Source organism: Rhipicephalus sanguineus, chromosome 3, assembly GCF_013339695.2.
Source record: "Rhipicephalus sanguineus isolate Rsan-2018 chromosome 3, BIME_Rsan_1.4, whole genome shotgun sequence".
NCBI lineage: Eukaryota > Metazoa > Arthropoda > Arachnida > Ixodida > Ixodidae > Rhipicephalus > Rhipicephalus sanguineus.
The window spans coordinates 171482661-171554749 of record NC_051178.1 but is presented as its reverse complement, the minus strand read 5'-3'; the positions used below and the strand labels follow the sequence as shown (position 1 = coordinate 171554749).

The 72089-nt window shown below is 46.1% G+C and overlaps 2 protein-coding genes across 2 annotated transcripts in view; one reads left to right on the top strand and one right to left on the bottom strand.

The window, feature by feature from the left end:
* The window catches only part of LOC119387663 (DNA (cytosine-5)-methyltransferase 1), a 120100-nt gene extending 116175 nt beyond the window's left edge, over nucleotides 1-3925 (bottom strand). Inside the window, exons 1-2 of the mRNA XM_049414218.1 lie at nucleotides 3779-3925; nucleotides 3193-3288 (exon numbers count right to left, since the gene is read on the bottom strand). Of these exons, the coding sequence (XP_049270175.1) occupies nucleotides 3193-3288; nucleotides 3779-3798 (116 nt within the window). The 5' untranslated portion in view covers nucleotides 3799-3925. The remainder of the gene's footprint in view (nucleotides 1-3192; nucleotides 3289-3778) is intronic.
* A 10267-nt stretch (nucleotides 3926-14192) lies between these two features.
* LOC119386092 (potassium/sodium hyperpolarization-activated cyclic nucleotide-gated channel 2) lies at nucleotides 14193-56837 on the top strand. The gene is made up of 10 exons (XM_037653439.2): nucleotides 14193-14209; nucleotides 22809-23044; nucleotides 47291-47582; nucleotides 47723-47886; nucleotides 50079-50350; nucleotides 50964-51113; nucleotides 52517-52735; nucleotides 53060-53206; nucleotides 54268-54511; nucleotides 56638-56837. The coding sequence occupies exons 1-10, from the start codon at nucleotides 14193-14195 to the stop codon at nucleotides 56835-56837; spliced, it is 1941 nt and encodes a 646-aa protein (XP_037509367.1).
* The last annotated feature ends 15252 nt before the right edge of the window (nucleotides 56838-72089 follow it).

Genomic DNA, 72089 nt, shown 5'->3' with positions numbered 1-72089 from the left:
GTTTCCAGAGCTCCTCACTGTTTAAACTGTGTCCATGTATTGTGATGCGGAGAGTGCGGCTTTGGAAGGATAGCAGAGTGAAGGTGGATTGCTAGACAACCTGCCGCGATAAGTTAGCAGGATTGACACGAAACTATGTACTAAGTTTGGTTTGGCCAGTCACGCATTCCGTTCAGCTTTTGGCCGGCCCTTTACTCCCATTTCCTTTGTTTCTCTGTAATAGAGTGCATGCTGCCTGGACTGGGTATCACTGATTCTGTTTTCACCTCGATCTCACAGCACTGCACTGACCACAGTGCACATCTACATTTGCGACAATTTGGATCATAACTGGTCCTCACTGGTTATTTGTGAAGCGCCCATTCTTTCAAAATGCTGTGCCCAGAACTACCTTAGTGAGGTGAGCAGGAATGGTGCGGTGAGCAGGACTTTTAGCTGTGCTTTCTTGTATCATTGTTATATTTAGCATCATGTTTACTTTAGGCTTTTCGTGCACAATTCAGGTCGCATACAATTTCACTTAAGAAAATCTTGGCTAGGCGACCCACAGTGTTTGAAGAACTTTGCAAAATTAAATCAGCCCAGCTACTTCTACTTTCCAGTGAAGTTTTATTCTTCTGAAATATTCTTTTAGCTGCATGCTTGCAGACATTGTGCTGCACGCTCATTTTATATTCATACTACAATTCACTTGTGTATGTTGTGTCCATAGAACATATAGCGCCTTGCTGTACGTCAGAGTGGATGACATCATTTTAATTTCAAGATGGTCACTTGCAATCTCTGAGCATGTGTTACGTTATCTAAGTTCTTTTTTTATATATTTACAATGTGATACTTCTGAACAATGTGTTACTTACGGAGAAGAAAACTTCAAATTTCATATTTTCAGCTTTCAAACAACTATAATTATTGTTCGGGTTTAACGTCCCAAAACCACGATATGATTATGAGAGACGCCGCAGTGCAAAGCTCCAGAAATTTTGACCACCTGGGGTTCTTTAAAGGGACATTAAAGGCAAATATTAAGTCGATGTTGATTGTTGAAATAGCATTCCAGAAACGTCGTAATGCTTGTTTCGTGCCAAGGAAATACTTATTTTGAAAAAAAAATAACGTTTTAGTGGGCCGCACGGCGTTAGTGCACTTCAAATCACCCGCCTGAACGGGCCTTCTGACGTAGCAGTTGCCATGCCCAACGGTGCCCGCCTTTACTGCCCTACCGCTGACACTACGGTTTTTTGCCTTGCCAAGAAGCTGCCATGGGCCACTCCGAAACTGTATAGTTCACTGTAATGGAGCTTAGCTTGACCAGCAGCAGGAGTAGAGTATCAACAGTGCGAAAATAGCGAGAGCCAAGCACACGCAGCAGTACACGATGCCGAAACTACCACTGAGAAGCAACTGCATGAGCGAAGCGCAGCTCGGTGAAAACGGAGCTTTTGAACCACTCGCGCTGTTCCCCGTGGTAATGCCAAGAGGTTCTTTTTTCCGTGAATCAGACAAAAATGAACAAGCAGCATTTTATTACATCTTGTGATGCATGGAAGGTCCTTTTTTTATTGCAACTAGTTTGATTACAAGTGGTTAATTGTACTCTACTCTAGACATCGTTGGGACCATTTCCGAAAAGTCCCACTCGTGACGCACATCGTGTCCTACATTCACCTTAATTTCTCAATTAGTGAGCACTGCTGCTCATAATATTGACGTTTTAGATGTTCACACACATTGACCTTTCACTCTGACATAAATTGTTATTTGCCTTTAGTGTCCCTTTAACGTGCACCTAAATTAAGTACACGGGCCTCGAGCATTTTCCCCTCCATCGATAATGTGGCCACCGTGGTTGGGATTCGATGGCGCAACCTGCGGGTCAGCAGTCGAGCACCATAACCACTAGACCACCGTGGCAGGCCAGGTTTCAAACAACTGGTTAGGTCATTGTTCCTGAATATTCACATGCAACCTGATTTGAAGACTACACTATTTGAACGCCCACAAAAATTTATGTTGTTTTGCTTGTACTTAGCATGAATTATAAGAAACATGGGAAAGAGGCAGCATGAAGATGGGCATGTCGAAGGGCCACAAAGTGAGTTGTGCGCTCTTTCGACACCGCTGCCTAAGACAGTAAAGCAGCCTGCCGTGGTGTATGTAGTTAAGCACTGTGATGACTCGCTTAATGGGGTTACCACCTTCCTGACCTGACAAAAGAATGCTACCAGAGCCACATACATTTTGCACGTGAACACTTTACAGTGCCTGTTTTTGCCCCTATCGCACTTGGCATGAGGCTTTGAGTGCCTGTTTTAGGTGCCTATAAGAAACACAATGTTTTGTTATTACAAAAGGGCAGCACACTTTTACCAAGCAATACTTTCGCTTGTGTAAATTAGTACAGCATAAAGAAGGTTAAACAGCATGAAGAGACAAAAAAAGTGTAAATGCAAACAGTACCTGTGTTGGCCGTGAGTGTACGGCGCACCTACTCTCTTAGTCCTTGCACCCTAGTGCAAGTTTCTGCAGGTAGCAAAATACTGCGGTCTAAAGCGCGCCTATGTGCTCTTCAGTTTAAACTGTGGTAAACACAGGCAATGAGGTGTTGGTGCAGTTGTCTACCTGGTACAGAAAGACAATGGAGAAAACACACATAGGCAGCACAGAGCCACCGTATTCCGTCCACCTTATTTCTGTATTTCTCGTTCATTTTCTGTGCAAGGTAGAACATACAACTGTGCGAACCAAGGAACGCTGCAAGCACCAACGTTTTGGCACAGGGGCTTGCCTTCATCAGGGCAGAAGGTGATGGAAGTAGGCAAGTATACCCTGCTCTCCAACATTTGCTCCAGCGACATGTCTTAGTTTGACGTAAGATTTATCATCTTTAAGCCTACACCTTCCCCTGAACTTCAGTTTTGTTTCGATTGCCACAGACCGTTAGGTGTATGTACCAGAAGTTGCCGAGATAAAGTGCAAAGGCACTTTAACTTTATGTGCCCACCATCAGTGAATGCCGAACCTTTCGAAAGCGCAAGCAAATTCAACAGTGACTCAGGTTGTTTTGTTCGTGCACGAACATAGCGCATGAACGCTGACCAGCGCACTGTGTAAAACACTTTTTCTTGCGTACACTACGTATGACGGAACGTTTAGCTTCAGCGTACATACAGAATCAAATTAACACGGTACCTTTTGGCAAGCGGGATCCGCTGAATCCCATGTTCGAACGCCCGCTGTAAATCAGCGTTGATTCGCTGCAGAAGAACATAGGGCGCTTTGTCCATGCTGCAAAACAAACGCCAGTGCAACAGATACTTCAAGTGACAGATATGGCAGCAAAGGCTAAAGTGACACAGTGACAAGTTAACGTGTCACTAAACGGAGACTCCAGGGTGAATGCACCGCCCAAGTAGAGCAACAACTGGTGCCCTGCCGGCAAGACAGTTGGCTCTCACAAAAGTCACAAACGCCCCTAAACGTTTACCGTACAACTGGACCTGAGGAGTGCGGAACCGCACAACAAACAATACAACTTCAGCTCAGTGAAAGCAATAACTACTCGACTAAGGCCTAGAGCGGAAGCGTAACCGTTTCAAAGCCACCACAAAATTCCTTTCGGCCTATGCTAGAAAAATAAGAACAAAGAGAAACAAAAAGCCGACGCATTTGCAGTTTGCACTGGACTCGAATACAAGAGCCTGCTTTATTTACGTTGAACAGGTTCTTGAACTCAAATGCAGCGACCGAGTTTATTAGGCCTAGACCGATAGCTTACGTAAAGTGAGGTGCTGACATGTCCGGATTACAGCTGTTCGGGTAGTAGTGTCATTGGCGTGGCTACCGTGGGCCTAAGTAAGCACAGTGAACTGTAGGCTAAGCGTCTGCTTCGCCGGTTGCACAGGAAGGTGGCTGCACCTGGCTGCACCGGCTGCACGGCACCTTTCGATTCACCCTGCACTATCTGAACTGGTTCATGGTGGTGACGTCAGAGTGCCGTCGTCGTGCAGGGAACGTTTCAGAAAGTGCAGCAGCAACGAGATGCCGAAACGAATACGAGAGTGCAGATGTCGTGCAAGCCCTCTGCTACGGTCGGCTGTCTCGCGAATTGTGCAGGTTGTGATTCGTAAAAGTGGCCGCCGCTTACGCTGCCTGGCATTTCAAACTACCGGAAAACATTCACTGAAGTATTCCTTGGGCACCGTTAAAATAGCCACGAATGCAGTCGTCTGCGTCGTCTGCTGCGGTTATGTGCTGCACGGACTCTGCACTACCTCACGAGTAAGTGCAGGGAATTCGTGAACTGGTCTTGCACGACGGCTGCACTTTTTTGAAACGAATACCGCGGTGCCGACGCCGCCATGTTGAACTCGTGAAACGAATGCCGGAGTGCAGCACCACCGTGAACCGGTTCACGAAGTGCAGGTGAAACGAATGGACCTGTGATTCGTGACGGGAAATGGCCCGAATGAAAAGGCGCGCGTTTCAAACTTCTGTGTTGACCCGTAAATATATATATTGCGTGTCCAATTCCAATGCGTGTCCGTCAGATGAAAACAATGCGCTCGTTATGACGTCAACAAGTTGACCCCTAAGCTATTTAACACAGAAAAATTGGTAATCTCCTGCCTACTTTCCCAGTTTATTGTCCTACACTAACAGAAAAGATCGAGTAAAAAGGGCCTCTTTTTTTGTCCCACAACAATAATAGTCATTTGGCTTGCTTGCGTTTCCTTCTTGAAAACTCGGCGCTGGCCACTTTCCTACCAAGAATGCTATGTCACGCTGATAGCGCACACGCCGTTCGTGACCAGAAAGTGCCGGGCGCGCGGCGGTAATGCAAGGAAAGGAAGGCCAAATAAATGACGATTATTGCTGTGGGACAAAAAGACGCCCTTTTTACTCGATCTTTTCCGTGAGTGTACGTTCATTCTTGTGGCGCTGAGCTGTGATCCTTTATAGGCTGCGAAAGATAGCCCCCCACCCCATTTTTTTTTTCTTTTCCTAAATATAACGTATCAACATCTCCTCCCTTCCCCTCCAGGCAGATGAAGATCTTTGTCTCCCAAATCGAAAGAAAAGTAATTTTAGTCGAGGGCGACAGGCCGCCCTGACGAAAAGAGCACACTCAACAACTCACAAATGGCAAGAACAGAGACGCAGGTTTCCTATTTTGGCGGATGGGACGTGCGACTCAGCCGGCGAGGTGTGTATGTGTGTGTGTGGGTTGGGGGGGGGGGGGGGGGGGGGGGAGGTACTGTACATTGAGAGCGAAGTACACAAAATAAACCTGTCATTGTTTTGATCAAAAATCTGGTACGTACGTACTACTCTGTAGATTACGAAAGTAGGGGTATTGTCCGAGCGGCTCGTTTTTTATGTATTATACACATGAAGGAAATCGTAGGGCGGGACATGTGTACTTCATCTGTAGATGAAGTACACAGCTGGCTGCCCTGAGCTTGAGCGTGCAAGCACACTGACTCGCCTGTTAGTTGTTCGCAGAGATGAAGTTTTTCAAGCTGCTACTTGTAGCGCAGCCATCACAAGCACCACGTCTGCAGTGCGGATACCCTTGATGATATGGCCACGCCAAACATAGCCTGCAAGGGGTGCGGGTACTGCTGGCTATCATGTACGAGAACCTGGCCACTTCAACCACGTTGCCGAGTGTAGCCATCGTCTTATGCTGGCAGCAAGAACCCTCGTGTCCACAACCTCGTCTCCGTGTGTGTCGCACTCCGCTGCCCTCACCGCCATGCCATCCGTGGTAAGACCCGAAGGTGGCCCACTATCCTTACTTGCCAAAGCAAAGGGGGTCCAGAGGGCGGTGGGTCGAACCAGGGCTTAAAGTCTCCCTTCATTGAAGGGGGGGCCCGCCCACTTAGGGCGGCGACAAATGTGTGTGTGTATATATATATATATATTTATTTATTTTTATTTATTTATTTTTTACATACTGCCAGTCCCAATGGGGACTATTGCAGGAGGGCAACCGAAAGATACAAGAGATACACTTACATTGAAAAAGTGAAAGTGTATGACTATAATTCTTATACGATACCACATGGATTATATAGGAGCATAAGCAATGTGGTGAAAAACTTTTACAACTCAGATATGGTACATGGTGGACCGTTTCAATAACATGCAAAAATGTCACTAATAACATGAAAAACAAATTCACTGCGTATGGCACTGAAACAATTATCATAATCAAAAGGCACTCAAGAATTTTTACAAGTAGAGGAGAGAAAAAACAACAACATCAATTCATCTATGGGTGGCACGAATATGGTTATCAAGCAATGTCAAAAAAGTATTCAAGTCATTGCTATTGGTTATACAGCCGGGTAATCTATTCCATTCTCTAATTGACTGTGGGAAGAAAGAATACCTGAAGCAGTTGCTGTTAAAATGGTATTCCTGTAAAGTTAATGGATGTTTGTGGCGAGACTGTCTGGTTTCCGAAATGGATATGAACCTAGAGCTGTCGATGTTTAGCTGTTTATGAATAAGTTGGAAGAGCATTTTTAGGCGTGAGAGTTTAGCGCGATTTCGTAATGTTGGTAGCCCAGCTCTTGCGATTAATTCAGTGGGTGAATCGAGCAAACTGTATTTATTGTATATAAACCTAACCGCCTTTCTTTGCACACTTTCTAGCTTTTTAGTTAAGTTATTTGTGGCAGGGAACCAGACTAAGTTAGCGTATTCTATTGTAGGTCGAATGAAGGTTTTATAGGCTAAGAGTTTTGTTTGAGGTGGTGCGGATCGCAGTCGTCTTTTAAGGAAAAATAATTTTTTTAAGGCTGAAGAAGTAACATAGTTAACATGTGCCTCCCATCTAAGGTCACTAGAAATAACTAATCCAAGATACTTATGCTGTTTGAGGGAAGTCAGTAGCGTGTTGCCAATAGTGTAGTCGAAATGTGAAATGTTTTGTTTACGGGTGACTCTTAACAAGGCTGATTTTTTTACGTTTAATGTCATCTGCCATTTCGTGCACCAGTCTGACAGAGATAGCAGAGCATTGCTGAGGACCACATGATCTGAAGGAGAGTTAATTTCTTTGTATATAATGCAATCGTCTGCAAAAAGCTTTATGTTGATTCCGATGGATTGGGGCAAATCGTTAATAAAGATCAGAAATAGAATAGGAGCCAAGACGCTGCCCTGTGGTACACCTGAGGTAACTTCCGTTAGTTCCGATGTTTGCTGGTTTATTTTCACAAACTGCGTCCGCTTGGTTAGATATGCACTAATCCAGTCTGTGATTGGTCCTTTACCTATTGTCGCCTGTAATTTTTTTATAAGTTTTGATGCGAAACCCGGTCAAATGCTTTTGAAAAGTCGAGTGAGATAAGGTCAATCTGCTTTTGATGGTCAATGGCTGTTGACAATTCATGTATTAATTCGGTAAGTTGCGTAACGGTGGAAAGACCTTTACGAAACCCGTGCTGAGATGGTGTCAAAATGTTCTCGTTTTCAAGGTAAGTAGTTATATGTTTAAGAATAATGTGTTCAAATATTTTACAGGTTGTGCTCGTTAAGGATATCGGGCGGTAATTAGCGACGTCAGCTTCACTACCCGATTTGTGAATTGGTATGACCTGTGCCATTTTCCAGTCATTGGGCAGTGAAGATTTTGTTAGGGACATGTTAAATATATATATATATATATATATATATATATATATATATATATATATATATATATATATATATATATATATATATGCGCTGGTCACATGTTTCATTTTTTGTATGGTACACGTGAGACTTTCTTTATTGCAGATAATGCAGTGGGGGTTTGTGAAAACGCTCTCTGAGTGTGCAAATCCCATTTCTTGCCTAAAGTCAATATTTAGCAATTTAGTTAAATAATCCTAATTAGCAAATTAATTAATTACAAAGCAAAAAATATTCTGTAGAGAGCACGGTGGCTGTCAGCATATGCAACTGATTTCACTCGCCTGCCTCTAATATGGTATTTTTAAACCCTTGGCACTAGTTAACTGGGACAACCGGTGCGCGCGCGTGCACGCGCAACTGTCTAGAACTGAACAAACGCTTATGAAGGCTATACAAATAAATGTATTATTCCTAGCGTATTTCCGGCATTTATTCAATGTGCCGATGCAATCAAGCACTAAAAAAATTGGCATTTTGAATACGATTTTTTAAATGTAACTCTGGATGTAAAGGATTAAGGTATGAGGCCAAGTGGAAAAAGCGAACTCTTTTTTTCAGAAGGTCACTTTTTGGTTTTTGGTTATGTTAGATATACAATTTATCGCCAATCATTTTGCTGCATAAAGTTTCTGTTTATGCAGTTTGTTTCAAAAGATACAAGCAAAAATGTTAGAACACCCGTCATCTACGAAATCGAAACTGAAAGTGCCAGTTTTGTGTGCACCACAAAACTGGCACTTTCAGTTTCGATTTCGTAGATGACGGGTGTTCTAACATTTTTGCTTGTATCTTTTGAAACAAACTGCATAAACAGAAACTTTATGCAGCAAAATGATTGGCGATAAATTGTATATCTAACATAACCTTGATACGTAATATTTTGTTGGTTATTTAACAATCATATATCAAGTGCGAACACAAAACTGGCACTTTCAGTTTCGATTTCGTAGATGACGGGTGTTCTAACATTTTTGCTTGTATCTTTTGAAACAAACTGCATAAACAGAAACTTTATGCAGCAAAATGATTGGCGATAAATTGTATATCTAACATTACCTTGATACGTAATATTTTGTTGGTTATTTAACAATCATATATCAAGTGCGAACATGTAATAATGCTCTAACAGCATTATCAACACATCATTTTTGTTCATAATAGTTAAACTTCTTTAAGCTCAAGGACACGTATGTACCTGTCAGTCATGAAATTTGCTTTGTATGACACTGTGTGTCATTTCAATGATGGCAACAGAAGCACATTTGATATTTTGAAGCAAGTCGGCATATCGAGCCTGGGCCTCTACACTGCAAAAGCTTGCCTGACAAATGATTAACACCGCATCGCCAAAGCACTGATGCTCTTTCAGAAGCCACGGAAGTGGCTATCTCGCGTAAAGAAAACACAAGGGGAGGGTTGAGGGGAGCGCAAACTTTCGACTGTTTATTCCAAATTTACTGCAGTAGTATATATATATGCAAACGCATGCGCAGAATACGAGGCAACCAACGAACAGATAACGTTTTGTGCAATGCAATACAGAGGTATAGACGTGCGCAAAAGGGCAGGCTCACAACAATCGGATACCATCTTAATCACAACCTGCGATGCAAGAACGTGCTCTCTGCCTGCGAAAGGAACAATGAAGTGTAACTAATGCATAATAAACCTCGTGCTTTTATGTGAAAAGCTTCCAACAGCTCTCGAGCAGTGGTGTCCCTGCTTCTCCCAAGAATCTGAATTTTATGCAGATACGGCTCACACTTGTGGGAATTGCAGTGGGCCGGCAAATGTGCCCCATCTTTATCTTTTAGTGACAGCTCGTGTTCCCGCGCACCGCTCATTCACGCACCTTCCCGTCTGGCCGACATATGCAGGGGTGAGACAGCTGCGCATATTGCGCATTTTTGATACGATTCCGTTTTCCTGCGCCAAGCTGCTCCAAAAGCATAAAAATTGCAAAAATTGCGCCGAACTGCGCCGAAACGGCCCCACAATCAAGAATTTTCAAGCCCGCGTCACTTTCAGCGTGGGAAAACGTAACTTTAGAAGCAGCGCCAGGGATACGTTCGCAGAACACGTTAACGCGCCCAAGCGTGTCCTTCTACGCGCCTTTGTAATAGAGGCTTCCATAGTGCTGTGATAATCGCCTCTGAGCGGTTGTAAATATGTGTAGTGTCCGAGCGGTAACGACGTAGTGTCCGAGGGGTAAGGTTTCTCGGCGCTCGCGACGCATTTTTGAAGGCGGTCCCTCACGAGGTGGCAGCGAACGGTGGCGCAGCGCGCTTTTGTTATCACCTATTAAAAAGCGTGCGGTACACTTGACGCCACCCGCGCAGCCGAGCAGATAGCTGAAGGCGCTTTATTTTAGGCAGTTTTCGAATAGCGTACGCTAAGTTAGCGTTAGCGTTTGCGGCCCGCTATTTCCGTCACTTAACGGGAGCTTGCAAGCGGTTAGCGTACGACGCATGCGCAGTTGGGCGAAAAGCCAACGCAAAGCTTTGCGTACGCTATTCGAAAGCTTCCTGAGGGTTCGCCCTTCAGGGAGGGCAAATATTAATCGCAGCGCCCCTCCTTCCGATTAAGTCAAAGTATGGGCGGTATCGACTTTGCCCCCCCCCCCTTCGTGCGCACGCCTATGGGGGTGGTCATACTGGCGCGTTCGTCGGTGGCCATACCGCTTTTGTTCTTTCCTGATGTTACGCGCGAAGGCGTCGCCGCAATCGCGTGCTAGTCGGAATCATTCATTGACCGTTCAAAGACGTACTGCTATGTGACTATACAATTCTTGTGCAATCAGTTTTTATTGCGATAGCAATTATATGGACAGTCTCGAGGGGTTCTTGCCGTCGCCGTCATGTCCTTCCGGTATGAAGTCCAAATTGAGAAGATCCCCCCGCGAATTGTATCTTCTACAGCGGGTAAAAGCACGCGAGCAGAGGCGACGTACGCGGCCGAAGCAAACGAGCCGGCCCGCCGTCGCTCGGAGGCTGCATGCGATAACATCACCCCGCTCGGAAGGCCTGCCGTCGAAGCAGACAGGAAACGCCCCGCCCGTTTTTAACAAGCCTTAAAAGACACGAAGACGCGAGGGGGGGGGGGGGCGGTGGAGTGTCGCGCGAGGAGCAACTTTGAACTTTGCGCGGTCGCGATCAATGGCGCGCGCGCGCGCGCTATCTCGAAAGCCATCACAGCGGGATTTTTTTTTATTATTTGAGAAGTGTGATGTTTTTTTTTTCTTTTCTTATTATCAAATGTAAAGTGAACCTACTTGGAAAAACTTTTTTTTTTATCTATTTCATATGTTGTTACCAGGGTTTTATAAATTGCGTGGTTTGTAAAAAGGTAGTGTAGTTCATACCTGGCAATAATCTGTTAAAAAAACTTTCTCCAAAGGCTCTTTGAATGTTATGTGTATTCTAAGCCGATTAAAATATGTGCTTGTTCCTCCAAGTTACTACAAATTTGTTTTTTCAAGCTCCAAAAACGACATAATAAATGCCGCTAACTGCTCCCAAACAAGGTTCTCCTGCTCCTAAATTGAAATTTTGCTGCTCCCAAAACTGCTCCCAAATCGATTTCAGCCATCTCACCCCTGCATATGTCTTGCCGCAGGAGAGCGGAAATTCGTAAACAACACCGGTGGCACATGTTGTGTATGAGTTTGCGTGCTTCTTGCCACAGCCACTTTTCTTGTTCCCGCCATTTAGAATACGCGGGCAAAGCTGAGATAGCTTCCGTGGCGCGGAAAAAACAATTGGCACGCCGTGCCTGTTTGCAACCTTCTTGAGGTTGTGTGAAATCCGGTGCATATACGGGACGACCTCAGGTCTCACCGTTCCTCGCTCTTGCTCAACCCCAGCACTGTGGTGTTCACATTTGAACTTCTGGAGGAGCGACTCGGCGACGACGAGATGCTGCAGAGCGAGCTAGAAAAAAAAATGGCAAGGTGCCGCTCGAGCAAAAGCAGACGAGAGCAAGGTCCAGGATGGAACTAGCTACAAATATCGAGGATTTTAGGCTCCTGATCACCTTGTGCAAGCGCTGCACCTGTTCCAAATCTTTTTTGTTGATTTTCTCAGAACTTATATTTTTGGCATTTTTCCGTATGCGAAGCCAACTTTTTTTGCTAAAATGATTTTCATTGAAATATAGCACACGTCCTTATCACCATTAGTAGGTGTGCAATGAACTTTAATAAGCAAAATTGTGCCACAAGATTCAATATGGCTGCCCGTTACACGAAGGTGCCCCAAGTGTTAGTGCATAATTTTTTGGTTATTCAATCACTATGTATTTAATACTCGTCTTATCTCATTTGTTTTGGTTCATTGCACTTAACAATGCTCCTTTTATGTCCCTGCAAAATATTAAGCTTTTTATTGAGAGGAATTTGACTTAGGAGTGTTCGTGTAAGGCCCATTTTTAATGAAATTTTCAGTTATGAAAAATTAACAAAAAATAGGACTTGGTTTAAATGATCACATGTGCTAAAAAGGTGTGCTTTATGATGTAGACTAATAGTCTCCTGTGATTATCGCTATTAAAAATGTTTTCCAACACTTGGCCTGATACCTTAAAGATATGAGCTGAAAGCAGATAACACTAGCTGCAACACAGAAAATACATTAGTTGACTGACGGCATTGAGAACTCCAGGCATGACAACGCTATATTTCTTTCACACCTACTTGCATAAAAAAGTAGGCAAAACGCATGTGTCTTTGCCATTATACCAGGCTCGTAATGCACAACTAAAGGAATGAAAATTGTCTGGTAACCTGCTGAGACCATCGTCAACCTTCACTGATTCACGATGAGGTAGCTCCACGCTCAGGTGCCTCGTGAAACAGTATGCTGTGCCAAGGAGCTTATTCGAGCAGGGTGGTAACCTGTGGTGTGCAGTGTCTCAGGGAACTGCATTCAGCTCTACGACAATACGTGTTTTTTTGTGTTTTGCTGAGGCCACGTCAACCGAATAATCACGATTAAATCATTATTCAAAATATTGGGGAGTTATAATTTCCCCGCACAAATTACTACTGGTAAAAAGAAAAATAAGTTCCAGCGCTTATCAAATGGGTGCTGCAGACCTAGAGCTGACCTGCCAAAGGGGGGGCCGGGCCCCTGCTTAAAAATTCGAGAGGGGGTCGGGCCCCCCTGGGCCCCCCCTGACTTTAAGCCCTGGGTCGAACCCTCGGGGCAACGGAAAAGCTCACCAAAATGCCCATCCATCTGCGCTGCTGCTTCCCGGCTGCTCGGTGCGCATTACGATTTGTTTTATTGGCAAAAGAAAATCAATGACGACGAGGTGCTCTTTGCACGCGCGATATGACCTGATCTTCGCTTTATTTCCTTAATTCCGGCAAGCAATCTTTATAACGGAGTTCATTCTACGCATTTGCGAAATTACCTTCAGATTAAGCGAAGAAGGTGCTGATAAGATAATGAAAACTTTGGCCTTCACGACAACATGGTATGCCATGTTTACTTGTTATAGAGAACTGCACCATGACATTCAGTGCTGTGTGCTTCTCGGCAAAATATACAAGACCGACGAATAGTTAGCACCCGAAATACACTTCCTGCATGGATTTCTTCATTGGGTCCGACTGTACAATAATCACAAACGTGTATGAGGAGAGAGCTGGTGCGTGCAAATCTGTGGAAAATTGGAAAGAATTGGGGGTGGGAGGCTGCGAGAAGGGGCGGCTTCAGGTACGTCACAGGAAATTGAAGAATCGCATGACGTGTAGGCACAGGAACTTTGCAGGCATCATTCGCATTATCTTTCTTTCTTTCTTTCTTTCTTTCTTTCTTTCTTTCTTTCTTTCTTTCTTTTTCTTTCTTTCTTTCTTTCTTTCTTTCTTTCTTTCTTTCTTTCTTTCTTTCTTTCTTTTGTGAAATGGTATACCGCTATTATACGAAACATTGTCCTTGTTTTCTTTTTGTGTTTTCCATATTCTGCGCGCTTTTGCTATATCCGCGGTGAATCAGTGACGCTCGATAGTGTAATGAAGCGGTCAGATCCGGACGTATACGGGAACCAGTCGAGAGTTCTTTCTTTCGTCTTTTTGAACATAGTTGCAACGGCGTACACTTTTCCCTATCTGAAGCCGCTCATTCTCTCTGCGATTCGTGCTTCGAGCATCAAACAGCACGCTTTAGCTGCGTCACGTGGTCTCAGATATACGCGCGTCCCGAGTCACTCTCTGTGCTCGTGTTTTACTCGCGGACATTTTTACGCGCCCATTCCAAAACTCGTGCCGCTTATCAGTGCAGGGAAAGGGAAGCGCTTCCCGCCAACGGTTTTGTTTTTACGTCTTCTATATAAGCGTCCACCCTCTCTGCCGTGACAATCCTAGACGCTCACGGCTTCTAAGGTCAGTCGCTCTGTCGCGGAAGCGAAATGTCAGTTCGCCCAGGCATTGCCGTATAGCGACACCCCTCGCTTGAGGCTGCCAACAATTGCTCGGGAAAGACCTTGGACAGCGCAGGATCATGGCCATTGTGTCAGGGTAAGAAACCTTGAGCGACGGTCCGAATGCGTTTGGTCGGTCATCGAGTGGATTGCGCGCGCTCGTTACATATATGTCAGCTGATCACTGTAGACTGTAGTATTGTGTTAGCAGCGTAATATGAAAAGGAAACTACCGCCTTGTCCAATGACAATCAGATGGCGAGACGACTCATGGTGGCGCGCTTAGAGATGTACAGCCACACGTGGCCGTTAGGATCCTGCCCGAGTCCTCCAAAATCACTTCGTTGGCGAAGATCGCACAATGGCGTACCACTTGCATGCAGAACATGCTATAAAGTCATCAAAAGTAACAAAAGAAAGAAAAGAAGAATTAACAAAAGAAACTCTTTATCTAATGAAATCTGCGCTGCCCCTTTTCTTCAATATTGAGAAAAGACTATAGGCAAAGTACATACATGCCTTTCAGTAAAATGTGCCCCTGCAATATTTTTTTTGAAAAAGGGCCTACTAATTCGTCAGAGAAAGAGCGTAAGGTTTACTTTCTTGTATATTCATCCACACTACGTTTTCTCTCAGCTGAAGCGGCACAGTATCATTCTTCTCTCCCTTCTTCCAAGGTGCACTTATGGTAACAATACGAAGTTGGCGTCTGATAAAGGGTGCCGGAGTAAGGGCAAAGTATCGGTGTCAGGACGGGCAGGTGCCGTTAACCGCTTCCTGTTTGCCGTAGAAGATTGGATAAGTACGCATACGCGAACGGACGCTTTCGCGTGGAAGCAGCATGATCGCGACCAATCGTCCAATCAATATGGCGTCTACGCGGTCTGTTGCGCGGGTCAATACATCGTAATAAAATCATAGGCGGGACGTAATGGAGGAGAGTCTCGAAAGTCGAAGGAAGAGAAAAGCGATCTTTTACGGGAGCCATTCCCGCTGCACGAGCCAAAAAAATTGTTCAACTTGCGCGCTCGTGGAAGCAGTGTCCGGTATCCACGAGAACTTTTGAAACAAATAGGAGCGAAAGTTTTCAACTTAGAACTCAGCGCTGGACGAGTTCGTAATCCATACTAACGACGCCGCACCTGTGTCGTGTTCTCTTCCATAGACGTGGGCAAGCGGGAGGGGGGGGGGGGGGGGTGCGCAAAGTATGCCCCATACGTTGACTTAAGAGGGTGGGGGGCGGAACGCTGCGATGACCCTTCGCCCCCTTGAAGGCGAACCCTGCGCACACCTCTCTGCTCACTGATTGGGGTTTCCGTCATCAGACGTGTCATGTTCGCTAAGCTAATTTCCCATTCGGAAGAGAAAGTCTCGTTTGTGCATCTCTTTGTGCACAAGGCGCGTCTACAGGCACGTTGCTGTGGAAAGATGGCGATACGACGCTTTCATTTATCATGCCAGCGTTACAGACTGCGGTAGCTATGGTGAAGCGAAGAAGATGAGATTACTTTCCACATGCCTGTGCTTCCTCATTCACTTAATCATTACGAGCCGAACTTTGCCAAGCTAAGGTCTAGCGATGTTCGCGTTTTCGTTTAGACCGCAAACGCACCCGAATCATGCGCACCATGCGCACTCGGAAAGCTACGGAGATTGGATACTTCGTTCCCTAGTGCTTCTCAGTTACCACGAATGCGCATCGCGGCCCTCCGCTTTTTCCTTACACTGTCCGCAACAAGGTTCTGCGTTCTGGCTCTATAGTATACCGTCAACTCTGGAAAGCTTCCGCATGAGGTGCCTATACACAACTTTTGCGCGAGAGATACACGTTGCAAAGGATCGAAATAAAGACAACTGTTACTAGCCGCGTTTAGTTATATAACATGGTTTTAACCGTCTTACGAAAGCTTAGCTTTATGTATATATTCCAGCATTCATGTGCGTTGTACTATTGCACTTTACAATTATTTTTGACTCACGCAGATCGCAGCATCTGCGATGTACGTTCTCGCCTCGCTTCCGAAGGTCGCAGCCTTAATTCACCACCCGCTAACGATGTATACCTGCTGTTGAATCGCAGCTGCATGGATATATTTTGCGCTCCTTTTTTTATATAGCCATTTGTTTGTCTTGTGATCCTCGATCTTCGGCCTTAGAGCCGAAATTGCTCGCACAGGTTGCGTTGTTTCTAACTGGGAATTCAGTCAACAGTGATGTCATATCCGCATTCCACCTGTAGACTTCGTAGCTGTCAGTATAAAAACAGACCTATTAGATCAGTGGGACGATCTACTGAGCGGGCTCCTCGAACATGACTCCAAAAATGTGAGTTGAAAAACACAGCGACGCTCTAAGTACGTATTGTACAGCGCAAGGAGAAACGCACATCGTCCCGTTTTCTTACAGGAATTCTTCAAGGCACTCCGACGCTGCGTAAGACTTGTCGTCGAGCTTGCCGATTAAGTTCGCTTACATTTCTTACAGGGCGCGCATGAACGTGCCTTCAGCAGTGTACATGCGTCATAATAATAGTGCATAGTCCTGATGAAGACGAGGGGAATTTTTTTCTTCTTTTTTTTTTAGTCAAAACGCTGCTACATGGTTGAGACATATGCAGTTGAGACCAATTTGGTCGCTCACTGTTGAACAGTTCAATTATACCCCTTGCTTTGCTTGGACATCAGTGAATGACCCACTTTGTGTACTGAGTTGCAGTAGCCTATTTACTCTAGACATACATTTTGCTTAGCCATTTTTTAATAGTGTCAAACGTAATCTGTTTATGAGCCCGACGATTTCGAGTATGAGCATACACGGAATGATTAAAAATTTTTTGCGTCATATATCTGGATTCTTCCGACTGTATTGCGCAATAAGTCGTGGACCTTGGGCCTTATAGCAACCGATGTTATTGGAGTATCCAGGGGGTAAAATGCAAGTTCTGCTACGCAACACTGGCAGTATTTCCCGAGCGTTGTGTAATGAGAAGTTCTGCTACCGCTGCCGTGTGGCTGTTCAGCCCTTTGTTTAGGTCAAAGCACCTTGAGTCCTCAGATCTTTTTGGCCGGACAGCAGTCTGAAAAAGTATGCTCTATATGGCTTTTAAAATTAACATTGAGCGTAATTAGTAATTACTCAGTGGTTTGAGTTTGTGGCCTCCTCTAAGGGCCCTGAACAATTGCTCATTCAATCCTTAATTTAACGCAAACACGCCAGCGACATAAATCCGTGTGTGTGTTTCAAACTGTGCATAATTGTGTAGCAGCTTTTGTGATTCCGGCACCTGTAAGCAAATGACTTCATTGTTTACTGACGCTCCGGAAGCACAACGCAATGCGTTTCATTCACAGTGTTGCGCCTCATTTCACGCTCACTCGAGAACCACAAAGTATTTGAATGCCAAAGGAATGTGCGGAAAACACGCACATGGTGGTTTCAGAAGATATCGCGCAGGCGAGGCAGCGGATGACGTACGTTGACGTGAAAATATTTGTTGCCGTGCTCGGGAAAAGCGTTTCGCGTTGTACCGGAATAGAGCACGTCGCTGTTGACGCCGACGTCATTATTGACATTGACAGTGTCAATGTCAACTGACAACGTCACAGTGATATGCATGTGCAAATGTAACAAAAATTGTTTTGTGGCTCCACTTCTTTTACTAGTGGTGACAATACAGTAGACTCTCGTTAAACGGAACCTGAAGGGACCAGGAAAATGTGTTCCGTTTAAGAGGAGTTCCGTTTACTGAGAGAGGAGCAGGGGTGCAGAGTCCAAGTACGAAACCAATCATATTAGGAGTAGTTGTTCCGTTTAAGCAGCAGTTCCGTTTAAGAGATTTCCATTTACTGAGAGTCTTAATTGGTTGCTTTAAAGCGTTTGGACAGAGAGCCTGCACCGCGGCAAGCTATTAAATGCGAAGCATTTCTTAGCGAACTTTTGCGACTTTGGGCGTACCTGTCTATCTAGCCGCCTACGACTTTGTGCTCTCCTGCCGTTTCGTTAATAGGACGTATACCTAAATTGGTACGGCACTACATGACTGTATGAGGAACATAAATGACAGGTCATAACATGAAAGTCATGATATGTACGTCATGAACGACATGATTTACACGTTGCGGTATTGATGCTCTTGCGGCCGTTTGATTAATTTGATATTACAAAAATTTTCAGGGCGTGACAAGTGTGTATGGCGAACATAAGTGACAGGTTCTAACGTGCAAATCATGACACGCATGTCGTGTACTGCATGACTTACATGACGTGGTCTCGGGGCTCTCGGGGCCGTTTAATTAAAGGGATATATACCCATATGGTATGACGAGACATTTCTGCAGGACGAACACAAATGACAGGTGGTAACATGACAATCATGACGTGCATGTGATGTACGGCATGTCTTACATGCCACGCTCACGGCCCGTTCGCGGCCGTTTCGCTAGCTTGATATACACCAAAATTGGTATTGCATGACGGGACTCTATGACGAACACAAATGGCAGGCGGTCACATGAAAATCATGCCATGCATGTAATGTACGACATGACTTACATGCCACGCTCATGGTGCGCTCGCGGGCAGTTTGCTAGCTTGATATATGCACCAAAATTGGTATTGCGAGACGTGACTGTAGACGAACATAAACGACAGGTGGTAACATGAAAATCGTGACATGCATATCATGTACCGCATGACTTACAAGCCACGCTCATAGTCCGCTCGCGGCCGTTTCGCTAGCTTAACATGTACCAAATTTGGCATTTCGTGACGGGACTGTATGACGAACATAAATGACAGGAGGTAACATGAAATCATGACAGCATATCATGTACGGCATGACTTACATGCCACGCTCAAGGTGCGCTCGCGGGCAGTTTGCTAGCTTGATATACACCAAAATTGGTATCGCGTGACGTGAATGTATGGCGAACATAAATTACAGGTCCTAAAGGGGTACTGACACAAAATTTCGCGGCCGAGATAGCCTGCTGGATCGATTCCCGTGTACGTGCGTGTACCATCTGCAAAATATCGACAGCGAATAAAGCTTGGAAGGTATTTTATATGAATTTTGAAGTTCGCGAGCGCGATCCAGCATTATAGGCCGCACCTAGTGCATTGACACCCTCGGAGGTGACCCGAGGTGACCCCCCTACTTCCCCAACGTAACCGTTGCAGCCGGTACAAGTTATGATGACGTCGTAGCCGCCATTTCTGTTTTGACGCGCTTCCCGACGAATCGCTCCTCGCCAGCGGGTCAAACCTGAAGTGATTCGCCACGTCGAAAATTTCTTCCATCCCGCCGCAAGAAAATCGTTGCCATCAGACGACGATGAGCCCGACTATAGCCCGACGACGACAGACCACGCGGAAATGCGTCACTGTTCCGTGTGCTCACGTGACCGAGCGTTTCACTCGCTAGGTGGTGATAGTTGCACCCAGAGCCGTATTGCACCCGGCGGCTTGTCGTTTTTGGAGCTCTTTCAAACCGAAACTGAGGCTGTGTCGGTAATGAGGAGCTTGTAATTAATTATCTGTTGCGCCCTGCAGCAAACGATGTGCCGTGTTATGACTAACAGGCCCCCAGCAACACATTGCAGCAAAAAAATGCGGGGCGAAAATTTTTGTGTCAGGACTCCTCTAATATGCAAATCATGGCACGTACATCATGTGCGGCATGATTTACATGACACTGTCTTGGTACGCTTCCGGCCATTTTATTAAATACCAAAATTGGTATGGCATGACATGAATGCGTGACGAACATAAATGACAGGTCATGCATTGTATATACCAGAATGTACGTTTCATTAGCATGGTATATACCAGATTGTGCATGCATGTGTGCTTGAGAAACATACCAGATATATTGAACTAGACGTCATGACATGAATGACTTTATTTGCCTCAAAGAAAACAATGCGATGTATGCAACAAAAAGCTGCATACATCGCTTGGTTCCTTCACATTAGATCGATTCCCGCAGTGCGTGGGATCTACTGGATTTTTTAATTTGTGCATGTTCATGAAAGCAGGATTAATTATATTTTGTGCACCCGTCCATGATCTTTCCGGAAAATTGAGTCATGGTGTTCGTTTTGAGTCACGGACGACACAGCTGAGGAACTAATGACCCTAATTTTGACCGGTTGGTGTTCTTTTATGTGCGTTAGTCTAAACCAACGTTTGTCTAAACATACGATACGCCATAGCCAATGACTCCTTCTCCTTCTTTCTTTTTCTTTTTTTGCACTGGTTGGTCGGATGGTGATTCGGGAATCCAACCAAGGCTCACTCACATAGCAGGTCTACACCTCGAGTAAATACGGCGCCATGTACGGCGCGCACGCAATATGTCGACCTAACGCTGGCAGTATTCGTAAAAGAATCAGTGCTTTCATATCTCGGCACTTACAAAGTACTAGCGGTAGTACCCGATACTGTCGACTGTCAGTGAAAGCCGAAAATGAACGTGTTGCATACAATAGCTGCACAAAGCTTTTCGTGCCGCGCTGAGAGGAGATCTTACACGAACAAGAAGAGGCATTACCCTCCCCATCGCTTTGAAACACAAGATGGCGGACGTTAGCACAATCCTGCTCACCCTGCGGGATGATGGCATACACAGACACTGTGCCTCAACATCTGGAGAGTCTGCTATATACTGTTCAGCAAAGAAAGAAGCAAGGAAACATACAGCCACGAAAACTGCAGGCTGTCACACCAGAGACGGCTGGCTTAGTGGTGGAAGTATAGTTACGAGTGCGCATTTGTTGCAGTTGTTTTCGTTCCGGAGACGTTGTGAGCTAGATACCAGAAGGCACAGGTCTTGGTTTCATTAGGCACGTGAACAGCACGCTTTCTTGAGAGTTAGCGCCGGTGCGATCTGCATCCATCCGCTCTCTTTTGTTATTTATGCCTCGACGTTGAGATAAGGAGCGAGGGGCGTCGTACGAAGAAGTAGATAAAAATAAAAGACGGAACGGAAGGTTCTAGGACTGCGACATGCCTTCGCTAATCTAGGTGAGGAAATACCACTCGTGAATCGAGCGCCGAACGAAGACTTCCGTACCCTATAGCTGATGGCGCATGCATGCCTGGAATTTCCATGGCCTTGTTCTGCATTTGAAAGTCGAGCTATCAAATAAACTTCAATATAAACATATACACTAGCCAATGTGCCCATTTGTATATGCCATGACATGTAGCGAAGAAGGCCCGAGGCTTCGGTACAGCGCTTAGCGTGGTGGAGCTCTTGTCCACCGTTCATGTTCGAATGCGCACCAATCTTTCAGCAAATAGACGAAATGGTACAGACAGTTACAAAGCCGCAGTTCCTTCGAGATATCAGATATTATGAAACAACACTTGACAACAACCGCCTGCTCAGCATCAATGACACTTCATGGTCGAGGGTGTGCACCCTCGGAAAATAAACGCTGAAGGACAAAGCCAAGAATTGTTTATTGTAAATCACTCCGCCATGCTTATAGATAGCACTGAAAAGAAATGGCTTGCAAGCAAGCCAAGGCTTTCGGCAGCTCATTATAGTGTCTACAGACAGGACAAGCGAATGTGACGTAATCAAAACAGAAACATACATTTGTTGCTCTAGCTTTATTATAGCGGCGAACGACGCCAGATGACATAGTCGCCAAGTAAGGAGACGGTGACCGACACAAGGCGCCTGTGATTGCCTCATGACTGTCCCAATCTGCGGTGCCATTTTCCACCTTAGAACATTGTAATGGGTGGTCCTCTTCGGCTCCTTTCCGCGAGAGCGCCGCTCGTGCTGGGAGTCCGTGCTCCGTCTTGACTGTCGCCTTTGTGCATCGTCACCGAGTGCTGTCCAATAAACGCCTTTACACCTGTATGATCAGCCGTGACGCAAGCCTGCATAGCGAGTCACCCACGCCATTAGGCGACACTTGCACGACTATATATATGCAAGTACCGCTTAGGCCATGGGATCTTCGGCATTATGACATACGATACAAGGTATGCTCATAATTGGACTTCATCAAATACGATGTCGGAACACATTAAGATAAAGCAAAAAAGTAGGAGGAGGAGGAGGAGGAGAAATATTGGAGGAACATTACGACATCGACCGCAGGAATAAATAAGTAATCATACAACCTAGGGGCAAAGCTTTACCGATATGGCTACGCCCGTCAATTCAAAATAAAATTGTCCTCACACCGACTTACCCGTAGTTATGTCCACACTCTCGATACACTGAACTTTGCATATTAATTTTACACGACATTAGTTACACGATGTTTTGCTCTTTGTACGCAGTCTTGTGATAATACAATGCAAGAACTACATTCACAAATTGTTATGTTATGCTTTACTGTCGCCACACTGGGAGCTCTCCGTAGCTCGGGCAGTTGTTTATTTAGTGCCCCTACAAGCACTGCGAACTTAGTATAATTGTCGCTAAAGATTGCGTGTAGTCAATTACGCCTCGCACGAGCTACTGACGACGTCTTTACAATGTTTCGTTGTTGAAGGACGAGAGCTTTGTGGGAAAAGACGTCTTTATCTAATCCGCTTAGCGCCGGTATAGCTTCGTAGTGACCGTGACGTCAGTCGTGAGCACTGTTCAGCGAAGGCGGAGAGAACGCGTGGGGATTTGCCAACGCGCGCACGCGTCTCGCTCATTGTTGAGTCGTTGCATGGACGACGTGCAGGAAATTGGGCACCTCGCTGATACGTAAAGCGGCGCCTCGCTCCTCTCGACGACGACGGTCGGCCCACGTGAGTGGCACAGACGAGGGCGGCCTACATCGCGGCGTCGACGACGAGGGTTACGCCGAGCCCGAGACCAGCACGTACCGCAAGCGCCTCATGACCTTCGACATCGACGACCCGCTACACAGGGACTTCCTGAAGGCTGTCCATGACCGCGGGCCTGCCGTCGTCGTAGGTGAGTGGTCTCTCTGCGGGTTGTGCAGATAGGTTCCCGAGTTGTCAGTGCAACAGAACGAGGTACCAGGAACCTCACTCGGATGTAGAAGGTAACGATAAGGTGGGAGAAATCATTGGGAAACTATCAAGTGCGTATATATAATGAAATTTAAAAGGTTTTGAACTTGAGCTTGTTAGTAAGGCTTCAAGAAACAGCGCGAACGCACGAGACAAGAAAGACAGTCTGACCTTCATGTCCAAGTCTAGTCTGACTTTCTTTTCTCGTGCGGCTGCGCTGCTCCATGAGATGTATATAATGTCTTAGATTGGGTATGTAGGGTGGTGGTTTATTTAGTGAAGGGGTTTCCCCAAAGGACATTATAAAGCCGAAGACTTGAAGCGCAACGAATGACGTTGGCTTCGTCGAACACTTTACCAGCGTCCCCGGCAACAGTTCGCTTTCCCTCTGCCGTTACGATGAGTTAGGTAGAGGAGCATCAATTAAAGTGCTCGCGACGAGCTATCATACACGCTTCCTTCTATGCGTGTGCCTGTTCAAAGTATGGATTTCTTTTCTACCCTTTTCCTTAGAGCAGGGTTGCCAACCGGGTTCAGTCCTGGTTAACTCTCTTCCTTTGCTTAATGATTTCTCTCTCTCTCTCCCTCCTTCCCGAGATCAATTACAGCGTGTTGCTCACAGTGTGTCAGAACAGGCGCATTACGTCCATTTGGCATTTTGTTGGGAACAACAACAACAACAACAACAACAACAACAACAAAATAAATACATAAAATAAAGAAAGGAAAATTGACACCAGAACACTTTGATGCGATTGTGTTATTGGAAGATCTGCATTGTCAATGCTGTAGCTGTAGAGAGAGAGAGAGAAGGAATATAGGAAAGGTAGGGAGGTTAACTAGACTACGTCCAGCTTGCTACCCTACTCATGTGGAGGGGAATAAGGGAGTAAATTTTTTTTCAGCTGCGCTTGTCAAGGGATTCGGTTCGATCGCCTCGCAAACAAGACGATTATATAGCCGGTGTCAAAAGAGGTATCGCCGCACATCCGCTTCACGATTTCACCGATGATCGCTGTACTTAAAGGCATAGGCGTGCGCAGGGTTCTCAGTTAGGGGAGGTGGGGGGAGGAGAGAATTTGGCTTAGTCAAGTAGGTGAAATTGCTGCATTGAAAGCAGACGTGGAGCCCTTACAGGGCACATCGTTGTATACTTTGTCTCGATTTCTGCAGTGCACACGGTGTGCGACCAAGGCTAGTAGGAAGAACGAAGTTAGCACTTGTCTACGTCTCGGTTCATGCTGTTTATTGTCGGATACAACTTAAGAAGTCAGGAGAGGTCCCGCCCAGATGACAGAAGCGCGGCAGCCGATCGCCTCCGCGACTAAATAGTCCCGCTCATGTTCATGTTCTCCGAAGGCGGAGCCACCGGCCGTCCCGCTCATGACGTCAGTCCCGAGTGCGCGCCCATTGGTGCAGGCTTGTGTTCATCCGCCTTTGAGGAGGAAATGCCGCTGACTTCTAAAGTTGTATCCGACTATAGTTTCCGTTCAGTCAGTGGCGTAGCCAGGGGGTGGCACAGCACATCGAGCCCGTGCCAACCCCTCCACCCCCGACTTTTTTTTTTTTGCCATGACATACAGATCACAAAATGACACTCGACCACATCTGCCTGCCCGGCCCCCAGTTCAGATCAAAGAGGTGCCCCTCCCCCTCCCCGCCGAAAAAAAATTCTGCCTACTCCCCTGCATGCATGCAGTAAGTTTGCCGCAACGCTCACGACAAAAAAAAAAAGGAAAAAAAGAGAGAGAGAAAGAACGACCGCCTTCTTTCTGGAGCAATGTCGTCGTCTTCGTGGTGAAGTATAAACCGACCTCTGTATGGCCAGGAAAAAATGCAACTGTACGACCTGGCTCGAGCATTGGCAGGCCGAACAGGCGCAGCGCGAAGCCTGGGGACGGAGAGAGACCGCATGGCTATAGTTATGGGGAGATCATCAAACACTACAGGCTAGGAAGGTCCAGGGACGTAGGCAGAATTTTTTTACGGGGAATGTAGGGGGGGGGGGGCACCTTCTTGATCTGAAGCGGGGGCCGGACAGGCAGATGTGGTCGAGTGTAATTTTGTGTTTGCTTGAAATGCGAGCGCTTAACGTAGACAAGGACGTAAAGAAATAACACACGGACAGGCGCTGATAGGGAGCTTGAGTTTCTTGACAGTGGCAGATGCCGTATGCGTTAAGAATTGCTGTATGGTAAAGTGGGCTTTAGAAATAGTCCTTGTCTACGTTAAGCGCTCGCATTTCAAGCAAGCAGAATGAATCACCAACTAGACCAGTCAGCCATTTTGACAAGTAATTTTGTGCCCTGTATGCCATCGCAAAAAGAAATTTCGGGAGGGGGGGGGGGGGCAGGTGCCCGGTGTGCCATCCCTGGATATGCCACTGGGAAGGGCCCGCTTTTCCCCGGCACACGCCTCGCTAAGCAAGCAGCTGGTGACGGCGTGGCGCCTCTTACATACGAACACTTTACCGAATCCGGTCGCGTATCCCACGACTCCAAGGAGTTATACTCAGATATGTGCAGGTTTTGTCATCAAAGAGCGGACCTGAATCATATATTATGGGCTTGCCTCATAGTAACAGGGCAAAATAAAACATACATTAACGGAGAGCAGTGGGAGACAGCACTGCTCAGCTCAAACCCAGAAGTGCAACTCCAGGTCCTTCGGCAAGCCGAGGATGCCGCCACAGCACAAGGGCTCACGGCTGCCACCTAGGGGAGGGAGCCAATTCTTGCAAATCTTGCCGTTTTAAATGAAACTTATTTCCTCTTCCTTCGTCAGCGTCGAAACAGTGCGTATAACGTTAGTTCATGCTGAACAGGCCTACACTTGCTGTGCAGCTGTAGAAGTTTACGCAGTTCCATTTGTTCTTTCTGTCGATAACTATGATGTTTAAATAAATTAGTGTATTTACATTTAATAGCCAATGTATCACTGTGGTTAAGTGATTATGGAGTTACTCAATTCAGCGAGATGTGCCTTGCTCGATTGGGAAACCTGGTAGCCGCATTCCCATTATCTACTTGCATAACGCCATGCGCTCGTCTAGCACACTTTGGGTTCACTTTAACGCCCCAAATTGATCACGTTCACACAGGTGTAGTCGTCATCGACGGCAGTATTGTTGTAGCCGCTGCGTTGATTTCGAATGCTAGTGATTGAAAGTTGCCTAACAATGAATATCGTTGGGACGCTTCGACAAGGACACAGTAGCTGCTCTGAAGAACATAAGTCCGTTCGTCGAAACGCGGGCTCCAGTGACATTCCTCGTTCAACAACTTGTAATACTTTCAAGCCTCCATCGTGCCCTGTGGGCTTCTGTCTATTCCGATTTTCGGATGCCTAACTACATAACTCAATGATATAGTTAACAAACTATATTTGTTAGTAGAAGCATTTGCCGCGAAAAGTTTGGTAAACCCGCATCGAAACCCTCCAACGAAAGCAGACTAAAGAAGTCACGAAGTCGGAATATTTCAATAATGAAGGTGGGGGCAGCTTTCTGGTACCTTATCCAATCGTTTTGTTGGGAACAATGGTCGTTACGAAGTTAGCAGTGCAGGTTGCTACGTGTTCTCGAGGGCAAAGACTTGGACAGCGTGGTACATTAGCGTCCTTCTGGTGCAGAAGAGAAGGCATGACGTGGCACGTGAACTGCATTCTTCTGGGACCCTTCGTCTAAAGAAAAGTAGTGCCATTGTTGCCAACATACGGGGAAGAGACTTCTTTCAACTGCACGTTGACAAAGGTCCAGGGTCGTCATTTACGCTATCCCTAAGTTCTTACAAAAATTCGCACGAAAGGAAGCAACTTACGCCCTTATCAGCAAATGGTAGCTTCAGCCAATCGCAAACGTTCAAGCTTCTTTCCTCAACGGAGCAGTGCCGCGTTCCAGAAATGTGAGGCATGTGCGCCCGATGTGAACATCGCCGCCCCGACGCGTGGCCTTTCTATCAGTTGTTTCCATGGCAAGCCCAGATAAGTCGCCGTCAAAGAGCGAGCAAGCGACCGGCGCAATCTTTTGGACTCCAGCGGCGGTTGTGAAGACACGCATGTGTATATTTAATTTTCGTCGCGCAGGTGTCTGAGGCAGCTAGGTGATTAGGGGGATTGTCCCGTGATGACGCATATTATACGTCCGCGTGAAACGACCCAAGTGTCGCAAGCGTACACGCGCCTTCGTAAAAAAAAAGAAGCGATGCAAGTCTCCTGGCATCTATTATATGCGCGAAATTGTCTTTAGTACCTGCAATAAAAGATCAAGCATCGTGTTCGCTATAACACTGCAGACGCTTTCGGCAAAAAAGGGAGATACAGAGTTATGAGTTATACATCATGGGTCGAAGTCTCAGCATGATAAGGACGTGTGACGAATTGGAAAGTACGAACGACACTTCGTTGTATGGATATGGAGATAGTGAGTGCACTTCCTTGAAAAGACGTGCTCTTGTTGAGTTCTCTGTGGTGCTCGAGTAGTACCTTGTTAAGCGAAGGAGACGCACAATTATTGGGATCTAATTGTGCCCACGGGACTGTCTTTGGCGCAGGAAATGTTTCTTGGGAGTAGCTACGTTGAGCTGTGGTTTTCTTATATTTCGAGCATGCACTACGTCCCTCGAATGCTCTTGATGAAACGTATAAATATACATCTGTAAGACTTCACCATTATAACGTTTATACGCCTTCGCTAATTCTTAAGCAAGCAAACAAAAGCGTGTACAGAATCGGCAAGAAGAGGCACGTGGGCATGCAGTATACGCAGCTATTAGGTCGCGTTGTCTGCCTACGGGATACGAAAGAGGATTTGGCCTCGACCACAACGCGTTGACGTATTGCCGAAGAGCTCGTTGTGCAAGTTCGTCCATGACGCCGAGAAGTGTCACGTATTGCTACTTATGTGCAAGTGAGAAAAAAAGACAATAGGATCGAGTATTGCCGAAACAGTGGCAAAGTCATTGCAAGCACGGCTGAGGATATGCTGTGGCCGGAAACCGGAAAACGAATGTTGTACTATATGTGTACTGTGCGCGATGACACGGCCTGCTGTTCGGACTTTCATCACAACCGCTCCTCACCACTGCGTGCTTCAAACAACGACCTCCAAGACCGTTGCTGCAGACTTTACTGCTCTTCAATTCTGCAACGTGGCAGGATATTTTCGTTTCCTTGAGGGACTCTGGCAACGTGTATGCGCGTGATGTGACAACAAAAGTCTAATTGCGCTCGTGTTTTCATCTGGCAGTAACCAAACTACGATTACAACATCCTTTAACGCTACTCTGAGTGAGAGATAAAGAAAGATGCCAGAGCGAGAATCAACTGTAGGCAGCAGGGTACGCATTTTGGCTGGTTGGTCTATGATTACGAGTAGAAAAAGTGCGCTAACCCAACCCAACACAACCAAACCTAACCCAACCTAACCCAGGCCACAGACCTTTCTACGTCATGTGTTTTTAGCACTGTTTATCCGCTCGCAAATATAGACATTGTCGCAACCATAGAACGTTTTAACAGTGTTTCCAGAACGGCTTTCTCACTTCTAAATAAACATGGATAATTAAAGATGGCTACGACTCATCACACTTTCATCATTAGACAACAGAATTGTTTTCCCCGCAGAAAATCGAAGTTCTCGCGATACACTATAGTCGCTTTAATTTATCCTGGCTTGCAGGTATAGTGCTGAATCGTTTCTATGCACTGTCTTCATTGGCATGTATTGGCTGGAGATAAGGTAATCGAATCATCCGGGAGAAATGTGCGGGACGCTTATTGTTTGAAAGACCTTCATGCAATCGCATACCGCGTCAACTTTAACAAGTGAGCCCCGCGACTCTTCGCGCAACACATTCAACACACCTATACAGAATTGCCCATTATCGAAGCACCGCATGACGACGTGCATATACTACGTGTAAATATCCCATATTGTATCGATGGCTCGGGCAAAAATTCGTTTGGAGGTGAAATGCGAGAGGCCCACTTAGATTTGGGTGCACGTTAAAGAACCCCAGGTAGTCCAAACTTTCGGAGCCCTTCACCACGGCGTCCCTCAACCATACCGCGGTTCTGGCACGTAAAACCTCTAGAATTATTATTAGTTATTAAAGATTCGTTTGTAAAAGAATGAGTTAATTTCATTAAAAAAGTGTACGGCTCCTAGTCATATTGCGGCATATAGTATAGTGTTAATAAATCACCGCGGGAGTTTCCGGAGTAACTCATGGAGTGCATGTGCTGCTATCTTGAACAGACAGTCTCAGATAAGCGTGACACGAACTACGAATTCGTAGGCATGCACGTTAGCGCCGCGGTGGTGGCATCTGACATTTTAGGCAGCTGCCGTCGCTGTGACGTTGGCGCGCTGTTCACCGTTGTGTCCTCTGGCTTGTGTCGTCATGTAGGAGAGTCATATGAAAAGGCTCAGGGCAAAATCGTTTCGCGCCTTAAAGACCTTCGTCATCACGGTATTCTATGGAGCGAACGTTGTTCATTTAGTAGTACTGTGGGCTAATGTAGTGTGCGTATTCTTTTCTACCATTCACTATGCGGGTCCGTGCTGTGCCTGCTGGGAGAGGCAGAGGTCCTAGTCCCTTTTAACTGCAGGTGCTTGCTTGCGTACAGAGCAGACCGTCTGTGCACGGCGACGTTGTCTGTAATTCCACGTTAACTCTCACGTACCCAATGCACAGGAACCTGGATTTCGTATTCCGTGGCGAACTTCTTAGAGAGAGCCTTACAGAGGGTGGGGCTCTGAAAGAATCATTGTGGTGCTGTATGTAGTTATCAGGCACGCGACTGCCTTCGCCTCAATCTCGGCATCGCGATCTGGGCAGTCGCTTTCGTAATAGAGTTTCATTGTGGATTTGTTCTTATGAATGAGCTCGCAGTTTTTTCTCGTGCGTGGAAACATGAGAAGTTCGCATGTGCGCAGGTTCCAGTTGGCATGCTTGTATACTGCGGCCTCGTCATGATGGTCATCCTATAGAGGTACTTCCGGGCAGCTGTTTCTGTGGTGCGCGTCATTGTTGTTGTGGTTTGTTGTTTTGGAGTGAGAGAATAACACGAACGTCGTAACTGTCTCGCGCTTTTCCGTATGCTCCTGGACTGTCCCACGGACAAGGGAGAGGAGGGGAAGGGGCGAAGGCGGAGAGACGAAAGACGCCCATAAACTCCGCTGTCACTGTAGGGCCTCCTCTTCATATGAAAACCACGCACAATAGCCTGTTACAACCTAGGAAACAATGTCAGACCCCCCCCCCCCCTAAACAGTATTTGCATAAATGCTCCATCCAATAGCGCGCTTACTCATTTTCGTGACGTCAACACTTCTCGAGTGTTTTGGATAGTTGACATTCAAGTACAAACACACGTTTGTGCCCCCTTGGTTTTAGGTCGGAAACTTGAACGTCCTAGTAAATTTCCTGAGGAATTCTGACGTCGCTGGTCAGCCAAACGTAATGTCTTAGGTTAACTCTTAATATGTGGATAGTATTCGCATTAGTCGAGAAAAAGTACTTACGGTTCGAGCGGAAACCAGCTAGCACGACTGGCGTTGGTTGTGTGGGCGGAGCCTACGTTTTTAGAAGCGAAGCTGTCTAGCAAATCGCTCCTTGTATCTCGTATCACGAAACTGTCATAATCATAAACGGGTATGGCCACATAAATTGGGTAAATCCCACTACTCACCATACCGGTCCACTAAAAAGAAGAAGGCAACAGTTAGCCAAAACTAGGGATCGCGCACGTGCCACAGAAATTTGTGCGGCCTGTCAGACAACTATCATCATCATAAACGGGTATGGGTCGCAGAAATTTGTGAGGCCTATCAAAAAACAATGATCATCATAAACGGGTATGTGCCACAGAAATTGGGTGAATCCCACTGCTCACCACCGGTACACTTAAAAAGGAAGAAGGCAATCAGCTAGGCCAACACTATGGAACGGGAAAGGCCACGGTGGCTGCGAAAAGACCCCGAAGCGATGGAAAGCCTACGCCAGCGACGACCTGCCCGTAGATCTGTGAGAGGGGCGAACGCTTGGTTTCAGCGCGAGTTTCTGTCTCTGGAGTTTGGACAACCGCGTCGTGCCTGTGACTGTCTGTGGTTTAACTCGAACCTCTCTGCGCTGAGAATCAACGCAGAAACAACCTAGCATCACCTAGCTAAAGTTATAGCAACGACCTAGAAGCAACCTAGAAACAACCTGCATCCCCCTAGCTAAGGCCTAGAAACAACCTAGAAGCAACCAGATTAGTCTTCAGAGTCGTCCAGTTTCGCTGTTTCAAGCCTTGCGCGGCTTAGTGCAAGCCTCTCCAATTTTTTTTTTTTATTAGGTTGTAACGAGTAGTATACCTGCAGTACATCTTGCAGCAGACTGTTTGCAGAAAGCTGTCTGGTTCGTGGAAAGTTATTTTGAGTCCACAGCCGCCTATAGATGTCGCCACTGTCTCCAGAGCCCACCGCGCTATAAAGAAATATACAGGCGTTTGCGTCTGCAGGCTCGAAATAAGCTCATAAACTCCACAAGATAAGATATGCTCAATGTTTGTAAACAGAGGAGGCGCTGTGTCGCATGATGGTATGGAGTCACAGTCATGCGGCTCATGCTCCGCCGGGGCGACTGTAATGCGCTCGGAAAGATATCCGCAGGTCGCTGCGCGCCCACCGGCGTCGACACATTTATGGCCTCCAGTCTTCGGCGCCTTCTACTATTCCTGCTGCTGTGCTCAAATGCTCTGACGGACATTTCGAACATGTATTCCGTGGACATACCGCAACTGTTTATCTTCGTTTTATGCGCTGTTGAGCCGTCAACATTAAACGGAGCTAGCCTGCACCAAAACTTACTTCAACGTCACCGAATTTCGTGTCGCTTATTGCTCTAGAGCATATTAATACTATATTTCTATTATATTTTACTATAGTAACTTCCGACCTTCTTGTGTGCATGTGTGTTTCTGTGTGTGCCGCACCTAATTATCGTGTTTGTAATATTTAGCCTCAAATGGTTATCGAGAGAGGAGGCGAAGTTGGGGAGCTCCAGCCTCCCCTGAATTTTTCAGTTTGTACGCGTATAGTATACTTATACACACGCCCACATACAAACACGCTCCCATGGGTACAAACAGGTCGGACTACACCTCCCTCCCCCCATCCCTTTCCGCGGAAACCATTATAGTTTTCGATGCGTCCCCGCTTAGCGCGTCTGTATTTCATACGTCGTGAACTGTAGTGCTTTTCCATTCAGGGAGGTTTGGAATGCCGCGAAAGTGCAGCTGTAAGTATGTATGCCGGGCGATGCTGACCATGCTGACGCCTCGGTAAAAGAGAGAGAGAGAGAGAGAGCGCGAGAACGCAGTACGACATTGTACGATTTATACCCGTTGGCGTACCCGCTCTCGCGTTTGTCCGAGGAGGCAGTTGCATTCATAGCGAATAAACAAATGCAAGGGAACGGACTCTGGTGGAAGCTTCATGCGGTCGTGGGCTGCCCCGTTCTCCATATAGACGACCGCGCCGCTCGCCACAGATCACGTCATCACTGCTGGAGGCAGGGTAAAAGACCTGTAAACAAAGCCGTCGTTCGTTTGTTAACCGAGAAGAGCGTTTAGATGTGACATTCGAAGTTATTTGTTCATTGTATATTTTCGTTCCGGTAACCTCCAGTTCCACTTTTTTCTTCGTTTCTCGTTCTCCGTAAAATGACGGATTTCTGGTCTCCCCAAGCTCACCTGAAGTTTTGCTACGGCTGCGTCGAAACAAAATCGAGTAAGTCAGTTGAATGCATTGGCGAATCACTGAGTACCTTACCCTCTATACGGGTGTTTCAAGAAGTGTGTCCGAAAAACCTAAAAAATATGGGAAATGTAATATTTTTTTGCTCGCTGCCTTCATAGTTACATTACCTGTGATGGCAGACATCTTAATATGACTAAAGACATCAGTTACGGCAGTAATTAAAAAAAATAAATTGATTAACTTTTTTGATTAGTGGAGACATGGTCGGATCAAATGGGAATAATGGGGGCCCTTCCTGCGGAGAGCCTATTGCCGCTTTGAGATTTCCAAAAAGCCGACGCTGGTAATTTACGCAGGGTGGTGAAATCCGACCACTTTTGTAGGCGAAGCCGAAACGCGGAAGAGCGCCACTGCCATACCTTTTTTTGATACCTCCAAAATGAGCGATAGTCGTTAGAGGAACCATCGATCGAGTACGCTTCGTGGTTGTGCGGACTGTGTTTGCGATTATAGCAAGCATATATGGCACACATGGGTTAACGAATGCAGAAGAACTAACACCACTACAATCGTTTTCGTGAACAGTGACGTCATTCTGGTCGTCTGCTAGCTGCGCTCATCTGCTTTTCGCTTTTGGTTTTGGCGGTGAATTTGGTCGAATTTCATTATTCCGCAATAATTACCAGAGGCCACTTTTTGGAAATCTCAAAGCGGCAATGGGCTCTGCGCAGGAAGGGCTCCCATTCTCCCATTTGTCCTGGCCGCATGTCTCCGCTAAAAGTTTATTAATTTAATTTATTTAATTACTGCTGTAACTGATGTCTGCAGTCATGTTAAGATGTCTGCCGCCGCATAAGAAGTAACTATGAAGGCGGCGAGCAAATATTACATTTCCCTTATTTTTTTTTTAGGATTTTCGGACACATTTCTTGAAACACCCTTATGTAACACGTGTGTATATTAGTGGTGCAGAACTATCGATGGTACTATCGATACTATCGATAGCTGAGTCACTATCCAACTATCGATGGTAAAAAATACTATCGATAGCGCTATCGATAGTAAGTACTATCGATAGTATAAAATCAACAGCGCGAACTCATTGCAGCATAAGCTTGGTTCCCCGCGCGGGTGGTACATATTGGGCCGGAGGAGCAGGCTGAAGGGCAAGAAAGTTGACGTGCCTGTGTTCTTCACCAGAGTGCTTTGCTGACAGATGATCATAAAGTCAAACTGTTCAGCTGCAGCGGAAAGGAAGCCGTTACATGTGGTGGAACTGTGCGGCTTCATATTTATATTGCATTTTATTATTTCAAAATAATATAACTATCAAGAACTAAGTTTGTTATTTGAAAGATGTGACTCGTTGCTTTTGAATATGAATTTATCGAAGGACATATGCCGCCATTTTCACTGCGGAACTAATTTCTCTCGCCAAAAAATTTGCTCATAAATTAAGCTGGTAGTAGTCTACCGCAAATATTTTTGCAATTTCGCCAGCCAGCAACAGCATCCTTATTCGCACCACTATGGATAGATTGTCACGCGGTTGCGGTGTTGAAGAATGCTCCAGCAAGACTGGGAAATACGTAGATCTTTATTTATTTATTTTTATTTACACTTCACCTACATCGCCGTAAGGCATTGCGTCGGGGAGGTACACATGGGTAATAACATAACGCAGTTAACAATTAATATAATAGTTAGAAAATATACAACAATACACAAGATACTTTTAAGAGAAAAACACTCGATTAACAGTGAATTACACAAATTGTAAACAATGACACAGTCATACATTTTAAACATCCAAACGCTTCGAGACAGCAAACCATTCTTATTGGCAGTGATATTGTGGTCATTGTTACAGGGAAGAATAAAAGGTTTCATTATCAGTTTCATTAACGATATCGTCCGGGAGACGGTTCAGTTCCTGTATTATTTTTACAAAGAAGGAACTACCAAAAGAGTGGGTTCTGTAGGGGTATTCTAATATTTTCCGCGAATTATCCGTGAATTCCGTGAATTTGGTCGAACTTGTGCCCAGAAAATCAAAACTCAAAATACAAGCGATACACGCTGCGCACTGATCGCCGGCAACAGTGGCCGGCCGTCGAGTAATTTGATAATCGGTGGAACGCTTCGTCTTTTATACATCAGTCATCGAACTTTCCAGAGTTATCGCTGGTGCTCGCGTAAACTCTCGAATAATCTTGAATATTAGCGTCTGGCGCGTAATCTTAACATAATGATCTCGAACAACCGCGAAGCTTCCCAGACATTGCGGCGCGGTCTGCGTCAAACGCTGCTAACAGTCTGTGGGTGCAACCCGAATACGTCAAAACAATAAAGCAATAAACACGCGTGGCAGTAATATTGCAAGTAATATTACCGATGGTACTAGCGATTGAACTAGCGATAGTTTGTCGACAGTAGTACTGTCGATAGTTTGTTTACATTATTGATAGTTTAAAAAAAAACTATCGATGCTATCGATGGTCAATTTACCGATAGTTCTGCACCACTAGTGTATATACAAGTTACTACACATGGCCCAGCAGCCACATCTCTCTGGGCTGTTACATACATACATACGTAAGTAAAGTGGATAATTGGGCAAGTTGGTAAATCTTCATCTTAACACAGCCCACACACACGAACACAGAAGAATAAGGAAACAACGACACGAGCGCTGACTATCAACTGAAATTTTTATTCACCACACACATATAAATATACACATTGAAGGGTCACATGATGAAACATATGCGTATCAGTTTACACTTTTATGACATTAGGCGCGAGTTAGGCAGAACAAGATATCACACTTCTTAAGTGGCATCTAAAAAGCTAATCTCCTTTTCCAGGAGATTAATTGAGGCCTGACTAACACACCCCTCTCCCCCCTTCTTGATGTGGAAAGCTTCGATGATTTCTCTGACTGTGCGATCTTGATGTCTGTATATGACGCTTGTGTCTTTGAGGACAGGATAGCAATTGCACTTACTACAATGGGCAGCCAAGTGGGCATGCTCATTTTTCTTTTGCGTCGTTCTGTGCTCTCTGAGCCTATATATGAGCCTAGATGCGTTAACATAAGGCTCAGAGAGCACAGAACGACGCTAAAGAAAAATGAGCATGCCCGCTTGGCAGTCCATTGTAGCAAGTACAATTGCTATCCTGTCCTCAAAGACACAAGCGTCATATACAGACATCAAGATCGCACAGTGAGAGAAATCATCGAAGCTTTCCACATCAAGAAGGGGGGAGAGGGGTGTGTTAGTCAGGCCTCAATTAATCTCCTGGAAAAGGAGATTAGCTTTTTAGATGCCACTTAAGAAGTGTGATATCTTGTTCTGCCTAACTCGCGCCTAATGTCATAAAAGTGTAAACTGATACGCATATGTTTCATCATGTGACCCTTCAATGCGTATATTTATATGTGTGTGGTGAATAAAATTTTTAGTTGATAGTCAGCGCTCGTGTCGTCGTTTCCTTATTCTTCTGTGTTCGTGTGTGTGCGCTGTGTTAAGATGATACATACATACATACATACATACATACATACATACATACATACATACATACATACATACATACATACATACATACATACATACATACATGCATGCATACATACATGCATGCATACATACATACATACATACATACATACATACATACATACATACATACATCTTCCGGTACCTTCGCGAAAGGCGGACCAGACACGAGAGGTGCTGCCACGTGCGCGAAGGTGGTCGTGGTCTCTGGCAACGTCGCGGAATTTGATATACTCGGCGGAAAACCCTGCTCGTCGGTGGTTGCCGCGCGTACTTCTGCGTTGCTCTCGTTGGAGAGGTTGCTGCGAGTGTCTTCAACGGCGAGGCTGTGTCCCTCATGAAACTCGTCATTGAGCACAGCGATGGATGCCTTGGGCTCTTCCGGCGCCTGCACTGTAGGCGTGTTGTCGTGCCTGGGTATTTGGATCCATCCCTTCTCGGCAACCAGGTTGTTGCTACGATAGGGCAGCGTCATACCCGGACTCCGTTTGGTAGCGTAGTCGAGTCTCCGGGTTGAGGAACTGAGGCTAGCAAGATGGGAAAACAATAACAAGTTTACTGGCACTTTTGAACACTCAATTACATAGTGACAAGGTAAGAGTTCAGCGACGAGCGCATTGGATGATCCTGTTACCGAGGGCTCAGAGCCCCATTTCTCACTCAGCACCGTCGTTTTAACCCCTCCGGCTGGCTCCTCCTTCTTGATGACCACCAATCACACACACGACCCCACCCACCATGGCACAGGCCATTTCACTGTCGCTGAGGGGTCGTTGCACTCTTGATACAGCAAGGGTCAGGTGGTCAACGGCACGCTTGTAGGGGAAGCAAGGCGACAGGTTCCTCGGGCTCGTTCCTCGTACTCTTCTATTCCCCGAAGGGCAGAAGAAGGTTTGCGGGGACTCCCGTCCAAACATACCCGTCAGGTCGCTTCGGCAGCGTACCAAGCCAAGCCCAGGTGGCCCATTGTCTCCGGCTTTGCCGTCCCAGACTTTGAGGCCGAGATTCTGCCCATTGTTGGTCACTCGTCGTCCCAGAAATTCCGTTTCGTGGAAGGATGCAGGTGTTCTAGCAGTGTTAGAACGCCTCGCCCGCAGATTCTCATGGTCAGCGCATCGCCACCGACTGCCAGTCATAACAGTGTCAAGCACGACAGGAGCTGGCATCTGTATGTGCCCAACGAAGAGGAAACTGAGGCCGGCTCCTCCAACTGGGCTGGACGAGGAGTGGTCTCGGTCTCTCTCAGTGACGTTAAGATGTCGCGTACCGGCGCAGAGGCGGAGACCAGCAGCGGAGTGCAGGACCGGTGTCCAACGTCAGTTTCAGGGCAGCCCGAGAGGGTTTCTGTGGTGGGGCTCGAGGGCACCAATGCCCCATCGAGCTGGTGCCCCGCATGAGCTCGATGCCCGAGAGAGGGCACGCTGGTGAAGGGCACAGCTGCACCATAGAAGCGCTGTGCCTCGCGAGCTTGATCTCGGGCGGAGGGCAGGCTTGCGCAAGCCCGAGCCGCGCCGTCGAGGTGGTGTGCCTCACAGCTCCCATGCGCGGCCGAGAGTGGGTCGGTAGGCAGGGCGTCACAGGCATGAAAAAGCGGGCGAAAGAGGCTCGTCAACTTCGCACACCACTCCGACCAGGATCGCTGCCGGACGCCTTCGTAGGCATGCCATACCTTGGCAGCATCGCGAAGGCGGTCGATAGCAATCAGCCATTTTTGATGGTCCGACCAGGGGTGGTGGGTGCCGAGCGAGTTGATAGTCTCAACCCACCCGAAGACGTCATCCTGGAAGCCGCGGAACACCGGAACTGCCCAAACAGCCGACGATGGTGAAGCGGCAGGCGAGAACCCGGAGTTCCCCGACGACAAGCGGTCGAGCTGGCGAGATAGTTCCGTCAGGACACGTAATAGTTCCGCGCCGTTGACGGTTGAGGCGCCGGGTGAGCAATAGGCGGAGTTCTCGGTGGTCCCGGTGGTCACGCCGGCGGGATCCATGGACAAGGACGCGTGAACGGCGTCCCTTGTCGTGAGCAGGTATCGGTGAAGTGGTGTGGAGCCACCGAGGAGGCCTAGGCGCCGTCCCCGAACGGTGGTTGCAGCGGCGGCAGGTGAGCAGGTGCCGAGGAGGCTGAACGCCGTCCTCAACTCACGCTTACTGCGGCTGTACGTTGGCGGGTGCCATGGACGAGGAAGCGTATAAGCTTACGGTTCGATGGTCGTGGACTGCGCCATTGTAAGGAAGAAGAGAACAGAGACAGCACCCTTGCTACGGGCCGGCTGGTCTTATTCTTGTTCTTGTTCTTGTTCACCTGCAACTTTGGCTCACACCCACTGTGGGGGATTGGCCAATACTTGAGTGGTTTTATAAATGTTATAATTCTTTAGAGGGGAGGTTACAGAATAGAAAAATTATAAATTTGATAGGAAATTTTGACACTTGATCAAATATGAAAAAATAAATAAAGAAATAACAATAATAAAATAAAAATCAATCAATGGCCGAATTTTTAAAATATATACATGTGTTGACACAGAAGAATAATAATATATATTATCTAGTTAACCGATTGGTTTCATTGAGGTAATCCCTCACAGCCACGCAAACCTTCGCATTGGAGAACCCAGAAATAGAGGCTCCAAAAGACAAAAGCACAGGCACAGATAAATTCATTCCAATAGCCCGTAAAGGTCTTTCCAAATGGGTTTTTCGTGCTGTAGTATATCGCCTGCAGGTCAGAAAGAAATGATCAATTGTTTCCAGCTCACCACAGAATGCGCACAGTGGAGAAGGTGCCTGAGCAGACCTGTGTTTGGTAGAAATTTAGCCTCGGTACACGACATCGCAGCCTCGTAATTGACACTTCCAGTTTACGGGTTTGACAAAATGACCTCCGCCAGGGATATAATAAGTGCCGATATTCTGTGGAACTTGTGAGTGCTGTGTCTGCAAAAACTTCCATAATGCTACGCCTGCGAAATCGCGCAGCCGTCACATAAGCGGATGTTGGAAAAGAAGGTAAAATCGGTCCATTAATCGACGACTTCGCTAAGGAATCGGCAATTTCATTTAGGAGCAACCCTTTATGTCCAGGAACCCAAACTAAGCGAACATTTCTTAAATGCACGGGTACCAGTGCACGAAACGCCTTTATTCTGCCCTTCGTCCTTCTCTTCCTCATGCTGGTCAAACACGAGGGCCCAAGCTAGGCTGCCGCTCATCGTCATGACAATACATACATACATACATACATACATACATACATACATACATACATACATACATACATACATACATACATACATACATACATACATACATACATACATACATACATACATACATACATACATACATACATACATACATACATACATACATACATACATACATACATACATACATACACGTGTGCTTGCGTGAGTGCGCATTTAGTTGAAGTTGTTGTGGCTGCCAGGTAGTGATGCAGAACTATCGATGGTACTATCGATAGTTGAGTCACTATCGAACTATCGATGGTAAAAAAGCTATCGTTAGCGCTATCGATAGTGAACTCGATACAACCAATAGTATAAAATAAGCCGCGCGAACTCACTGCTGCATAAACTTGGTTACTCGAGTGCGTGGTATATGGTGGAGCGGGACGAGCAGTCTGAAGGGCACGAAAGTTGACATGTTTGTGTCGATGCACAAGAATATTTGGCTGACACATGATAAATTAAACTGCTCAGCTGTAGCGGAACTGCGCGGCTTCGAATTTATATCGCATTTTGTGATTTCAAAATAAAAATACCAAGAACTAAGTTTGTTACTTGTATGGTGTAACTTGTTGCTTTTCAATATGCATTTATGGATGGACATATTCCGGCATTTTCACGGCGGATATAATTTATTTCTTTCGTCATAAGATTGCTCGTAAATTAAACGAACTGAGTATTGCTGATCGTAAGCTATCACAAATGTTTTGGCAATAACACCGGCCAACAACAGCATAATTATTCACAGCACTATCGATAGTGCTGTGATAGCACTTTCGATAGTACTATCGATAGCACTTTCGATAGTACTATCGATAGTGTTACTATCGGTAGTAACTAGTGGTGCAGAACTATCGGTAAATTGACTATCGATAGCATCGATAGTTTTTTTTTGAAACTATCGATAGTGCAAACAAACTATCGACAGTACTACTGTCGACAAACTATCGATAGTTCAATCGGTAGTACCATCGGTAATATTACTTGCAATATTACTGCCACGCGTGTTTATTGCTTTGTTTTGACGTATTCGGGTTGCACCCACAGACTGTTAGCAGCGTTTGACGCAGACCGCGCCGCAATGTCTGGGAAGCTTCGCGGTTGTTCGAGATCATTATGTTAAGATTACGCGCCAGACGCTAATACTCAAGATTATTCGAGAGTTTACGCGAGCACCAGCGATAACTCTGGAAAGTTCGATGACTGATGTATAAAAGACGAAGCGTTCCACCGATTATCAAATTACTCGACGGCCGGCCACTGTTGCCGGCGATCAGTGCGCAGCGTGTATCGCTTGTATTTTGAGTTTTGATTTTCTGGGCACAAGTTCGACCAAATTCACGGAATTCATGGATAATTCGCGGAAAATATTAGAATACCCCTGCAGAACCCACTCTTTTGGTAGTTCCTTCTTTGTAAAAATAATACAGGAACTGAACCGTCTCCCGGACGATATCGTTAATGAAACTGATAATGAAACCTTTTATTCTTCCCTGTAACAATGCCCACAATATCACTGCCAATAAGAATGGTTTGCTGTCTCGAAGCGTTTGAATGTTTAAAATGTATGACTGTGTCATTGTTTACAATTTGTGTAATTCACTGTTAATCGAGTGTTTTTCTCTTAAAAGTATCTTGTGTATTGTTGTATTTTTTCTAACTATTATATTAATTGTTAACTGCGTTATGTTATTACCCATGTGTACCTCCCCTACGCAATGCCTTACGGCGATGTAGGTTGAAGTGTAAATAAAAATAAATAAATAAAGATCTACATATTTCCCAGTCTTGCTGGAGCATTCTTCAACACCGCAACCGCGTGACAATCTATCCATAGTGGTGCGAATAAGGATGCTGTTGCTGGCTGGCGAAATTGCAAAAATATTTGCGGTAGACTACTACCAGCTTAATTTATGAGCAAATTTTTTGGCGAGAGAAATTAGTTCCGCAGTGAAAATGGCGGCATATGTCCTTCGATAAATTCATATTCAAAAGCAACGAGTCACATCTTTCAAATAACAAACTTAGTTCTTGATAGTTATATTATTTTGAAATATTAAAATGCAATATAAATATGAAGCCGCACAGTTCCACCACATGTAACGGCTTCCTTTCCGCTGCAGCTGAACAGTTTGACTTTATGATCATCTGTCAGCAAAGCACTCTGGTGAAGAACACAGGCACGTCAACTTTCTTGCCCTTCAGCCTGCTTCTCCGGCCCAATATGTACCACCCGCGCGGGGAACCAAGCTTATGCTGCAATGAGTTCGCGCTGTTGATTTTATACTATCGATAGCGCTATCGATAGTATTTTTTACCATCGATAGTTAGATAGTGACTCAGCTATCGATAGTATCGATAGTACCATCGATAGTTCTGCACCACTAGTAGTAACACTACCGATGACACTATAGATTGCACCATTAATAATAATATCGATGATTTATGAATAGTAGTTCTATCGATAGTTTCTTTCCACGATCGATAGTTTTTAAAACACTATCGATGCTATCGATAGTCAATTTACCGATAGTTTTGCATCACTGCTGCCAGGTCATGTTTTGCTCTTACTAGACTAAATTTGTAGCGTGCCAGAATACTCGCGCATTGTCACGGGAAGTCTGTCACGCTGGTAAAAGAAAATGTACCTGTACATATTATGAAAGTTCATACATGTGCTGGTTGTTTCGCAAGACAAGGCAATTCGCGGTACAAATTTCTCCGGCTGCTAGATTTGAGGAGCGAAGCGGTGTGGAATGTGGGAAGGGGAACAGAGGTTTTCAGGTTTTACATGTGTGTTGTGCAACCACCGACATCACAGCTCCCCTCCCCACCTCGAGTTTGAGTACTGTGTTTGAGTATACTCTTTCGCCTCGCACTTTGCTTAGGTTTCGCTTAAAGCTCCTGCTTATATACACCATTACGTTCAGCCGCTCCTTAAGGAGAACAACTGAGTTTTAATTATTGCTGTGTCCCTGTAACATATCAGAACATTCATGGAATCGCCGGATGATCTCATTCCGCAAAAAATTCGCAGGGTCCCTTATGCATTCGCCTGAGACGAATCGAAGGTGATGATGATGATGATGCCCTTTATAAATGGCTCACACCCACTCTGGGGGAGATCGAAGGCGAAAGTCTTCTACTTCTTCTTCGTCTTCTCCTTCTTCTTCACTCTATATATAAGAAACAAAAGAGTCTTTTGACTCTTTTTTGAGAGTTCTGGCTTGCCACGTATACGACTTCCTTTAAAGAGACACATCTCTCTTTGGAGATCATTCGGAGATCATTATAAGAAGCCCGCCCAGCTCTATAGAAAAATATAGAGAAATAGAGAAATAGCAAGCAATGGAACGGAAAATGACAGGTGTAACCTTAAGGGACAAGAAGAGAGCAGAGTGGGTCAGGGAACAGACAGGTGTTAAGGACATCTTAGCTGAAATAAAGAAGAAATGGACATGGGCAGGGCATGTAGCACGTAGGCAAGATAACCTCTGGTCATAAACTGACTGGATTTCAAGAGAAGGCAAGCGCACGAGGAGGAGACAGCAAATTAGGTAGGTATATAGATGAGATCAAGAAGTTCGCGGGTATAACGTGGCAGCAGCAAGCACAGGACCGGGTTGACTGGCGGAACATGGGAGAGGCCTTTGCCCTTCAGTGGGCGTAGCCAGGATGACGATGATGATGATGATAAATAGGTTGCCCAGCGAGCGTCGACGGTCCCGTGCTTAGCTGTGTGAAGCTTTGCGCGACTTAGTTCAAACTTCCCGCATTTCTTTTTTCACTCTACCCTCCCCTGTAATCATTTGACCCTTTTCCCTGTCCTCCGTATCCAGAGTAGCATGTCAGTGGTCTGTGTGCCCCGATAGAAACCTACGCCCTCCAATACGCAATTCTGTCTCTCCTCAAAACAAATTGGTTCCGTTATCTTGATATTAAGGATATATTTTTCACTTAGTGCAGCCCTGGCGGCCGGAGTAGCGACCGAACGTGAAGTCACTGTAAATTTCGCTAAGTCACTGTCACTTCACTCGTGAAGTCTCTGTTACTTTTGCTAATCAGTGCTAGACGGTGAATGGACAAACCTGCGAGCAATCCTAAATGCTTTGGCACAATGTAGCCGCGGGGACGATTACGTCCATACTAGCCTCATTTGGTCAACACGGCCACGCCCACTTATTCCGCGCTTTCTGTACAGAATGCAAGAGCAGGGCTGTAAGCCAAGCACTTCATTCGTTTCCGCGGTGCTTACAGTGCGCGGAGGAGGAGGAGGAAAAACATTTATTAACAGAAAGGGGTTTGTGATGCTTGGTCCGCAAGTACCATCTAGCAGTGCTGGCTGCCCTCAGTCCAGGACGCCACAGGCAGTTGCCGCCCTGCGTGCCCTGTCGATCAAACTGATCTGATCATCAAGGTTATCGCTGGCCAGCAACTTGATAACCAGCGGACGATCTTCTTTTGGGTTTTTAGGAAAGCACAACGGCAGCCAGCACTAGACGACAGCTTCTTTTCATTATCTCTCTCTAACCTCTTTGTCACCCCTCTTTCCCAACCCCGGTGCAGGGTAGCGAACTGGACACCAGCACCTGGTTAACCTCTCGCCACCTTTTCTCTCTCTTCCTCTCATTCCTCCACGGCTCATAACTTCATTACCTACTCGTTCACCACACTCCAGGAGTATCTGGCACCGTACATCTTATAATCTTATCCGCCATCAGTACGCTGAGAGAGTTGGTTTGGATTATGGCCGTTTGCTCGATTGCAATCGCATTTTTATCGCTCTTTCTCTATGGTATGCGCTCCTTCAGTATGATGACGCAAGATGCCCGTCTGTAAAGAAACTAAAAAAATAAAAAGATAATTGCGTGTAGTTCTGATTGGCGTGGTTCTTGACGAGCTAATAGAGAGGAAAACTTACAAGTAAAACTGGCTGTTAAAGTTGCTGCACTGACAGAACGTTGATTCGTGTGTGACTTTTCCGGAAACGCAATCGAAACGACCTCGTCACTGCTAAAACAAAAAAGAAATAAAAATAAAAAAGAAACAAACACAAACCTACGTCATCTTTACTATTCACGTTTACCTTGAGCCGGTCATAATTTTTGTAAAGTTAATTACACAGCAATTAACTGGTCTATGCGTGTATTCACGTGCATGGAGTACTGTTCTCACAGCTGGCAAAGCCGTAACTTGTAGACTGTCACGTGAGCGTCATTCTGTCTGGACGGCGTAAAGAGCAGATACCGTCCTTGCCCTTCGTAAATGGAAAAGTACATATTTCCAACCCGACCGTGGTATGCGGTCATGAAAATTGAACGGCAGCATGTGCGGCCGCCTAACAGCATGTCCCCGCATAACGTCCGCCATAGGACTAGGCAATTATAAGAGTTCAGCACTACAGCAAAAGGCCACGTGCGCCAGTCGCGCCGTCAACCGACATGTCTGTCAAGCTGCACGCAGGAATGTGACGGGACGGTGAGCTGTGCTCCAGGAATGCAGGTTCCACGGTCGATTTAATAGGGCTTGCACATCGCTGTTCAGGTGCACTGCATCAGGTCCTACGTTCCGGTTGTGAGTCGTGTAGCGGTATCGCCAGGGCCTGCGCGATCGTGTTTGCTCGTGGACGTAGGATATAGCGGTGTCCGTATTGTACAATGCTGTACCAGGTGATAGACGAGCGCAAGCCAGCCGGAGGCAAAAAAAGATGGGTGTTCAGCTGCATGCGCGATTGGGACTCTTCCATCGCCGCTCTTCAAAGAAAAGAAGAATGTGAGTAGTTGTTTTACTGTCGCCAATTTGCAGTTTTAGTTTATGTTTGTTGTAAACGACGCTGTTAACCATTACAACTACTTCCTCATTAAGCTGTTTTCAGTTTACAGTTGAACTACGTAGGCAAGAAAGTTCATTCGGCGAGTAGGGAAGTTGTTTCGAAGTTTTTATGTACACGTTGCCCAGTATATATATATTCCGTGGACGCCGCTCGCCATTGGCGCGGAACTAGAACATGACCGCCCTTGCAGGAATGCCGACAGCGTAGATGGAACATTTAAGATAAATCATAGGTACATCATTCGTCACGCCTAATTCTTTGGTGGAAGGCATAAGTGTTCTGCTAGTTCTATGTGCTGCAAGCGGCTTAAGTTCGTCTTAAATTCCTACACAAGCTTTAAAATAAGACACAGTATGCTTTCTGTTCACTAGCCCACATAAAAAAAGAAAGAAACACTAAAACCTTAATGACGTTATTCATGTTGAATGTCGAAGAAAGGCTGGCTAAAATAGTGAAGACTGGTCAATGACACCAGCTAAATGGAAAGAGAATATTCTGCTTTTCGATAGACGTCAATCATGTCGCTGAGAGAATTGACCAAAACAAGTGATGTACAGTAACGAGCAATGAGAGTAAGAGGGGGGGGGGGGGGGAGTACAAAATTCTCGCACGTGCCTTTTGTTGCAGTTAACTGTTGAGAGCATCAGATGAACCAAAACACTGAGCTATGTTCGTGCTCGTGCGGAGTCCTGCAATGTCGACTCGACCGTTTGCCGCACGTCCGCGCGGTCCTTGACATTTAGATCCATCTCGCTTACATTCCAATCCATGTGTGTTTCATATCGCTTCTCTAAGTGTTGTTTTGACTTGGCTCTCTTGGGTTATATAAACTGGCCGGTAGCACCGACACATGCCGTTCAGTAACGTTGATAACCCCTAATTTCATCGGGTTCGCGCATTTTCGGAATGGTTTGCACCATTACATTCCAGTCTGTTTGTGTCATGTCTTCGCTACGTTTCCTTTCGATCTGATCGAGTCGTATATCATACGATGGCTGGGTGGACTAACGAGCGTCGTCTAGTAGATCCTCTCGCATCAACGCAGCCGGCCACCCGTGAGCGAGTGATAGCCCTTGATACCCATGCACAGGATGACGCGTAAGTGAAATCGTTTACCGTTGCGTCACTTTCGTTTACATTAAGATCCGCGTATGTCTTACTCAGATAAAATACTTCTGATGTTGGTCTGTTTCAAATATGATAAGTGGCCTCGACTACCGTCGTTATTCTCAGTTGTGGGCCAGGGGCGTAGCCAGAAATTTTTTTTCGGGGGGGGGGGGGGGGGGGGGGTTAAACCATACTTTATGTATGTTCGTGCGTGCGTTTGTATGTGCACGTGTATATATACGCAAGCAAAAGCAGGGGGGGGGGGGTTGGGTGAACCCCCCAACCCCCCCCCCCCCTGGCTACGCCCCTGTTGTGGGCGTACAAAAGGGCAAACCGTTTCATATAAACAATCTAAAAAATGCGTGTGACCAGTAAAGTGTCTTCTTGCGGCTCAGTCATCGTCGAACTAAATAAAAAGCAGCCTATAGACACACGTGCGGGTGTTTTCAAGTTGAGCGACTTGATCACAGCAGATCGCCAGTTTCTTGATTAGATAGATAGATAGATAGATAGATAGATAGATAGATAGATAGATAGATAGATAGATAGATAGATAGATAGATAGATAGATAGATAGATAGATCATTGATTGATTGATTGATTGATTGATTGATTGATTGATTGATTGATTGATTGATTGATTGATTGATTGATTGATTGGTCGGTCGGTCACTTGTCTTATATTGCAGTGGAGCCGGTTCACGTCGTGGCAAACGGCAAGTTGCCGTCCAGCCAGCAAAACGGCGTCAACGTCACGCACTTGGATCCGGGGCTGTATCCGGACGAATCGCCGAAAGAAGCAAGGGAGGTCCACGTGCAGACAAGCACTTGGTCCGACTGCTGCGATCCCAGCTCGGTGTGCTTGCCATCTCGAAGGCGCCGCAATGCCAGCTTTTTCGGCAGCACCGAAGAGCTCAACCGTGAGCGCAGCCGCCAGGAGTCATCCGGACACTGCGTCATACACCCCTGCAGTGTCTTCAGGTGCGCGCAAGCATACCGTCGATAATTGTGCTAAAGTCATGTACCCTGTTTTATTGTATATACCCGTGCTTGTTCCTTGTTAATTAAAAAACTTTGACCAATGACAAAAAACATACGAATATGCTCGTACGTGTGTGCAGGATGTACTGGGATTTGTGTCTAACAGTACTTCTGGTGGCCAACCTGGTGCTCATTCCTGTGGACGTGGCCTTTTTCGCCGACCCTGGTGATCTTTACTGGATGGCCTTTCACCTGACGTCGGACGCGATCTTCTTTGTGGACATCGTCTTCAACTTTCGCACCGGTACGTGTGCACTAGCGCTGCATGATCACGTGACGAGCCTAATTCTCTCAAGTAGACGCGATGAACATTCATAACCACCAGATAGAGAAAGGAAAAAAAGAACATGGCTGATCCCTCCGTCATAGGAATCGGTATAAGATGAAAGTGAACCATGTCTTCACAGGAGTATAGTTGATGGTTTATTGTACACTGATATCTGAGAGCTCGCGCAATGTTCATTAGGTGCGAAGCACATTATGCGCTCGGGCTTTCGGCGTCTCCTGTCGTCGTAGCCCGTCACGGTAAAGCAAGTGGCAAATAAGACGGCACGTTCGCTCAGGAAATGCTCTGTTTCTGCGATGGGCGCTGGACGTTGTCTGCGACGCTGTGTGTACTAATGAGAGGACGCTGTCCTCTCGTTGCTGTTGAAGTGTTCCTATGGGAAACACCGGTCTTGGCACCTCCCCAGGTTTCACGTTAGTGGAGCTGTTTTTTTTTAGGAGCGAAGCTCCTTAAAGCGGCACCCGTTCGTCCCCGTCGTAGTGCGTAACCAGTCTTAACGCTAGTACCAGATCTTGACCTCCAAGGTGGTGCCGGTGGGAGATTTCTCCTGTGCGTTGTTGAACAATAAAAAAATTCGCAGCGTGCGCGTTAACTAAAAGCCGAATTCGTCTGTCTCTCATTCCCCATTAGCAGCCATTGGCATGTTCCAGTAGGAAACGTTAGTAGAAGTAGAAGTGTAAGTGTTAGCTAAAAGCCGACTTCTGTCTCTCATTCTCATTAGCAGCCATTGTTTACCTCTAAGGTAGTGCCTGGTGAGATTTCTCCTGTGCGTGATTAAACAATAAAAATTTTGTTCAAAACGCCGTTGATTGATGAAACAAACCAACGAAAGACGCCAGATGTTTTCTAAAAGCAAAACGAAAACACGCCAGATGTTTCTAAAGCAAAACGAAAAGACGCCAGCTGCTTAACGAAAGACGCCAGATGAGACCTCGGCATTAAACACTTTCGTGTTAAAAAGGAGTGATGTAATGCAATACGTTGCCACTGAAGCAGGAAGTGCAGGGAAAGCCGCATATGAATAGAGTGTAGGACGAATTCCTTTCCGATGTGGTCTTTCCTCATAGGAGGATTGTATGTAGACACGCTATAGTGTGCTCTTCCTCTAAAGACCCTGTCCTCAGACATATATTGCGGGTACTTCAGCATACTTCGATACATACAGCCAAGCATATCCCTTTCCGTCCCGAATTTTTCGTAGGGTAGAACAAAATTTTTTAACGTTCTTTTCTAGCTAAGAGGCTATTGAAAAGCATACAAAAAAGAAAGGAGACCGTAGGTATAATGGCTTTCACGGGAATATCATGTCCAGTATGCTGGACACTAGGATTAATTTGTTCCACTTATGGGTACACACATTCTGCTTTCTTCCTTGAAAAAATGTTGCTGTTGTTCCTGTCAGAAAGTTAATTGTCCTTTAAAACACAAAAATGGCTTGTTTTGACCTGAGAAAAAGAAAAAAAATTATATTACCTGTCGCGCATAGCGTTCAGCACCACGAAGGGATAAAAAGCTAGGAGGGAACGCGCTTAGCGTCCACAAGCCAACCTCCTCCGACGCCGGTCCCTCCTCGTGCTCCAAGCTCTTGGTAGAATTCCCAGCTTGCTCCTGGTTCAATTTTTATGGCTGGGTTTCAAGATTGTCACGTGACGTCCTTCCTAGTTTTTTTTCTCTCCTCCATGTTTAGCGCAATGCGCGCCAATTTCATCCCGATGTCCAGTGCACTGGACATGAATACAATCTCGCATTGCGAGCAAACTTCTGATCATAAAAGCTACCTTTTCGCAACACTGTTTCAAGAGGGCATAAATCAGCTCGCACGATTTAAGTTATTTGATTTGCGCGAAGATAACTTCTCAAATAATTTTGTATGCTTGAGCACACCATGCGCGCGCGTTTCCTCTTGAATCACGCCATTACTCTGATGCGCCCCCATAAGAAAATGGGGCCGAAGGAGGAACTACGTTCAAAAAGATATTTCTCGCCCCTTACAGAAGCTGTCAAAGTAGTTTCGGATTCGATTGTGGCTTTGCTTGCTTTACTGCTCCGCTTTTTCTGTTATGTCCAGTACACTGGCCGCAGGGTCGGAAAGGGATCGATGCCGAACTTTTGTTATTCATCACAACATTCCCGAATGCTCGCTGACGCAGGCGTGATCACGACTGAAGGTGTAGAACGGGTGAACTTGGACCCGAAGTACATCGCGCGCCACTACCTGAAGACCTGGTTTCTGCTTGACTTCCTGAGCACGGTGCCGTTCGACTACATCTGCGTGCTGGTGGAAAGCACCTTCCAGAGCCTTCAGAAGCCGGGTGCCCTGTCCGCTATACGGCTGTTGCACCTCGCCAAGCTTCTCGGTTTGCTGAAACTGCTCAGGCTGTCTAGGTTGTGCAGGTACCTCAGCAGCCTCCAGGAGCACACGGTAAGCCTATTCCGACAACTCATGAATTTCTCCTTAACTGAACGTGTCAGTGCGCGACCAGAGTGAAAAGCGCAGTATCCTACCTTCTCTATACGTATAATGTGTAAAGCTACTGAGCATGCACGATTTTACAGTCCAGCCCTTTGTTAAACAGCGAATTTTTCGCATCTTATTGGTGCGTTTACAGTTTCATCGCCCTAGACAAAACGATCCACCGGTAACAAGGCAATGTTTGTATAATTATCGGCGCTTGATTCTTGTGTGAGCCATACAGATCTCGCTGAACAAGTAAGCCAGACAATAGCGCAACACTTCTAGGTTGTACGTATAACCTGTCTGTACATAAAACATATATTGTGTCATCGTTCGTGACTCTCGGTGAACTCAGCACATTGTTGGTTCGAGTCAGTCAGACTGGCGCTGACCGGCTGAAATTCCTTGCTGTTTGAGCGCTTGCGATACGTGAGTCTTTATATTCATGTGGTCCTCGTTTTCGTAGCATACGGGCACTTAGATTTTATCTTCGCGAATTTGCAACAGCAATGTCTCGAAAAGTTTCTCCTTAATCGTCAGAGCGTTTTACTATACTCGCGTGTGTGCACGATTTGCGCAGTTTGCGTTCTCCTCCACGGTCTACCTGAGCCTGGCAAACATTGTGGGCTTCATGCTACTCATTGCTCACTGGAACGGCTGCTTGCAGTTCTTCGTAGCCATGATGCAGGGATTCCCCGAGGGCAGCTGGGTACAGAGGGACGGCATACAGGTACGTGTCTGGGTCACTACAGCAATTGCAAAGCGTGATAACGTTTACATCGTAAAACAGGGTTTGGAAAGATCAGGGGCCGAATTCGCAAAGGTTTAAAGTGCAATTGGCCATTGGTTGGCCGCCTTCGCTAATAATATTTCCAGCATGAGTATTGGCTGTAATTTTCTTTTACGAACAATAAGAAAGTCGAAAGTAAGAAATAAGTTCATCGTGAGTCTTTTCTTTATAGTCTTTTGTCTCAGTTGATATACCATTCAGAGAGAGAGAAAAGGTTTATTATGGCAGAAAGGCTGAGAAAAGTTGGTTCGAGTCAGTCAGTCAGTGAATCAATGTTCTGGCCTGCTACTCAGCAGTAGGAAAGGGGAGAGTGGTAGTATAGAGAGTGGAGAGAAGATGCGGATGATGATGATGATGGAAAAAAGTGGCGACGAAGTAAGTCCTTGAATGTCCAAAAACTATTTACAGTCTCTCGTCGAGCTCTGTATCGCGCAAAAACATGTTCAGCGCTTTCAGAATATCGCGCTGATGACATGGTGGTGGTCCCAACAGAACTTTTTCTGAAACTTGTTGCTTCGATGACAAGACGGCCGCCAATGAATTTCTTTGCGTGAGGTATCGTGGGCAGACGCACAGGGGGTGTTCGATAGTCTCAGGAGTGCCACACATCTCGCAATTGGGACTGTCGGCACGGCCGATAAGGTGTAGGTAACGGCGAGTGAATGCCACACCTAGTCGTAGTCGGTGAAATAAGCTTGTAATACACCTTTTCACCATTCAGTTCAAGACAGCTGTCTAGTAGAAATATTCCAAAGACAAGTTTACAACATTCGGAGTTCATGCCGTCGTACGGACTTGCTGCCGTCGTAACGCCTCGATTAAAGTTTTTTTATATATATAATGCGTTAGCACCTTCTCGGTCTACTCTCGCAGCGCCCACTTCATGCCCCATAGGCTCATTCGTGGCGAGGAATAGCGCTAGCATGTCCAACTCGTTCATAGCAGGGTGCGTGACATTACCGTAGTGATCAACGCAATGCAGAATCAAGAGTCAGGTCAGGATTTACGAATTTACTGCTATCCTTTCTATACGTGGTGTGCTTTGGGTGGTAGGATCTATCGATGAGCTTTCGTCTTTCTGAACAACAGCGACACCTGTTGAACGTAGTCTACATGTAGGTACCCGTGGCTTTGAATGCAGTTTATGAAGTGAGGGGCGCTGTTTTTACGGGTAAAAATTCTATACATGGTTATACACAACTTTGAAGTAGCCTACGCGATTTGCATTTCTATCTGCCGTTTCCGAATTTAACTCCATAAAGAGTGTCGACTTCGACTTCCGTTGTCTCTGACTAACCCGAAGAAACGCCAAGCCAATGTGTGTGTTTACGTATGTTTTACAGAACCGACCTATATTCGAGCAGTACTCCTGGTCCATGTTCAACGCGCTGTCTCAAATGCTGTCCATCGGGTATGGACAGAACGCGCCAGTCACAGTCATCGACATGTGGCTTGTCACCCTAGGCATGCTCACCGGTGCCACGGGCTACGCGCTCCTTATTGGCCACGCCACAACGCTCATTCAGAGCCTGGACTACACCAAGAGGTTGCATCGGGAAAAGGTATGATCGCTCTTACTGTATGCACGCATAGACGCTCTCTCTCTTATAGCTTCAACTGCACGGTGTACAGTGAAGTCACCGAGCCACCATAACTCATGTTTAGCCGTGGACCATAGGGCCATTATCACAAGGAGTGCTTCATCCCGTTAGGCCATGTCTTCCGTATTCCTCTTGTGACACTTCCAATAAGTGCACACTCAAGGTCATAATGTCGAACGCTTAGTGTGCTCACGCGAATAATTGTGTGGAATGATGGCAAAGGTGATGACATTGGTATCATTGCACTCCAGTATAGCGACATGGTTTCCTTCTGTTTCCGCGCAGATGGAGCGAGTGGAAGAGTACATGCAGTACCGTCGCATGCCCAAAGACCTTCGTTTCCGGGTGCGAAATTACTTCGAACATCGGCACGAAGGAAAGGCCTTCGACGAAGATGCCATACTGGCCGAGCTTTCGCAGCCCCTCAAGGAGGTAGGCACCACTGCCTCACCTGCAGGCTGTCTGTGCATCATTCTATATCGTAGTGCGTGATGCATTTGCACAACGTGCCAATTGAAGTGCTGCGGAGATTCCCTGAAAGGAGGAAGACTTGTTTGGTCTTTCACCCCGAACGTTTACCATGCGATAGCGCTGTATTCCTTTAACTTTTTGCAAAACGTTTTCTCTCACCGTAATTTTGCTCCAGCGTCATAAACTATGTATGATCTTTTGTTTCACGTTTGGTTTATTGGTCCGTGTATTCTGAGAGTTACTTTCGCTCGATCACACTCCTTTCATATCAACCGCTGTCCACGGCCAGGTGACCCCGGCGATATCGTGAGTGGAACGCTGCTCGCACTAATAGCGAAGAGCCAAAAGGAATGACATTGCAATAAAATCGTTAATCAAGCTGCCCCATTTATTGATCTGACTGTTGTCGATGTTATGAGAGCATAACTATAAATTGTAGCTACATGCAGAACAGAATCGCGACTATACCTTTGGGCATGATCCAGCTATCCGTCTCCTGACTTTCATGGTTTAATTTTCTATATTTAATTCCGACGTCTTTGTATCGTTAAGAAGACTTATAATTCTCTGCCCTTTTACCTATATTATACACAGTATAAAGTCAAGTATAAGAAATGCAACGTGTCAATCACTGTATGCAATGCTGAGCACTGTATGCAATGCTGAGAAAGAAGTTCAGCAAATTCGCATTTGTGACAGCACTACCGTGTAACGTAATTCTTGCTCGTGCACTGTTTGTACATGTTGTGACTTAAGTGAGTGCGATGAGTCTGCGCCTGTCGATTGGTAGTACCAGGTTCCTACCACTAGTACCAAGGACACTGGTAGTACTTTTTATATGGCGCCGTGTTCTGCCGCGACGCGCCTTGTATTCATCATAAAAAAAGAACGACGCCTGAAATTTCGCAACGTTCTGTGAGTCAAGAAGCTAGGAAGTGATTCGGGTCAAAGAAATTCTCTCAAGGATGACCGCTGCGCTGTCCACATCAGTGCTTATACAACGAGACCCTCTGCTTGCACAGGATGTGATGAAGCACAACTGTCGGGCTACGCTGCGCGCGGTGCCCTTCCTGTCGCACGTGGACCCGGGATTCGTGAGTGACCTGGTGACTAGGCTGCGGTACGAGTTCTTCCAACCGGGGGACGTCATCATACAGCAGGGGTCCGTGGGCCGCAAGATGTACTTCATCCAGTCGGGCACCGTCAAGCTGCTTCTCGATGGCTCACAGTTCCTCGGCACGCTGTCCGAGGGCAGCTACTTCGGAGGTGCGTGTAAACATACATGTGAGACTCATCCGCGCACACTGCACGCATGTATTGGCTGCCTGCGCATTCACATCATGTCGAGGCTCACATCGCGCAACAATATGTCACTTGGATATCCATCCTGAGCTTCGCTCCAGTAGCTAGATTCTGTAGAAATGGGACATAGTGAAAGGTGGTCACTTTTCTTTGGACATGTGTTCTTTTTTTTGCTTCGCACGAAAGAGCGACATTTGAGAAAGGACGCTACAGGACATATACCAGGAACATTGTACATCAGAGTACTACTTGATAATACGTTATTTGGGTACCTACATCGCACACGTATTGTTTGTACCTTTTTATACGGCATGTCCAACTGTGTGAAATGTGTAAGCGGTTCCACCTAGTCAGAGTCGTCGGCGAACACTGAGACCTTAACGGAGACGTGAAGTAGATTTGGGTCAGTGGAACAAGAGGTCAGTGCAGTCGATGATTGGAAGAACTCTACGAAGTGGTTCATTGCATATAACGAGAAAGGAGGGAGTGGGTGGAGGGGCACGACACTAACTTTGTTAGAATAGCATCTGTTGTTAGATTGGCTGAATGGAAGCCCTGACCTTATATTATATGGAGTTTTAATTTTAATAATATCTGGGGTTTTACGGCGCGAAAACCATCATATGATTGTGAGGCACGCTGTAGTGGAGGGCTCCGGATATTTTGACTATCTGGTGTTCTTTAACGTGCACTGACATCGCACTGTACACGGGCCTATAGCATTTCGCCTCCACCGAAATGCGACCGCCGCAGCCGGGATCGGACTTGCGACCTTCGGGTCAGCAGCCGAGCACCGTACCACTGATCTACCACGGCGGACAGAGTTTTAATGTCGACTGGCATGACGACGAAGATTGTATGCTGCGCTTTCCGGACACTCAGAAACTGTGCCGACATTGTGCTTAGCGGAGAGTTTAGCAACGAAATGCCCGTTCGCGCGACGTAAGGACGAGCTCAGGAGGGACAATTCGCACGAGACTTATTCTGTAAAGTTCACGAGAACGCCGTAGATGCAAATGGGCGAACCATCGTGTAAGTTACAGAAGCGCTTTACTGGCGAGGCCAGTTCGCATAACTGATTTGCATATAACTGAAGAAAGGGGAATGAACTGAAGGGCAGTTGTTTTTTTTTTATTTGTTAGACGTAACCATATTTCGCCAACAGATAACGAAGCCAAGGCGAGAACAGAGGGCTTTATTGTACTTTTTAATTTAAATGTATATTAATTATTTTATAAAGTGAAGAAATAACTAAAGTGGAGGAAGAAAATCTTTGTGCGTGAAAGCCAAGGCCACCAAGCCTCGGCCTCTTAAAAATACACTAAAGTGATACAATGAATCAGTTTAGACTGATAAATTATACTCTGAATGCTCTGTTGTCGTTAATATCACCATCACAGGCTCATTCATAGAAGATAAAGTCGAGGTAAAAGTTTCATTTCTAAACTGCGCGCCGAAATCTCCGCACGTGACGTCACGGATTTCAAAATGTTTTAATCGTATTTCGACCACACTGGCTCAACGAAACTTCCTGAAACTTGGTATGTAAAGTGTCTGGCTCCCTCGGAAGACAATGTACTTCATATTTACCAATTAGGAACTACGAAGGCCCTAGTGGACGCTGTCAAAGTTTATCACGTCACGGCGCTTGGTGCGGGAGCTTCACGGTGGCATCCCGCCTGCATTTTCTTTCTACACGTCTTCTCGCGGCAAGCGTGGTGATTTTGGTATTATGAAAGAGCAATTTACTAATGCGAGAATGAATGAATGAATGTGACATTTACTGAAATAAAAGGACGACTCTTGGTCGCTGTTGGTGATAAGGTGGGAAAGGGGTAAGAGGACTAAAGGGTGATGAGCATCTTCACGTCACGTTCTCGCACGAGTCAGTAAAATCGTTTTTCTCTTTGGTGTCCCTTTAACCTACAATTTATTGTTAATTAGTTATGGTTGTTTTCACATTTTCGCAGTTAGTACCATGGACGAATGAATGCGTAGATGATGTTTTGTTTGAAACGAAGCCGTGGTTGTTAAAACTTGGTTTTCTTTCCTGAATTACCGATGGTTACTTCTCTCTGTCATCCATGCAGAAATCTGCCTGCTGACGAAGACGACAAGGAATGCTAGCGTCATCGCGGACACCTACTGCGACCTCTTCTCGCTGTCCGTGGAGAACTTCAATGAGGTGCTGCAGCAGTACCCCCTGATGCGCAGCTCGCTCGAAGCCACCGCGGCTCAACGCATCGCGCACAACTCAACGTTCCGAGCGTGCGACAGCGAACACTTATGAGGGTTGCGCGTTTTTTTTTTTTCCCCACACATGTCACAAGTGTCACATTACTTAACGCGGCAGGAATGCGCGCTCAGGGCCAAAGAGGAGACCATTGGGAACAGCCAGGCGTGATCTGGCCAGCGATCTGGCCTTAAGGCTTTAAAGCGAAAGTGGCGCATCGACATGTATTTGTCTCGAGCTATATTTCGTGCAGGGCTGGTTGTACTTCGAATTGGTTCTGCGGAATCCCGCAAGATGGCGGAAGGGTTAAGAAAGGGAAAACGACAACCAACCGTTTGTAGCACGAATGCTGCGAATCATTCCGCAGAGCCGATTTTGCAATATTCTGTGTCCATGCTCTTGGAATGGTCGATAAATTTGCCCTTGCCCTGCCAATTTCTCGCTTCCTGGTGATCTCAGTTGATACAGCGACCACGCCGGGAGTGCGTTGGTCCCGGGTTCGATACCTGGACCAGGACAAAATTTTCGGCAATTTAAAAGGCTTTCTTCCCGAGAAATCCGTACGGACTTGCTTGCGCCTTCGAGCTACAAACGGGTGGCTGTCGGTTTCTCTTTCCTAGGGCTGATTGTAGCAATAAGCCTCCTTCAGAATTACTTGAATTTAGTATAATTGGTACATACTGCATGACATGTTCACCTTCAGTGAAAGACGAGAACCGCGGGTGAAAACGAAAACTCGATAAACGACATGAACGGCAGGCTGCCATAAATTTATTCTGTACAAATACGCAGGAATGTGCGTATGTGTATTAATCGTCTACACGGGCAGTAACTTTGTTGCAAGTTACCGCCCGTGCCATTGATGTTTTTTTTTTCTCTGCCCTCGTATTTCATTGGTGATAAACATCTCATGCAGTTGACACAGGACGTGTACAAAATAAGATGACGCCTGGCTGTATTATGTGCGGCAGTTATTGTCGTTTTCCTTGTTACATTTCTGTTGATTGATTGATTTATTTTTTTGTCAGAATGTTAGATGTAACTTACAATCGGCCTGTGCTCGTTTCTGGCCCTTTGTACTGCTGTTGGTTCGCACAAAATATGTTTCATGCTTGGGCGATCATCCATCGTCCTTTTATTTTTCTTCTTTTTCGCCAGACAGTGTTTTCGAAGGTCCTGACAAAGAGGCAAAAGCTAGTCATAATTCAGTGTCTACATATATGTCGAAATAAGTGGCCTCAGTGATATTGTCTTGAAGTACAAAATCAGACCTGTGCAGGTAAAGGAGCACAAAGTAAAAACTAGAATACTGCACTCGTCTGGGCCTCTCATGTCGCAGGAATGTGTAAGTCACATTAAAGCGCTGCTAGCGAATATCTCATAAGGGACCTCCACTGTTTGCTGGTGTTAATTGATTTTAACATATTTGCACGATTATTACCCTAAATTTTCTAATTAAATTTCAGAAGTTAAGAGAAAGCACTTAACCTCAAATTAATTCAAAGATAAGACGAGGGTGTCCTGTATTCGTTTTATATCGCTCCGTATTTGTGCCCGTGTAAAATTCCTGCAAATTATGCCATTTCAAATGACAATTAATCCTGTATATATGCACTTCTAAACTGTGCCGCAAGATGCGTCACTGGATGTTCGTCATTGTGATCACAGAAATCCATGAAGCGACATTAGACTACACGTGTAACCTTGTAAACACAATATTTCTTCCATGTGTGTGAACTTCTATACGTCGAATGATGTCCTGTATATAACGTTAGTGTTGCTCGTGTACGATTCGTTCTTGCCTCACTACTGCCAACTACATTGCGGGCTTTCGCCGCCCGGTAGATCCATGTGTCTTATGTTTGCCGAAACTGGGCAGAAGTTCTTCCCTTTTACAACTTTGCAGTCCACGACATTCAGGTACTCTACAAGGTGTCCATCAGCGTGGTTGATCTCTTTAGTTTCTCTGCAGCCGGTAACGTCTCATTAGGTTGCTGTTACTGAGTGGGCAGCGGGTTTAGACATCCGCTGACAGTTTGTTGAAAATTTATTGAACATTAAGATCGGTGAAACTACCCTCACTTTAATCACTGTCATCAGCATAGGCGTGCGCAGGGTTCCCCATTAGGGGGGGGGGGGCAAAGGTTCATCGCAGCGCCCCCCACCCTACTATGTCAATGTATGGGGCAGATTTTGCGCCCTCCCCCCCTCTTAGGTGACTAAAAAGGTCAATGTACGGGGCTGATTTTGCGCCCCCCCCCTCTCAGGTGATTAGAAGGGGCGGCCGCCCCCCCCCCTGCCCCCCTGTGCGCACGCCTATGGTCATCAGCGTAACAATCGTTGCTTGCGAGGCTGTATATGTTCGTAAAGCTTGGTCGAAGCGTGCGTGCGAACAGCCTCTTTCAAAGGTTTCGAAGTCATTGAGCTAGTGGCACTGTCTGTCGCTTCTCGCCGTTGCGTGGCCATCGGAGTGCTCGTGGCCTCAATAGTCCTTTAAACGTAAGAGGGGGAGCCAGCATTACTGCCCCGCTCAAAGGTGGGAGCTCTGACGCAAGAAAGTTTTGGAAGGGTTCTGATATGCAGCCCTGGTCACACGCGAGCACGGGCTTGGAAACTGTTGACAAAAGACTGCGTTTGGCTACGCATGCTCAAGACCCTTGAAGGTATACACGTTACTGTGAATCCTCAGGAATGCGCATAAATGCGTCCGCAAGAAATGTTGATGGTCGGACGTAACGTGTCGTCCGCACAAAACCGCGTTGGCATCTACAGTTATCTATGTTCATACATTTACATCCGTTACAATTTGTCGCATCAACAAACTACCGAAGACAGTTGAAGTCAGATGCGTTTCATATTTCACTTTTGAGTGTTGTATAAAGCTGTTTTTGTGGTTTAGTGTAATAAATGTCACTAAATATATGACGGCTGTTTGTCTCACTCTGTGCCTTGACACTTTTAAGGTGCCTGGAAAATAACGCGTCACAAAACCAGACCAATGTACTTCCTTCTTTTCTGTATCACCCCTAATATATAATTGTAGTTTCCCGCTCGTTGTGTTTTACTGAAAAGCACGCTTCCGCGGCGGTAAGATAGTACACACTGACACATACTGTAAATCTTTATTACACCGGCTTCGATCTCGGCCGCCGCGGTCGCATTTCGATGGATACAAAATGGTGAAGGCAACGTGTACTTAGATTTAGGTGCACGTTAAAGAACCCCAGGTGGCTGAAATTATCTGGAGCGCTTCACTACGGCGTGCCTCATAATCATATCGTGGTTTCGGCACGTAAAACCCAAGCAATTATTATTAATGCTTTATCGCGCGACGTCGTGTCGCTGCGCTGCAAGCCTTACATTTCGAACGAGGCACCAACGCAAACTTAAAAGATAGGCAGAGGAAGTAGCGAGTACAACTCGACAAACATACCGTATCAGGCTGGTGCGAATGTGTCCTTATCTAGACACGCGCGCAAGCAGCCTTTCCTCGGCATGACGTGTCGCAGTCGCCGCCGCCAACCGACCACCACGATGGTGCGGCATTATCATCATCCTCGTAGTAACGGCAACAAATGCGTGGAACAGCCGGAAACACGTGACTTTCAGTCGCGATAGTGGTGATAACACACGACCCCAGCAGCGCGATCGCGATCATGGCGTTAAAACCTCAGGCGACATCGCTCCGAATACCTGCCGTCTTCGGTGGCGAAGTATGACGAAATAAGGCGCAAACGCTGTTTTCAATTAACGTGGGGATTTGTGCAAAACGTAATTTTCAATCCCGACTGCGTTAGCACTTTATCGGCGAGTTTTAAATCCTGTAAACTTACAACTTAAAAAAAAAGGATAAACAAAATTGGCCGCGTATTTGCGTGCTTCGCTGCAAATGTCGTCGAAAGACGATAGTCTTGAGCCGGCCGTACTACACGAGTCCACCTCGTCATGTTGAACCGCCGCATCTGGCTCTTCGCATTTTCAGCGCAGCCTAAGAAACATTAGGGTCTTTAGAAGTACTTGTCTATGTATTTTCTAGTAAAAGAACACACCACATTATACTTATGTATTGCTGTTGCGCCTCAGATATGCGTAATATTTGCTTTTTGATCGACAGTGTTCACAAGTATGAACGGCCGTACCAGTTCAAGATGGCTGGGCGTTCAGAAAGTAGTTAAACTTTGGCCGGCTGGCTGAATCGGGTGGCAGACAGACAGACAGACGAAAATTTCTGCGTTTAAGTTCCCCAAGAAATTACGCCATCGTCGACAATAATGTTGGTCCTTGTTAACAACAAAGTTTTACCGAATTGTAAAACCACTTCAGCATCCCTTTAATGACTCATGTATAATCTATACCATGACTCTCAATCTCGACGACAAAGTTATCAGGGAACCTGGAACTGACAAACATCGTTCAAACGGCGTAAATACGATCTCAGCTACGACTTCATCAGCGGAAGCAGTTTCACCTCGACTTTTCGTTGTCCAACATTCTTTTACGAACAATGATGCCGGCATTACGAGCAGCGAGCTTACATCATTTTTCTGGGGAAGAAGAGCCACAAGTATGTTTTCGCTTTGAAGAACATGTTTTCGACGTGTGGCTGGAAAACCTTGCATAGTATAGGTCGTGTGCATTGGAAGCGTGGCATACATGTTTGATGGTTTTTCTTAGCCGTATCTACACAGGCTTTTCAGCCAGTTCCTTTCTCACTTCCAAATATTACAGCATACATAACATGAGCATAGATAAATGTAGTGAAAGCGTAAATTGAAACGCTGGTAAATAGAAAAAAAACGTATAGAACTCCGCACGTTCACTTCGCGTGGCATCAATAAGTTTACTGCTAAGCGCCAGGATGCGGGTTCGACGCCCTGCCCTGACACGGCGGCCGCATTACTGTGAAGGCGAAATACAACACCAGTGTACTTAGATCTAGGTGCACGATAATAAACCCCAGGCGGTAAAAGTTAATTCACAGTACCGCACTACGTCGTGCACTGTGCGCTGGAAATCTAGAAGGATTAGCGGTACTGATTAAAGCATTACACTTTAAAGATTGCGTATAACATGTGTTTTGTGTAGATTATTCCTCACTAGAGTATGAATTTGTGTTAACTACGGATGAGTTTCGGTGCCGCCTTGGACGGTTAACCTTTGCATTTTGTATCTTGGACAACTAAAAACGAACAGAGCTACGGTGGACGTATACGCATGAAAACGGTTGTGTTGGTGCATCCGATGTTTCCTTACCTTATAAATTCTCGTCGCGTTATTCCTTTAACAGCCCAACGTGGCGGCGCCCATATGTCTTCCGTAAAATCGTCTATACCCAACTACAATCCTCGAGATATTCACGTGAGGCCAAGGTCGTGCAGCGTTATGTCATGCTGGCTAATATATTCTCGAACACTCCCATAAAGCGAATAAGTAATGCAATTAAATATACGAACACTATCAGGTGCAACGCGGACACGGTTCATGATATGTAACATATTTTACGACTCGATGACAAGCAATTACCGGAGCAGTTCCCAGTCGAGCATTTTACTATACTTATTTTGACCGATTGCAACACTCGTTTGCGGAAAGCCTGAGAAAGGACAACATTACGGCTGTGGTAGCTTGCAATACGGTAACCTAGCCGCTGGGCAAATAAATAAATAAATAAATTCAGAAACGGCGCATCAAACAATGTTCTTCATCTTCTAAAACTTCCTTGAAGGGGCCCGTTAAGGACACTTCACGTTTTCAGCCTGCGGGAGACGTCTTGGCGTCCACGTGACCGCCACGTTCAGAAGCGTCCATGTGGTTGTCAGGTTTAGAAGAGTCCACATGGTCCCCACGTTTAGAAGCCTCTACGAGAACACCAGGTTCAGAAGCGTCACCATGGTCACCACGTTCAGAAGCGTCCATGTGGTTGACAGGTTTAGTAGAGGCCACACGGTCACCCCGTTCAGAAGCGTCCACATGGTGGCCACGTTCAGAAGAGTCCACATTGTCTCCAGGTTCAGGAGTGTCCGCGTGACCACCACGTTCAGGAGCCTCCACGTTACCACCAGATTTAGGAGCTTCCCCGTGGTCGCCACGTTCAGAGGCGTTCACGGGATCACTAGGTTCAGAAGCGTCCATGTGACCACCAGGTTCAGGAGCGATTTTGGGCGGTCCAACGCGGCGACGGCGCACACTGCGTCGGAAGGTCGGCGGCGTTGCAGCTGCTTGGTCTTGCCCGTCGATGAGATGGCGGTAGGGCGCATGCTTCACTTTTGCAGTTCTATCCTTGCCTGGCACGAGTGGCGGCGGAGAAGAGGGAGGCCTTCCTGTGAAGGAATTGATGAGGACCACCAAGAAGAAAATGGCCATGAGGCCCATCACCACGTACATGGCTATGCAGACCATGGCCGTAAACCAGGTTTGACGCCGCCACTAGCGATTCCTTTGCTCAAAGTTCGAGTAAGACGAGGCTGCGCCGCCACTTGACTGCCGGGCCCCGCTGATATAGGGCTCGCACAGTCCTCGCACAACTCGCATAGGTCGCTCACGCTTCGCACAACTCGTTCCGTGATGCTGACAATTACAATTGTTATCGTGATGATGTTCTCCCGAACGCTGCCACATACCCACAACTGAAGAACTATCTATTAAACAGGTGGTAGAGAAGCAATTCTTAGAGAACCAAAGGCACTTTGATCTATCTATCTATCTATCTATCTATCTATCTATCTATCTATCTATCTATCTATCTATCTATCTATCTATCTATCTATCTATCTATCTATCTATCTATCTATCTATCTATCTATCTATCTATCTATCTATCTATCTATCTATCTATCTATCTATCTATCTATCTATCTATCTATCATAGTCTCCACATGAACAACATGACGTGCCTGTCACGTACGTCACGAATCCCTTTCCTCCCGTCACGTGTGGCACATACCCACGTAGAGTGGATTGACATAGCGCAATGAGAGATCAACTAAAATAATGCGTCTTTTTTTTACTTTCGGCAAGTAATTTTCCTTTGCAATGGAATGTGCTAGCTTCGTATCAATATTTTTGTCAACTCTGAAACAAGGAGAGTAACTGATGCAAGTTGAAGTTGAAATACATATATGTGCAAACAAAACTGTTTGTACATCACTGTAGTAAGCTCCGACACGAAACTGAGGTATTAACACAAAAATTGGGCAACTTAAAAAATAGTCCCTCATAAAACGCATGTTGCTTAGTTTCCACACGCTGCCGATGAAGAGCCTGGGAAGTACTCTTCTGAAGTCATATTGCTATAGCTGGCCCCAGAAGTGTTCGTCGCCGCCATGAACCGTGCGGCTAGCTGACATTTTCAGGAGCTTGGAGTGCTTGCCGCTAACACATCCTCATTGTGGCCAGATGCAGCTAAACTCAGGGCGCTGTCAAACAATTATAATAAAGTGTGAAATGCAGGAAATTTTTTCAATATATTGGTGTATGTCATTTGGCACAAACACGTCAATCTACACCATCTCGTAACGCTTGGCTCTAAGCCAAGAAAATGCGGCATTGGCAGCTGCTACTCGCCGACTGTTTCGTATGAACTTGATTCCCACAATGCGTGTGGTCTGTCGGAATATTAAATGCGAAGCATTTCTTAGCGAACTTCTGCGATTTTGAGCGTATCTATCTATCTATCTATCTATCTATCTATCTATCTATCTATCTATCTATCTATCTATCTATCTATCTATCTATCTATCTATCTATCTATCTATCTATCTATCTATCTATCTATCTATCTATCTATCTAGCCGCCTACGACTTTGTGCTCTCCTGGCCGTTTCGTTAATCGGATGTATACCAAAATTGGTGTGTCATAACATGGCCTTATTACGAACATAAATGACAGGTCATATCATGAAAATCATGACACGCATGTCATGAACAGCATGATTTACATTCAACGGCCTTTGGGCTCCCTGGCCGTTCCGTTAATCGGATGTGTACCAAAATTGGTGTGTCATAACATGGCCTTATCACGAACATAAATGACAGGTCAATCATGACAATCATGACACGCATGTCATGAACAGCACGATTTACATTCCGCGGCCTTTGGGCTCTTGCGGCCATTCCGTTAATTTCATATATACCATAATTGGTACGGCACGACAAGAGTTCATGACGAACATAATGACAGGTCCTAACATGCAAATCATGACGCGCATGTCATGTGTAGCATGATTTACATGACATGGTCTCGGGGCGCTCGCGGCCGTTTGAATGAAGGGATACATACGAAAACTGGTATGACGAGACATTTCTGTATGACGAACATAACTGACACGTGGTAACATGAAAATCATGATATGCATGTCATGTATGACATGATTTACATGCCACGCTCATGGCGCACTCGCGGCCGTTTCGCTAGATTGATATACACCAAAATTGGTACTGTGCAATGTGACTTTATGAAGAACATGAATAACAGGTGGTAGCATGAAAACCATGACATCCATGACATGTATGTCATGATTTACATGCCACGCTCATGGTGCATTCGCGTCCGTTTCGCTTGCGTGATATACACCAAAATTGGTGTTACGCGACACGACTGTATGACGAACGTAAGTGAGACGTGGTAGCATGAAAATCATGACATGCAAGTCATGTACGATCTGATTTACATGCCGCGCTCATGATGCGCTAGCGGCAGTTTCAGTAGATTGATATACACCAAAATTGGTATTGCGCGATGTGACTGTATGAAGAACATGAATGACAGTTGGTAAGATGAAAACCATGACATGCATGTCATGTATGTCATGACTTAATTGCCACGCTCATGATGCATTCGCGGCCGCTTCGCTCGCTCGATGTACACCAATATTGGTACTGCGCGAAGCGACTGTGTGACGAAGGTAAATGAGACGTGGTAACATGAAAATCATGACATGCATGACATGCACGACATGATTTACATGTCATGCTCATGACACACTCGTGCCGTTTCGTTTGCTTGACATACACCAAAATCGGTATTGCGCGACGCGACTGCATGACGAACGTAAATGAGAGGCGGTAACATGGAAATCATGACATGCAGGTTATGTATGTCATGATTTACATGCCGCGCTCATTGTGCATTCCCGGCCGTTTCGCTAGCATTGGTACACACCAAAATTGGTATTGTGCGACGCCACTGTATGACGAACGTAAATGAAAGGTGGTAACATGACAATCATGACATGCATAAAATGTACGACATGATTTACATGCCAATCTCATGGCGCACTCGTGGCCGTTTCGCTAGATTGATATGCAACAACATTGGTATTGCGCGATGTGACTGTATGAAGAACATGAATAACAGGTGATAACATGAAAAGTATGACATGCATGCCATGTATGTCATGACTTACATACCACGCTCATGGTGCATTCGCGGCCGTTTCGATAGCTTGATATACACCAAAACTGGTATAGCGCGATGAGACTGTATGATGAACATTAGTGACAGGCGGTAACATGAAAAACCATAATATTCATGTCATGTATGGCATGAAGTTTACATGCTCTACTCATGGTGCACTCGCGGCCATTTCGCTCCTTTGATATACACCAAAATTGGTATTGCGCGATGTGACTGTATGACGAACATAAATGAGAGGTCTTAACATGCGAATCATGTTATGCATGTCATGTACGGTATGATTTACATGCCACTGTCATGGTGCGCTTCCGGCCGTTTTGTTAACGTGATATATACCAAAATTGGTACGGCAAGACACGAGTGCGTGATGAACATAAACGACAGGTCATGCATTTATATACCAGAATATGCGTTTCATTGGCATGGTGTACACTAGATTGTGCATGCATGCGTGCATGGCAAACATGCGATATATGGTGGACTAGATGCCATGGCGTGAATGATTTCATTTGCCTCAAAGACAATCAAGGCGATGTATGCAGCTCTTTGCTGGCTGCTTCGCATTACATCGATTCCCACAGTGCGTGGGATCTGCCGAACTTTTTAATCTTAGTATTAATATCTTCGTGGCGCATCTTCTGCCGTAAGACGGAACATCGACAGGGATGGCTCTGTATCGCACACATCAAGCACTGTCGGCGAAGTAAGCTCACTTATGCCTTGCAAAGCGCGCGAAATGCGTGAACTTTTCGCCACGCATTACACTTCATAGCGGACTCGCTGGTACGCCAGAAACAGAGCAAGCTCACTAGAATCGCGTCCTTTTTATGACAGCTTACCATTCTGATGTCTTCGTTGCTGCCGCGAAGTGAGAACATTTCACTGAAACAGCACACGCTTCCCAGCTCCAGGAATAACCTTCCTTGGCTGCAAAAGCTCGACAATCAACGGGAAGCTGGTGTGACGCGTACGATCTGCTCTTCGCGCTCCGACGGTGCCCAGTGGTTCCAGTGTCGTCATTGTATCCGTATACTTGCGCATGCTCCAACGGTGATCAACAGAGGCGCCCCATTCAACCGAGGATATTAGGCGTAGCCAGTTAAATAGTATTTCGGGAAAAGTCTTACTCCGCTCTACGTATGCGCGTGTGTTTGTATGTGCGCGTGTATACAGATACATACAAACGGTAAGAGTTTCGGAGAGAGGTTCATACATATATGTATGAGTTGTCATTTTACTATAGTAAAATTTTACTGTAGTAAAATGGCACAGACAACAGCACTGTTGTCTGTTTCCTTCTTTCACTGGTCCTCTGTCTTGTGCGCTGTTTTAGATGCGAAGCAGCTTTTACTCAGGGTTGTATCCGTCCTTCCCTCACGTGTCCGCTCCCCACTGCGCATGCGCCAACTCTCCCCCTATGCTCGCGTGAGCGCGAGGAGGTGGAGTGGATGAGGTGGCGTGAGCATGCATTGCCTCCGCTTCGTTTCTCCTCTCCCGTTTCTCTCTCTCCGCCTCAGCTGTGCGCTCGCTCCCGTTGCATTCTCCTTCGCAACGGCGCTATGGACGCTCGCGAAGCTGAACGTAAACGGCAACGCCGGAAAGTGAATCTCGAAGCTGCGAGGCAACGCGAAGCCGAAGCGCGACGGAAACATCGAGCTGGGGTGGAAGGGGGGGGGGGGTAACATAAGCGGCACATAACATATACACAACTCCACACCCAAATGAAACATACACGAAAACATACAAATAGAACATGGAAACAAGTGAACACCCAGCGCTGCTTCGCATCCCCACATGGTTCCCTTTAGTGGAACATGGTGTCATTTTTTTATTTCAAGTCTGGCTACGCCCCTGCTGGCATCCATATCGTTTCACAAACATAACTGAGGTCCCAACTGCCAGAAAGAATTCGCAATTATTCAGTGATAAAACAGCACAATGTCGTGTGCTTCCATACAAGAAGGCAATATATACAGGCAGAGTTCAACAATACTGATGGAAATACGTCATGCAGTTAAATCGAATGCAAGTCTATTGGTAGCAAGCAATGCACTCAAGCGCGTCCTGATTGACGTAGTAATGACGTGCTCGCGAGATGAATGATCAAATGTGAAATGCACCGTCTGAAATGAAAATCAACAACACGGTAAGGAGACGAAACGAAGTTGGTACCGAATCGTTCTTTAAGCAGGTCGCTTAACAATGAACAGACGCCACCACGTCGGACATCACGAAACAAGCTCCCCTTTTGTCAACAATGTCACCGACACGGCATAGGCCTTTTCAGGCACTGTCAAGTCAGTAGTGCCTCCACAAAGGCAATGGCCTTCGATCTAAAGCGGTAGGGCACCAGTATAACATCACGTAGCCCGTGAGCAAAATCGAGAACGCCATGACGGTTAGAGATGACATCCAACCCACGATGATCGCGAACTCGGCCTCTGGGTCATCGCGAGGCCATAGCAGGATCGCTGTGGCTAACAACCCTGCGTGACACGAATAAAAAAATCGCATTAGCGTATCAGTGGAAAGTATACGCTACGTGAAAGGTCGCGGACTCGACTGCAGTACGCCGGAACTTTATAAGAGTATAAGCACTTCCCGCCATATTTATCGACCGACAGGGAATCTAATCCCCACCCCCAACCTCCAGTCCACCGCGGTGGTATATAGTGGTTACGGTGCTCGGCTGCTAACCCAAAAGTCTATGGTTCGATCCCGGCCGCGGCGGTCGAATTCCGATGGAGGCGAAATGCTAGAGGCCCGTGCACTGTGTGATGTCAGAGCACGTTAAAGAACACCAGATGGACAAAATTTCCGGAGCCCTCCACTACGGAGTGCCTCTCAATAATATCGTGGTTTTGGCATGTCAAATCCATCATACTAATTTATCTAACCTGCCCACATTACACGTTTAACAGGAAACGTTTAAGCCTGCTTTCTCCAACGATGACGTCATCACTACCTACGTTAGTGAACAGTTACTAGCTGCAACCATTACGAACTTCTTGCTACCTGCTTACTACCTACGTTAGTACACAGAGTTAATAACTGGAAGCAAATACGTAGTAACTGCAGCCGTTACTAACTTTCTTAGACCGCTACTATACCCTTTTGCTACCCAGCCGTTAACTGTCTAATCTAAATTTGTGGCTAATACATATTGTATTAATATATAACTGAAGTATTCTCGACATATCATTTTAATCGGGACCTGGAGAAGAAAATTCCCATCAGGAAAAAACAAATTTTCTTTTTAAAATTACGCAACCGTGATTTCAAAGCATCATTCAGCTATTATGAAAACGGAGGAGTGCAATACGCGTTTTAGTACACAATATAAATTCCAACAAACTAACATGACAGGCGGATGTGAAAGAACTCCAGGTGGTCAAAATTAATCCGGAGTCCCTCACTATGACTTGTCTCATAAGTGTATCGCGGTTTCGGCACGTAAAACCTCAGAAATGGGTATTATTAGTTTTTTACTGCCTATGTACGAGCACAGGGATGCACTCAAATGCACTGAGGCTATGTTAGTGAGTTTAGTACCTTGTCTCGACCGCTGTACATAATGCTTTACTGTGGGAGTTTTATAACAAATAGACATGATATATTGTTTTTTTTTAAGGTATGGTTGATTAAAGGTCTTGTGCTACGTCCATAAGCACACATAATCATCTAGTAATGTATAGTACTCTAGGCCCATATTTTTGATATTTCATCCTGAAACACAGGTGCTCAGCGGTAGCAGACATGTATCTCCAAGGTAAGGGCTATAAGTACTCCGGGAGCCGCTTATGAAGCACTTGTGAACTTGTTGTTACGTCTGCGTTTTCTCCTCGCTCATGACGCTCCACGCAAGATTACCCGAAGTTGTGTAGTGATGTGACATTATGAATTGGACAATGGGCAAATAATGTGGCAAAATGAACACGTTAGTATCGGTTACTGCAAGGGTGGCGGCTTGGGCTCGTTGGAAATTCATGACCAGCGCGAAGACACCAGGACAAGAAAGAGGACGACACACTGCGCTATTATACCTTTCTTCCTGACAACCTTTGTTTTACCAGCTATGGTTAGTAACGGCTATGGAGTAACAGTAATTGCTGTTAGTAATATTAAGGGTAGTAATAGTTACTACCCACAAGTTTGCAAGTACTACTACCTTTTCTTTAAGAGCGTACATGCAGTCCAACGCAGCGGCGCGGCTGGCGACATTGCGAAGCTGCTTCCTAAATAAATACAACAGAGGCGCAACCAGGGTACTTCAATACTTCTAGAAAAGCGCAGCATGAACCTGACACAAATGTGGCTGCTGTGACTGCATGCAATATCGAAAAAGAAAAGGGCAAGTTTTGTGTTGCCTGCCGGCGCTTAGGACTGCTGTGGTGGCGTCACAGCCCGAGCAAGCATGCTCTAAGGCGTTAATTTGACGTCATTGTTTCCACGAAAGTATAAAATTATAAAACGAAAGTACACGTTGCTGGGCTAGTCGGTTCATTTTACACAGCAGGCCATACAAGTTGTGACCGTATAGAAGGAACAAATGCCGAGGGAAGGGTTAAAGGGGAGCGCAAGCTTTCAGCTGTCGAATGAGTCGAAATTTTGCGCTCCCCTTGACCACACACCTCGTTATTTTGTTCGCCTTAAACGACCATAATGTTTATGGTCTACTATGCTTAAGACAGAGCCTCTCGTAAACTGAGCAGAAGCGGGTTGGGACTCGCCCGCAAGCGCGCTTCGATGCCACGGCGGCGTGAAGTCCCCCGCCGTGGCCATCGTGGTGCCGAAGGAGAGGAACGCGTGTCCCGCGCAGAACTCGGGTCGCAGGGGCGCCGTGTAGCGATACGCGGATGCGAAGGCCGACATGCAGACGGACGTCCCGCAGGCAGCCATCACCGAGGTGCTCGCGCCGCTCAGTTGGGCCACTATGGCGAAGGACCAGGCGATGGCCTCAGTGCACTGCACAACCGAAGACGGACAGTCCGCATGTAAAGCACGTTGAAGCTTCAGGAGGAAGGAAGGTACACTGAATCGGAATGGACATCGCTGGCGCTACACGGCCACCACTGGCGTAGCCGGTGGGGGGAATGAAGGGTCTCAACCCCCCCCCCCCCCCGATATGTGTGTGTGGGGGGGAGGGGGGTTCAAACCCACCGAAACGTTTCAGTTTTGCATGTGTGTATATACACGCATACATACATACGAAAACACGTACATAAATTATAGTTGAATCACCCCCTCACCCCCCTCCCCGAAAAATATTCTCTGGCTAAGCCACTGACAGCCGGGTATACTTTCGATGATGATTTCATTTGTCAATCTTTATCTACTCTTGGGCGGGAATGGTGATCGAGAAATTTGATACTTGTCAGGCTTGATCCCGATCGCCAGTTTCATATGTGACGGTTTAACCGTACGAAGTATATATAATGAATTGTTTTTGCTACGCTGAGTTTTATAACTAAATATTCCTGTACGCGTGAAAGGTTTGTACGCCCTTTTCGTAGTAGCGTCCTCAGAGAATCCTTTTCTTCTTTTTTTTTTCAGATAGTCCCGTCATGCTCCACAAAACCAATGAATATTGCAGTTGCCATTATACAAGCACAAATTAAGCGGGCTCGTGCCGTCAGAGCAGCCGTCGCAGCTGTGATACCACTGTAACCAGCGCATGCGTGGTCCACGGGCAGGGTTAGACTGTCTCCGCTGAAGAGGTTCGAAAGGCGCTGTGCATTTGAGTGCAGGAACGACAAAGCCAAACAGATGCACTCAAGCAGAAGCAAATTTGATGTGGCGACCAGCAGGTCGCATCAACCAATGTGAACATCAGCCGCTTTGAGCAGCTCATACACGTCGCCAGTCGCAAATGGTCCTGCGACTGGTGCTTTCTT

Bases quoted from the DNA above. Each gene is read 5' to 3' on its own strand.
- LOC119386092 (XM_037653439.2), top strand. The intron at 23,045-47,290 runs GTGAGTGGTCTC...CTTATATTGCAG, and splicing joins CGGGCCTGCCGTCGTCGTAG to TGGAGCCGGTTCACGTCGTG. The intron at 50,351-50,963 runs GTAAGCCTATTC...CGATTTGCGCAG, and splicing joins GCAGCCTCCAGGAGCACACG to TTTGCGTTCTCCTCCACGGT.